This window comes from Berghia stephanieae, chromosome 6 (genome assembly GCF_034508935.2).
Source record: "Berghia stephanieae isolate SIO BIC M18660-M18661 chromosome 6, UCSD_Bste_1.3, whole genome shotgun sequence".
Lineage (NCBI taxonomy): Eukaryota > Metazoa > Mollusca > Gastropoda > Nudibranchia > Aeolidiidae > Berghia > Berghia stephanieae.
The window spans coordinates 29,299,507-29,371,581 of NC_088365.1; the positions used below are offsets into that span (position 1 = coordinate 29,299,507).

At 36.3% G+C, this 72,075-nt stretch overlaps 2 protein-coding genes across 4 annotated transcripts; both read right to left on the reverse strand.

Moving 5' to 3' along the window:
• Positions 1–12,766: 12,766 nt before the first annotated feature.
• On the reverse strand, positions 12,767–31,713 carry LOC144974808 (uncharacterized). 2 transcript variants are annotated; one of them, XM_078918097.1, is made up of 6 exons: positions 31,621–31,713; positions 26,533–26,653; positions 26,020–26,145; positions 20,088–20,307; positions 17,354–17,529; positions 12,767–14,360 (listed from the first exon to the last, which is right to left on the reverse strand). In XM_078918097.1, the coding sequence occupies exons 2-5, from the start codon at positions 26,636–26,638 to the stop codon at positions 17,400–17,402; spliced, it is 582 nt and encodes a 193-aa protein (XP_078774223.1). In that variant the 5' UTR covers positions 26,639–26,653; positions 31,621–31,713; the 3' UTR covers positions 12,767–14,360; positions 17,354–17,399. The 2 variants fall into 2 exon arrangements, with proteins under 2 accessions (XP_078774223.1, XP_078774224.1); XM_078918098.1 differs by lacking the exon at positions 17,354–17,529 and having other exon boundaries at positions 13,712–14,360.
• Positions 31,714–48,488: 16,775 nt separating this feature from the next.
• On the reverse strand, positions 48,489–59,943 carry LOC144974810 (uncharacterized). Of its 2 annotated transcripts, none has more exons than XM_078918100.1 (8): positions 59,810–59,943; positions 56,545–56,696; positions 55,783–55,923; positions 54,796–54,898; positions 53,980–54,111; positions 53,462–53,645; positions 50,512–50,649; positions 48,489–49,933 (listed from the first exon to the last, which is right to left on the reverse strand). In XM_078918100.1, exons 2-8 carry the CDS (start codon positions 56,673–56,675, stop codon positions 49,842–49,844), a joined length of 921 nt encoding a protein of 306 aa, XP_078774226.1. In that variant the 5' UTR covers positions 56,676–56,696; positions 59,810–59,943; the 3' UTR covers positions 48,489–49,841. The 2 variants fall into 2 exon arrangements, with proteins under 2 accessions (XP_078774226.1, XP_078774225.1); XM_078918099.1 differs by having other exon boundaries at positions 49,707–49,933; positions 53,444–53,645.
• Between the last annotated feature and the right edge of the window lie 12,132 nt (positions 59,944–72,075).

The following is a 72,075-nucleotide window of genomic DNA, read 5'->3' on the forward strand; positions in this document are numbered from 1 at the left end:
AAAAAATACAGGGAGAAGACATAACAAGTACTGTACCTCCCTGCCCACTATGGGAGGTCGGAAACCCCACCCAGTATCAGTGTTCTTAGTTTGAGATCATCTAAAAGTCTCAAGACACAAGCACAGGTCCCCACTAAGAAGAGGAGCACACTCAAATGTTTACAAATCATTATACATGTTTTTGTTTTTAATGGTTTTACGGCGCTTGCAACACATTAAGGTCAAATCAGCGCCAGTAAAAAGGAAGAAAATGGGATAGTAAAAAGTTCAAGAATTAAAATTAAAGCACCCAAGAAAAGGGAAGACAAAGGGGAATTAGTTCAAATAGGAAACATGTAGATTCCAATAGCACCACTATCAACGTACTTGATTGAGATCACCTAAATGTCTCATACAGACACAAGGACAGGTCCCCGCTAAGAGGAACACACTCAAATGTTACAAATTAAAGGTAAAACAGAAGTAATACAATGCATAACAGTAACAGAGAGATGATTTACAATGAAAAAATATATCATCTCCCAAAACTATAACTATACACAGGGGCGTGGCTCTATTGGTTCAAAAGGTGCCTGGCACCGCATCCATCTTTTAAATATGGATAACAACATTTTTAAAAATATATAAAACTGAGAAATGGTAGTATATACCGCCTTTTGTCAACAGTGTGATGCATCTCTCTCTCTCTCTCTCTCTCCTGTTCACACTACGCCTTCTATCCCGATTCACACAATCCGTTGATGACTGTGTACCATCGCTGGGCGAGTGACTGGATTTCCCCACGCATGGAGCGGATTTTTATTGGATCCATTTAAGGCTATTACTATCAGTGTTGCCACATTGACTACATGAGAAAATGGCTCGAATTTTTACCATCTTGAAATACGAGATAAAAACCGCCTCAGGAGCCGAGAAATTTTTGCTCCAACTTTGGTTGGCTGTGGAATAATAATAGCTAATGTTGGTCATTTACGTCATAGTATGGTAACTTCGAACATCTTTATTTTATCGAAATCCCGATTATTAACAAGATCATTTGTTTCTCTCTCTTTGTCGTGATTATTGAATATAGTAATTTATTATTATCATTTATTACTATTATTATTATTATTGCTGCAAAAATTGGTATGAAGGAATGTGAACGAACTAAGCAATACGTTTCTTGATAGTGATGCTAATTATATGATCTTCGTGTGTATTTGACTTAGTGTGTGTGTGTGTGTGTGTGTGCGCGCGCGCGTTCATCACAACACAGCGAGAGAGAGAGAGAGAGAGAGAGAGAGAGAGAGAGAGAGAGAGAGAGAGAGAGAGAGAGAGAGAGAGAGAGATTTTGTATGGTGTCGTGTTTTGATTTCCTAAGTGGAATGGGGCTGTTTACATTTTTACGCTAGTAAGTTTTGAAATTACCCTTTGTTCGATTGACATTCAATATCTGCATGTGTCCCTTAATCCATTCATTCCCTAGTGTCCAAACTCCAATCAATATATTCGTTCGTCATTTTTATATACAAACTATTTAAAATATTTGCAGGGACAGAAACATCCCTATAAAAATTTACTTTACAAGTATGCAAGTATGTATTGTCTTTAATTTTTTTTCTTTCTTTTATATTTACAAATATAACATGTGTAAGTCATTTTCGTCTGGTACCACTTTATACTGGAAGCATACCACGCCGCTAACTATACATTTGACTCTTTACCTCTCAGTCAAGGACTCCGACCAGTTTGTTTTTGTTTTTGAGGGTTTTACGGCGCTTGCAACACATTAAGGTCATATCAATGCCAGTAAAAAGGAAGAAAATGGGATAGTAAAAAGTTATAGAATTACAATTAAAGCACCCAAGAAAAGGTAAGACAAAGGGGAATTGGTTCAAATAGGAAACAGATGTAGATTCCAAGAGCACACAGTCAAAGTACTTAGAGATCACCTAAAAGTCTCATCTAGACACAAGCACAGGTCCCCACTGAGAGGAGCACACTCAAATGTTTACAAATCATATAATATAATATGTAAACTAAACAAAATACAATGCATAACAGAGAGATGATTTACAAGGAAAAAAATATCATCTCCCAAAACTATAACTATACATTCGACTGTTTCCCTCCCAGCCAAGGACTCCGGACAAAACTAAGTAAACTCATACCAAGACATGGACAGGAAACAATTGAAAAACGGGTATGGGGGGATAGAAGACACAGCATGTACCTCCCTGCCCACTATGGAGGATCCCCACCCAGAACTCCGACCAGGATCAGTACAAAACCAAGTAATCCCATTACAATTACAAGACAAAGACAGAAAGCAAATTGAAAAAAAATACAGGGAGAAGACATAACAAGTACTGTACCTCCCTGCCCACTATGGAGGTCGGAAACCCCACCCAGTATCAGTGTTCTTAGTTTGAGATCATCTAAAAGTCTCAAGACACAAGCACAGGTCCCCACTAAGAAGAGGAGCACACTCAAATGTTTACAAATCATTATACATGTTTTTGTTTTTAATGGTTTTACGGCGCTTGCAACACATTAAGGTCAAATCAGCGCCAGTAAAAAGGAAGAAAATGGGATAGTAAAAAGTTCAAGAATTAAAATTAAAGCACCCAAGAAAAGGGAAGACAAAGGGGAATTAGTTCAAATAGGAAACATGTAGATTCCAATAGCACCACTATCAACGTACTTGATTGAGATCACCTAAATGTCTCATACAGACACAAGGACAGGTCCCCGCTAAGAGGAACACACTCAAATGTTACAAATTAAAGGTAAAACAGAAGTAATACAATGCATAACAGTAACAGAGAGATGATTTACAATGAAAAAATATATCATCTCCCAAAACTATAACTATACACAGGGGCGTGGCTCTATTGGTTCAAAAGGTGCCTGGCACCGCATCCATCTTTTAAATATGGATAACAACATTTTTAAAAATATATAAAACTGAGAAATGGTAGTATATACCGCCTTTTGTCAACAGTGTGAAGCATTCTCTCTCTCTCTCTCTCTGTCACAACGCCTTCTATCCCGATTCACACAATCCGTTGATGACTGTGTACCATCGCTGGGCGAGTGACTGGATTTCCCCACGCATGGAGCGGATTTTTATTGGATCCATTTAAGGCTATTACTATTAGTGCATGGGCCAGTGGGCGAAACCCTTCCCCCCCTGGGGGAGTTTTCGCCACATGGTTTTTCTGAAACAGCAATATATCTTGAGTATTAATCCGGGTGTTACCGTTTTTTCAAGTGTCATTTACGAGAGTTACGGCCCTTGAAAGGTCATTAGGTGCAATTTTTTGTGAAATCGTTTTTGTGCATAAAATGGTTGTTTATCACCTTAAAATTGTTTCACATACAATCAATAATGGAATTTTATTGTAATTTCTCATTTTTTGCCTCATATCATAAACTATTTTACAAAGCCATATAGCGTTTTTAAATCTTTGATAGCCATTTTCTCTATAATTTGAAAAAAAAATCTATTACAGTGTACTTGTTTCCCTTCAGGATGAATAAACAAGAGGGATTTTGCACTAGCACAATTCAGGCATGATTCAGGGACATATAACACAAATTAATCCGGGTGTTACAGTTTTTTCAAGTATCATTTACAGGAGTTATGGCCCTTGAAAGGTCATCGGGTGCAATTTTTCGTGAACTCATTTTTGTGAATAAAATGATTGTTTATCACCCTAAAATTGCTTCAAATGCAATAAATAGTGGAATTTTATTGTCATTTCTCATTTTTTGCCTCATATCATAAAATATTTTACAAAGCTATATAGGGTTTTTAAATCTTTGATAGCCATATTCTCTATAATATGAAAAAAATATATATTACAGTGTATTTGCTTCCTTTCAGTGATAAATAAATAAGAGGAATTTTGTACTAGCACAATTCAGGCATGATTAATGGGCATATAACACATATACATTTGTAACATTTGACCTGGCTGTAGCAAAGAAAGCTTACGATATTGTCTGGCAAAACCCACAGCTTTACAAAACAGTCATTATTCACCTGGGTGTCTTTCACACCATAATTTCATATCTTGGTGCCCTGGGAAAGCTCCAAAGTGGATCTGGTTTTGAAGAAATTGTGACTGAAGCAGGGCTATGTGCACATGGTTCTATGGATAGGATTATGAGTGGAAAGAACTACAACAGGGCTATACGAGTGCATGTGTCTGTTTTGGAGGCTCTAGAGAGGCTTCTGCTTGCAAAATTTGAGCAGGACACGGATTCAAAACTCAGTAAAGACCTCATGTCTTACATAAAGGAATTCACCGAAGGAATTTCAAGCCATACAGCTAATAAAATTCTCCAGTCAACTGTGTATGCTGAGTTATTTTCCCAGTATGAAGCCTTCAAAGAGAGTGTCCGCTCAGGAAAGTACGGAAAAACTGCACAATACTGGATCCAATACATGGACAAAGTTTGGCTTCTCCTCCAGTTTCTGCGAGCTACAAAGACAAACAACTTTCTTCTTCATATATCTTGTTTAAAAGAACTGTGCCCACTGCTTTTTACCATGAATCACCACAATTATGCCAAGTATCTCAGTGCATATTTTGTGTCACTAGCCAACCTGATTCATTCCCACCCAGGGGCAGAAGAAATGTTACAAGATAATGGATTTAGTGTATCCAGATCAAGGACGCCTGCTGGAAGAATAGCAGTTGATATGACCATTGGACAAACAATAAACAAACATGCAAAGACAAAAGGAGGTATTGTTGGGTTCAGCAAGAGTCTTCCAAGCTATTACCGTTGGAGTGTAACAAGACACAATCGAGCAGAATATGTATCAGCAACCCAAAGAATGATCAGCAACAACAACTGTATAGATATAGACACCCACAAAGAATTGAGCCTTGCAGAAAAAAGACAAAGTGAAAAGCGAGTGCAAAAGATCCTCCAGGCATTTTCAGCATTTATCAATCCCTGCAGACAAGGGTAGACGGCAAGAGAGGAAGAGGTAGACCAACAAGAAGCTGGGAACAAGATATATGTGAATGGCTGGGAATGACAGCAACTCAAGCAAGTAGACTGGCGGAAAACCGTAATCTGTTTCGCAAGAAAGTTCGGGAAGCAACGTCCTACGCAGGATCAGCTGACTAGATGATGATGATGATCAATCCCTTTGAAGTTGAAGATGGTCTGGTCAGTCTAGCTTCAGGAATGAAAGTGCAAGAGGATGTTGGTAATGACCTGCTAGCCGTGGAAAAAACAGGAAAAAGATTGTTTGAAAGTTTTGTTGAAAACAGACTGAAGGAAAAGACTGTAGAATTTCACAAGCCATTAGAAAGGAACAAGACCAAGACATTTGCATCATTGAGGAAAGTGGTAACAGTGAAAAAAGACATGAACGTGGTCAAAATCAAGGCACAAAGAAATTTATTTGGCCAGCTTCTTGTTTTGTCCCAAGAGCACAATGTTGATCTTCAAAAAGTTCTTCAATATCCTCTAACACCTACTCCATGGTCGCTGGCTTCATCAGATGGTTTACCTCTGAAGACCAACAAAGCAACTCTGTTGCACAAGCTCACGCCTGACAATTCATTAATGTTCGAGGATTATGCAAAAAAACAAACAAACACCGTTTACATTGTTGATGGCAATGCACTGTTACAAACTCTGTCAGCAATCCCAAATACATTTGGTGAAGTAGCCAAACTTACATTTTCCTCCTTACCACAAGCAGCTTGTGTACACTTTGTGACTGATACTTACATAGAAGATTCAATCAAAGGTTGTGAGAGATTGAGGAGAGGATCTTCTGAAGATAATGCATACTTGTTAAGAGGATCTGCAACAACAGTGCCCAGACGTTGGAAATCATTTCTCAGCTGCGTTGATAACAAAAGATCCCTTATCAGGTTTCTCCTCAAGGAATGGGAAAGTAACGAATATGCAAAGAAACTGAGAAACAGGGAAATCTTCTTTGTCTGTGAAGAGAGATGCACCTTACTTTACAGTGACACGGATGAATTTACCACAGCTGTACCTTGTCTAGATCTCTACTCATCACAGGAAGAGGCAGACACACGAATTATACTGCACTGTCAATATGCTTCCCGCCAACCAAACTGTGAAACAATTGTTGTCAGATCACCAGACACGGATGTCTTCTTACTTCTCCTTTCATTCTCAGAGACAATTGGAAAGACCCTGATTTTTGATACTGGCTGTGGCAACAACAGGCGACAAATCAATGTCTCTCAGATAGCAAAGACTTTGTCTAAACAGATGTGTGATGCATTACTTGGTGTCCATGCATTCACAGGCTGTGACACAACAAGTTGCTTTGTTGGGCAAGGAAAGCTGAAAGCTCTAAAATTTCTTCAAAAGGAGGAAGATCTTAGAATTCTGTTCTCCGGATTTGGAACATCAGCAGCTGTTTCGAGTAATGACTGTCTCATGTTAGAGTCATTTGTGTGCAAGCTGTATGGCAAAACCTCGTGCACAAGTGTCAACAAAGTGAGGTATTATGACAAAGTTCGCCAGCGTTTCAAAGGAAAGAAAGGTACCATCTCATGCAGTGGTGGAATTGATCTGTGTCAGATGCCTCCTTGTAGTCAAGTATTGTCACTGCACATATCAAGAGCCAACTTTCAAACTCTCATTTGGAGGAATGCAGTGTGCCAGAATCCTAGCATTCCAAAACCAGAGTATAACGGTTGGCAGAGAAATTCTGCAAATGAATTGGAAGTACAGTGGTTCAAAGATGCTTTCATTCCAGATGAGTTGCAGGAAATTGTGTATGAAGAAAGCTGCACCAGTACTGACGAAGATACATATGCCGAGGATGGTAGTGATAGCTTTGACAGTGATTTCCTTGACGACACTTCAGAGGACGAAGAGGATTTTGCTACTGATGATGAGGATATGTAATAAATTGGTGAGCAGTGCAAACTGTTAAGGAGTAAAGCATGTTTGCAAAACACATAAGGATATTGTTTTTATGTACTTACTGCATCTTGAATCAAGAATCCCTTTTGAATATCAATTATTCTTCATAATATAACAATGCGATTTCGTTCAAGTCTTCGGTAATGATGCTTCACTTGGGTTGTGAACAAATTAGTCTTTTTTCATGATATATCTATTGTTTTTACCACACCTTCAACTTACTTTTAAATGTGACAACTGGACATCAATACCATGTTTAAAAAGAATGAAAATTATGATGAATTTGGCATCCCACAAAGTGGAGAAAAATTTAAGGGTTGCGTACACTTTTAGTTTTTCCTGTGACGTAGAAATATGAAGGTTGTTGTTGAGGCTTGGGCCATAGCTTTCTTCAGTGCTACATTTTTAATGAACATGCTGTTTTTGGCCATATTTAAAATAATTTTTGTGTAAAACACTGAAATAGCCCATAAGTTTAGATATGACACTTCATGAGATTACTGACAAATTGTTTCAACTTTCTGTGAATCTATATAATATTTACAAATTGAAAGCTTGTGCACATAGTTTGATAGTATATTCAATTTCCTTCAGTTTGATACCCAATTTGCATATATTTGAATTAATATTGTAGTCTCCAGAGCCTTTGAAAGAAATGTTGTCTCTTTTTTGCAAGGGGACACAACTCACTTTTTTCAAAGAGCCATAACTCTCTTAAATGACACTTATTTTTACGGTAACAGTGGAATTTGTATGGCCAATAAGTTCTATTATTTGAAAAACATAGTGGCATAAACTCCCAAAGGGGGGGGAGGGGGGGTCCCAGTGGCCTAAGCACTATATCAGTGTTGCCACATTGACTACATGAGAAAATGGCTCGAATTTTTACCATCTTGAAATACGAGATAAAAACCGCCTCAGGAGCCGAGAAATTTTTGCTCCAACTTTGGTTGGCTGTGGAATAATAATAGCTAATGTTGGTCATTTACGTCATAGTATGGTAACTTCGAACATCTTTATTATTATCGAAATCCCGATTATTAACAAGATCATTTGTTTCTCTCTCTTTGTCGTGATTATTGAATATAGTAATTTATTATTATCATTTATTACTATTATTATTATTATTGCTGCAAAAACTGGTATGAAGGAATGTGAACGAACTAAGCAATACGTTTCTTGATAGTGATGCTAACTATATGATCTTCGTGTGTATTTGACTTAGTGTGTGTGTGTGTGTGTGTGTGTGCGCGCGCGTTCATCACACACACAGCGAGAGAGAGAGAGAGAGAGAGAGAGAGAGAGAGAGAGAGAGAGAGAGAGAGAGAGAGAGAGAGAGATTTTGTATGGTGTCGTGTTTTGATTTCCTAAGTGGAATGGGGCTGTTTACATTTTTACGCTAGTAAGTTTTGAAATTACCCTTTGTTCGATTGACATTCAATATCTGCATGTGTCCCTTAATCCATTCATTCCCTAGTGTCCAAACTCCAATCAATATATTCGTTCGTCATTTTTATATACAAACTATTTAAAATATTTGCAGGGACAGAAACATCCCTATAAAAATTTACTTTACAAGTATGCAAGTATGTATTGTCTTTAATTTTTTTTCTTTCTTTTATATTTACAAATATAACATGTGTAAGTCATTTTCGTCTGGTACCACTTTATACTGGAAGCATACCACGCCGCTAACTATACATTTGACTCTTTACCTCTCAGTCAAGGACTCCGACCAGTTTGTTTTTGTTTTTGAGGGTTTTACGGCGCTTGCAACACATTAAGGTCATATCAATGCCAGTAAAAAGGAAGAAAATGGGATAGTAAAAAGTTATAGAATTACAATTAAAGCACCCAAGAAAAGGTAAGACAAAGGGGAATTGGTTCAAATAGGAAACAGATGTAGATTCCAAGAGCACACAGTCAAAGTACTTAGAGATCACCTTAAAAGTCTCATCTAGACACAAGCACAGGTCCCCACTGAGAGGAGCACACTCAAATGTTTACAAATCATATAATATAATATGTAAACTAAACAAAATACAATGCATAACAGAGAGATGATTTACAAGGAAAAAAATATCATCTCTCAAAACTATAACTATACATTCGACTGTTTCCCTCCCAGCCAAGGACTCCGGACAAAACTAAGTAAACTCATACCAAGACATGGACAGGAAACAATTGAAAAACGGGTATGGGGGGATAGAAGACACAGCATGTACCTCCCTGCCCACTATGGAGGATCCCCACCCAGAACTCCGACCAGGATCAGTACAAAACCAAGTAATCCCATTACAATTACAAGACAAAGACAGAAAGCAAATTGAAAAAAATACAGGGAGAAGACATAACAAGTACTGTACCTCCCTGCCCACTATGGGAGGTCGGAAACCCCACCCAGTATCAGTGTTCTTAGTTTGAGATCATCTAAAAGTCTCAAGACACAAGCACATGTCCCCACTAAGAAGAGGAGCACACTCAAATGTTTACAAATCATTATACATGTTTTTGTTTTTAATGGTTTTACGGCGCTTGCAACACATTAAGGTCAAATCAGCGCCAGTAAAAAGGAAGAAAATGGGATAGTAAAAAGTTCAAGAATTAAAATTAAAGCACCCAAGAAAAGGGAAGACAAAGGGGAATTTATTCAAATAGGAAACAGAAGTAGATTACAAAAGCACGCATCAAAGTACTTCGTTTGCGATCACCTAAAAGTCTCAAACAGACACGAGCACAGGTCCCAACTAAGAGGGACACACTCAAATATTTACAAATCATATTATATAATATGTAAACAAAACAATACAGTGCATAACAGAGATGATTTACAAGACAAAAAATATCATCTCCCAAAACTCTTAACGATACATTTGACTGTTTCCCTCCCAGCTAGGGTATCCGGCCAGGACCTGGACAAGTAATCTCATACCAAGACAAAGACAGAAAGCATGTTGGAAACAGATATGGGGGATAGAAGACACATTAAGTGCCTCCCTGCCCACTCTGGGAGGCAAGGAACCCAATCCAGCATTATACTATACGTGTAAAAGAAAAAATAATACAGTACATAACAGCAGGGGTGAGAATGACTGGTCACAAAAAATGAAGAAATTTTTCATCGTGAAGATCATGACCCATTCATGCGACCATAACCTATAAATTTGAATTTCACTAAAATTTAGTGAGATGCGATCCAAAATTTGTCTTGCAGCAATTTCTGACACACCTCGCGGAATTTCAAAAGTTGAAAGTGTAATTACAACATTCGGTGGTTGTAGCAGGGATGATGATGTGGTGGTGGTTGTAGCAATAACAGTGGTAGGGTTGATGAGGTTGTGATTGTAGTAGTAGTATGGATGATTGTGTGGTGGTGGTTTTAGTAGCTGTGGTAGGAATGATGATGTGGTGGTAGTTGTAGTAGTAGTAGTGGTGGTAGGGATGATGTTGTGGTGGTTGTAGTAGTAGTGGTGGTAGGGATGATGGTTTGGTGGTGGTAGGGATGGCGGTTCTAGTTGTATTAATGGTAGTAGGGTTGATGGTGTGGTGGTGATTGTAGTAGTAGTGGTGGTAGGGATGATGGTGTGGTGGTGGTTGAAGTAGTGGTAGTAGGGTTGATGATGTGGTGGTGGTTGTAGTAGTAGTAGTTGTGGTAGGAATGATGATGTGGTGGTAGTGGTGCTAGGGATGATGTGGTGGTAGGGGTGGTAGGGATGATGATGTGGTGGTAATTGTAGTAGTTGTGGTGGTGGGGATGATATTATATGATGGAGGTTGTAATATTAGTGGTGGTAGGGATGATGTGGTGCTATTTGTAGTAGTAGTGGTGGTAGGGATGATGGTGTGATGGTGGTGGTAGGGATGATGATGTGGTGGTGGTTGAAGTAGTGGTAGTAGGGTTGATGATGTGGTGGTGGTTGTAGTAGTAGTTGTGGTAGGAATGATGATGTGGTGGTGGTGGTTGTAGTAGTAGTAGTTGTGGTAGGAATGATGATGTGGTGGTAGTTGTGCTAGGGATGATGTGGTGGCAGGGGTGATGTGGTAGTGGTGGTAGGGATGATGATGTGGTGGTGATTGTAGTAGTAGTGGTGGTGGGGATGATGATATGATGATGGTTGTAGTAGTAGGGGTGGTAGGGATGATGTGGTGCTATTTGTAGTAGTAGTTGTGGTAGGGATAATGAGAGGGTGGAGAGAGAGGGGAGGAGAGAGGAGAGAGAGAGAGAGAGAGAGAGAGAGAGAGAGAGGAGAGAGAGAGAGAGAGCGATTAAAAAGGCAATAGGTACCTACAACAGGGGAAAAAAATCCAGACCCATTTGTCCATCCCCTTCCACCATCAACTAACTAATCAAAGAACACTACTGGTCTTCTGTGTCAATTGTGACATCTGGTGCCATACTGTCTGGCTCAACGTCATAAATACGGGACCGTCACCAAATTTCACTAGACTGAGCACAGGTGTCAAAATATGACATAAGACATAATGGTGATTTTGTGGTTTTGAGGAAAATGTTTGACACGGCAAATTTGAAAAAGGAGGAAATGTGATGGGATGGGCGGAGAACTACCATTTAGGCGGAAGATTCTCAGCCCTGATAACAGAGAGATGATTTACAAGGAAAATAAATATCTTCCAAAACAAACAATACTGCTTCCCTTCAGCCAGGGCCAGTACATAACCCAAGTAGGTAATCTCATTCCAAGACAAAGACAGAAAGCAAGTTGGACAACAGACATAGGGGGGATAGAAGACGCATTAAGCATCTCCCTGCTCACTTTCGGAGGTCAGGAACCCCACCCAATCTTACATCCCTGCAGGATGAACATAAATTTAAAGTTGTCTTTTTGTCAGCATCTACCTCAGACTGAGCAAGCGACAGCAACAATTTCAATTACATTTACTTTGAGTCAATATGGCTGAAGTCTGACATCGACAATTAATATTAATATGCCCATGCCATGTCCAAACTCCCGAGTTAATGCTGAAAATAAATGTGAACGTGCATCCTCCTCTTACTTGGTAAAACCGAGTATGACTCAGTGCTGATGGTGATAAAAAGGAAAAAGGAGGAAAATTATGAATGGTTTTCTTTACGCCACGTGTTTACCTCACTAGGTAATCTCATTCCAAGACAAAGACAGAAAGCAAGTTGGACAACAGACATAGGGGGGATAGAAGACGCATTAAGTATCTCCCTGCTCACTTTCGGAGGTCAGGAACCCCACCCAATCTTACATCCCTGCAGGATGAACATAACTTTAAAGTTGTCTTTTTGTCAGCGTCTACCTCAGACTGAGCAAGCACAGCAACAATTTCAATTACATTTACTTTGAGTCAATATGGCTGAAGTCTGACATCGACAATTAATATTAATATGCCCATGCCATGTCCAAACTCCCGAGTTAATGCTGAAAATAAATGTGAACGTGCATCCTCCTCTTACTTGGTAAAATCGAGTACGACTCAGTGCTGATGGTGACAAAAAGGGAAAAAGGAGGAAAATTATGAATGGTTTTCTTTACGCCACGTGTTTACCTCACTAACACCCCCCCCCCCCCCCCCCCCACACACACTTTTAGAGCCATTGAGATGATAAACTACTCTAGCTATCTTCTGGATAGTTGGGAAACTGCACCAGTTTGTTCCACCACACATCAAATCTTTCAAAATTCAAAGCCAGAAAATTTGATTGAGGAAAATTTTTTTTTTTTTATAGGAGGAAATTCCTCCTCTGACACAAAAATTGCGAATTTCCGCAGTCCGAGGAAAACCATAGTTTAAGTTACTATGACGTCCACGACACATTCCACTAATATTAAAACAAAAGCACACCTTGTAAAAACAAGAATTGAGTACAAAACAGTATTTATTTACAATTCCCTCCACTCTCAATGCCACCACCAACAACAAAACTCAAGTGCAAGAGGCCATATTGGCTATATTATATCATCATAACTATGTTCAAAGATGCTTCCCAAAAAAGCATTGTGCGATAAACAAGTATTATGATGAAAGATTTAAAGACTTGTTTAACATATTTATCTTTGTAAAAAAGTAATGCACCCATTACATCTGAAAAGTCATGCTCAGTTTCAAACTAAAAATAAGAAAAAAGAAAAAAAAAAAACATTAAGAAAAAAAAAGAAAAAAAATTATAATTATAATGAATAAATTGAAAGTCAACATTGAGCATGTTATCCACAAGATTGAAAATTTAAAAAACAAAGAAACTGAGCCAAAAAGAAAAAAAAAAACAACATAAGCACAAAAACTCTAAGTACAAATTTAACTTTGTCATTAGAATAAATGTCTGCTAAAGCCAAAGCCATGCACCATAATGATTTGATTGAGATATTTCAAGAAAAGGGTTCAAGGAAAACTAAATAATATTAAAATTAATAATAATAATAATTATAATAATAAAAAATAAAAACAATAATTTTAATATCTCTTACCTAAATGTCTTATTGCATTTTTTTGAGGCAAAATTTTCCCCCTAGATCAAGATTTCAAAACATTCCTCGATATTTTTTAATGGTAAGAGATAACATGTGAAAAGCTGCCTAAAGAAGCTCACCACCTCTTCATCTTTCTGCTCCTCCGGTATAAAACAACAACCACCTCTTCATCTTTCTACTCCTCCCGTGTAAAACAGCCACCTCTTCATAATACAATGAAACCTCACCAACCATCTCCATCCCACCTCTGAACAATTAATGAGACAATAACAATATTGTCGTGATACAATTAAAACAATCAAACTTCTTAGATGATCATCATCTGATTTCACCACTTTTCTTTCTTTTTGATCAATGATAAATTTAATTTATAAAGACAAACATACAAACAACTCTGAAACAAGCATACACATTCTCTCTCACATACAAATGGAATGGGGGGAACAGTTCCTGAACACTGTTGAATGCACCAATACACCAAACACCCAAAATTGGTTTGACATTGAAACAGAAAAGTATCTTCAATAAACGTTGCATAAATATGACAAGAAGAAAAATCAAAAGATTAAAAAAAAAACAAACAAAAAAAAACCAACAAAACTTATGTTCTTTTTCATTAATGAAATTTAAATGACAAATTTGCGATGAAAAAAATAAAGAGAAATACTTTAAATTTAAGCCCTAACTGCCCCTAATAAGAGTCTGTGGACACATACTTATTAAAAAAAAAAGAAAAAAAAAAAAGAACATTTATAATGTACAGAACTTGTTGGCCCATGGGTCTACCAGAGATGTAGCTTCAGATAACCAATCACAAAAGCTTGTCACACATCATCCAATAACAGACAACCAAACAATCAAGACACTGTCACTTCAGCTGTACAGTCTCTTGCAATGTGTCCAACCTCGTTGCAATTGTAGCACTGAGTGACTGACTGTGGTCCATTAGGGCAATCTTTTTGAAGGTGACCTGTTTCGTTACATCTGAAATTTGGGAATATAAAATATAACATCATAGGTTTGTGTCCAAATATTTTTATAATACAGGAAATATTAAGATAGAAGATAACAGACATGAATATCTAACAAAATACTTTTTCTTTAAAGGAGTAAAAAAAACAAACAAAAAAACAAAGAAAAGGATGAGAGATGAATGAAAAAAATTAAAAGAAGATAACAGATTTCCATTAATGACGAGATTAGAATTTGTGGTTAATATAACCAAAGAATCTGGTTGTAAAAATAAAAATCACTACTTCAGGGATAGGAAAATTATAACGGAAAACAATACGAAAACAAAATGGTGTGCTCTTGCACATTTGATGTCTGTGCCCACTGCAATGACATTCACACATCTTTTTAGCAAGATGAATTCACATGGAATTTATAGTTTCATTAAAGGTTACAGGGCATAACATAAATGACAAAATTGTAGGTTTTGAAATGAGCTATTTCCAAAGTACATGCAACCATGAAATAGTAAATTACATTTCATTACAAGTTGAACACTGCAATAGATATTGCTATAACGAGACAACTGAAGAAAAAAGAAAAGAGGAAAATAAATAAAAGACAGGCGGGTCTTTCTTAAATACCTAGTTGGCCTGGTTATAACGTTCGTGTCCCCAGTGTCTGATTTTTATTAAAAAATAATTAGTTTCTTTGTGAAGATTTAAATAAATTTAAAAATTCATCAGAAAATGTCATTTTTGCAAAATCAGTCAGTCCAAAATGTAGCTGCTGTATCTAATTTTCAAGCGAGTATAAAATATAAATCAACATTCCCATCAAAGCATTATAACAATGAAGCGCTCTGCAAATGTGAAAAACTAAATAAAAACAAACATTATTTTTACCAAAGTACACGATTAAGACCCTCTGTACATTGCAGACATTATATAAATACAATGGTCTCCTTTTATAAGCACAGTCCTCATTAGTCAGAGCCTGCTTATAGCCAGCTCGTGCACATAAGCGGATTCTAATATTTTAAATCATCAACACTCATATTACAGTAAAAATATATTTTCCCTCTAAATGTTAATGGTAAGCACATGATTGCATGCTTGGAACCACAATAGATCCATTAAGAAATCATCTTTAGCTTTTAAAATATCCTTTTTAAAGGGTAAACAAACCCTTTCTTCTTTACCAAAATATACGTAACCATTACGCCCTAGGTGTGGGGAAAAAGATAAAGAAGCTTGTGACTTTTGCACGTTTTTTTGAATGGATGCATCTGTTTATGCCATCCTCATTTTCTCTGAATTGGTTCAGACTGTAACATCTGAGGATGTTGGTGCAGAGTGCAGGTATGTAGCACAAAATTTATTTTTTTAAAGTCTTGGCAACAAATGCATGCATGAAGAAACAAAAAGTACAGAAGCCCTCCCTCCCCTTATTGCGCTTCCAGTGCGGTGTCAACAACAACAACACAAGTAAACAACCCGATTACCCCCCCCCCCCCCAACCCTGTACCAGTTCAACGGGCTGCTGAGCATGACTATTGCTATCACCTAGAGATTTTCATCACTGAGATATTGATTCATTTGTGCAAGTAAAGCAATGGAGGAATAGTGAGGTTACGTTACATGCAGATTATTTGCTTGTCAGTATTCTATATTAAAAATTATGGGGGTTTTTTTTTCTCTCTCTTAAATTATCCCTATTCTTTTATTTCTGTAATTATTAATGGTCAGAAAACTAGCGTGTTTAGAAACAGAGTTCTTTTTGACGATCGTGCTTCTAAAAGGTCAAATTTATATATTTTAAAAAAACCCGTGTCACATCCAGAGCATGCCTATAAACAGAGACCACTGTATTTTTATTGCAGGTACCTTTTCCTCATTAATTTAACAATGACCTTGTCATTAACCTGACCTCATCGTTGAAATTATTTTTGAGATAACCATCAACTCTTCCTGAAACCGAAGGGCCACCAGAATTACAACTCTCTCCTTTCCACTATTTTATCATAACTTAGCAACTCTACCTCAACAAAATGTTTTTCATCTATTTTAGTTATAGCCATATCTCTCCACTTCTCTAAACCATCATATCCACCATTGGGGAAAGTAGTCTTCTTCCTCCAACTATTGTCTCCATTTATCTACTTCAATCAAGCCTCACCTAGTTATCTCTGCTCAAAACATAATTTGAAAGCGACACATACCTTAAATAACCCAAAAGCAGCTAAACAAAATATGCATAGTTTAGGGGGGGAAAATTTGATTTTGAAGAAAAAAAAATCATCCAAAAAGGAATGATTTTAATCTTTATTTAAATGAATTATCAATTTAAAATGCTTTAGCATCAGTAGAGTGTAATTCAAGTAGAACAAATTTTCAAATTTGAGCAAAATAATTACATAACTTTAATGGCGCTGATATGACCTAAATTGTTGCAAGTGCCGTAAAACCCTTAAAAATAAATTAAATACAAAAACACAACTTTAACCTAAGATTTAAGAACAAAAATTCTGAATTTGACCAAAATTGATCCCCTAAAAATGCTGTATAAAATCAATAATGTATGGAATAAAAAGAAGCCTGATAAAAATAAAATACAGAAAAACCTTTCAACTTGAACCTAAGCCGCTTTATAAAATGCTATCCCAATACTTTTATTTTATTAAGATCAATTATGTAATTGAAACCGAGACTATTTTTCTGAAAACAGCAGATGTTTAAAAAAAAAAAGGAAACATCTGAAACTTCCAAAATTACCTCCTCCCCCCCCCCCCCCCCCCCCACTTTCCCTGCATGAAAAAATCTAATATGCTCAATATTCCCAAATATCTCACAAAAATGGCTATGATGTGAACGATAATATATGGTAAAAACATTTCCCACCACAGCTTCTCTTCTTCCATCCACTCCTTTGCTCCATCAACACCGACCACATCCTCTATTCCTCCACACACTCCTTTACTCTCGCAATATCCACCACCTCCATCACCATTACTCATGTGCTCTCACCTCTGTCAGCCCATCCATCAACATCTTATCCTCTTCCACCTTCACTTTAGTTCCACTTCACCTCCCTGCGATGATTGTCAGCAGCCCAACGATATGGACCACCTGACCGAGTAATGGTCCTTGAAATGGTCCTGCCTGGTCGCATCGGCCCATAGCTGCTTCCACCAACACCATTCCTGTTCATGGAATCAACACTACAACATTGTATTGCAACCTCTTCATGTCTCAACTCATCATCTCAGGCCCAAAACAAATAGTTATTAGTAAAAAATATATAAAACATATTATCCATCCTAAACTAGAAACCATAATCTTATAGAAGTAAACATTTATTCAAAACGAATAAATCTAATAACAAGCAACCATTCTTTGAAGAATGTAATTTTTATTTATGAAGCAAATAAATTAATAATAATAGTAATAACCTCTTTTTTTATTTTAAAAATAGCAAAAATAAATTAAAACGTGAACCTGTCCTAAAAAATGGACTGTGGTAACATCTCGATATTGCTGTCCACTTTTCCTTTCTGATTACTGATTGACACAACCGTTTCTGTGCTACACATTTGTGAATATGGCATTTATTTTATTCTAAAAACTGATTGATTAATGACTAATTTGTTTGGAAAATTTCTGAAATAATGTATATGACAAAGAAGATGAATTTGGACAAGAGTTCAATGTGCCAGATGGCGATGATAGTGCTGAGGATCCAATGCAACTGATGACCAGAGGGCATGTGGTTGGATAAGCCAAAAAAAGTTAAAAATTAAAAAGATAAGTTTGCAGGACAATTTGTGATATGGACTAACATTATCATTTGATGAGGATGCGAGCATGAAAAATAAGAAGATATGATGATGATAACTTGGTTGTGGTTATGTCCTGGGTCTTCAAGTTCACTTCTTCTTTTATGTTTCTGCTTTTTTAAATTTCTCAGATGATTATCAAATAATCCCGAGATAAATGAAGTAAACGCAACACGCTCAATTCAAAATAAATGCGAGGAGTTTTTTCTCTCAGCATTTATCCCTTTCTTTCCCAAACCAAGATATATGTCATATATAAAATGAAAGTGCTGTATCCAAGTTTACCCTATTGCATTCAACATGAGCGAACATCAAATTTGATTGGCCCATTCATGTGACTACGAGAGAACTAATGTAAAATAGTGAAGGAGTCAAATGGTCAAGCCAATGTTGAGAAGATAAACATTGGCTGAAAATTTTACAGCTTTAATGTGAGAGAAAAAAAATGATCAATACACACCACTATTTTTAATTAATTCTAATTCAAAGATGATTCATTACTAAAACCTTTTGTAAGAGTTGATTTCTCTCAATACAATCAGTGATGATAATGGCAATTTGACAAAAAGAAGGAAAATTTATCGGTCCATCGATTAAACTCAAACAAAATCATAACATAAAATATCATAGTTTCGTATATTACTACTTCTAGTGTACATCTAGCCTTAATAGTAGAGATATAACTTACTTTTTGTAAATTTTTTATGAATTTTCCTTTCCTTAAAACTTTTTAAAAAATAATTTCTATGCAGGAGATTTAAAATTAACTTTAGGCCAAAAGTAAAGACCTGAAAGTACTTGTTTTTACTCGCTTTATCTTTGTTATTGTAGTCCAGTGGTTACGGATCTTACACATAAGACTCAAGTATCTTTAATAAATTAAAATTGTAAAACAGTAAAAACAAAGGTAAAAAGGGTAAACTTAAGTTGAACACCCCTTATAACAGATTAAAAGGGCCATTCCACGTCTTGTGGACCAAGGGTGGAAACCACACCCCATTTGATTTTCCTCAAACTAGGCTCAATTGAAGATACTTATGAGACATGAAGAAAACCAACTTTTCAGTTCAAAATATGGATATTTGAATTTTTTACAATTCTTTAAAATTTTGTCAAAGCGGAAATCGGAATATTGGGGGTAATGAAACAAATCAGTTAGAGAATTTGGAACAACCGCAAAAAGTTGTCATTGACGAAAACAAGCAAAAAAGAGGAAGATCGGCAGTGAAACTAAAATTCTCAAATTGCAACTGTAGGATCTGTAATATTGTTAAATATAACCGGATGATCTTCCTATTGACAAGTCGAGTTGTTATTGAAAAATAAACGGTTGTTGACATAAAAATGCATATAAATAGCTGCTTTCCTGATTCCTGAGCGACATTTCTCAATAAGTTATACAAGCAGTCAGCCCAAACTTTTTAGATCATTTGATCTATGCAAAATACAAATTTTGTCATATCATTTAAAAGATACACTTGATATCTATTTATTTTTCTTTTACAAATCGTTTCATTTTGTCCTAAGTAGGGTTTTAGAGTTAAAAAACGCTAAAATGTAAAGGTATAAACTTTAAACATTTCCAAATTGTCTTTTGTAATGTTGCGGAAATTACAATTTATAAAAAAAAACATAACTTTAAGCAAAAACTCTGAATTTGACCAAAATTGACCCCCTAAAAAAAAAGAAAAGAATGAAAAGTGACCAACTCAACTGCCCAAGATCCTATGACTTTTTTCTGAAAAAGCAAATGTCACAACATTTTGCTATTTTCGATGATAGGAGTTAAACAACTCTGAAATAATTTTTAAAAGAAAAAAATTTGGAGAGAAAGGGACGGGGGGGAATATTATGACTTTAAATTAACTAAGTGGCTGGTATTTAGTCAGAAATTTATTTTTTAAAAATAATTTCAAAAGCCTTACCTGTAGCATTCTTTGCGTGGGGAGGGACAATCTTTAGCGAGATGGCCAATTCCACCGCAGGTGTAACATTTGCGATCATCGGCGAAAGGTTTGCCTGGGATATCAGCTGGGCACTCTTTAGCCAAGTGTCCAGATTCATTACAACGATAACAGGACTTGACAATGGCTTGAGGACAGTCACGCTGAAGATGTTCACTGCTTCCACAGTTATAACATGCTCCTTTTAGGGAAACAAGATACAAATTTAAAATCACCCTGTCTTAGAGATATGATCTGATATAATTCATCAACAGATCTTTGAACATTATGAAACACCAGTGTTTTCGCATTGGTTATGTCTTAAGAAATGGCTGTTCAATCAAACCCTATACACCATGTATGTATTTTGTAAAGAGGAAAACCTGGTTATGCAAGAATATAAACAATTGACCTGAAAGGGAATAATCAAGAAAGAGAGCAACATTATATTTGAGATTTATCAAACCAATCTGCAGAACAAGGTTACAAATGATGACAGTAGTCAACTTCATATGAAGATAAAAATAAATGGTCTGAAAAACAAAAAAAAAAAAAAAAAAAAAACAACACTGCTACAATTCGAAAGTACAAAAGCAAGCACACCTGCCAAATTGAAAACTTCAAATTTAGTGTTTTTATGTCAAAATATTTAGTAATTTGACAAGGAAATTAGTAATTTTGTTAAATCAGGAACGAACAACCACAATTTGACATTGACGATTACTTCAACATTACATCATGTTTATGCACTGTAGAAATGCTTTTTTATTATCATTATAATCATCACATAAGCATCATCATTATTATAGTAGTAGTAGTATCACCATTATTTAAGTATAACTGAGAATTAAAAATTCGCAATTTTCAACAAAATTTCATTTTTTCATAATTGGCCATGAAATGTCACTAAAATTTGTAAAAATACGAAAAATTTGCAAGATTCGGCAGGTATGGGCAAGCAACTTTATCTGTGCAATATATTAAGTTCAGCTTTCCTGGCCTGTTTATCTGACTTTCTTACAGCTCTTCTGATGCCTTTATCCAGTGGAACATTTATCTACAAAACACAACCCGGTTTGCTCAACTTCATTGTTCTATTTCAAAGTCAAAATAAGGATAAAGAGATAGTGCACTAATCAGTTCCCCCACATTCAAAGCAAATGAATACTGAGCCACTAGTAATGATACCAATACCTTTATAATTAAGAGCCAAGGCAACTTCCTTTATATGAAAATAACTTCAGAGATGCCATCCTCATGAGAAAAAATGTGAGACTGCTAACCAAAAAGGGTAAAATTAGTACAATTTTGAAATGCAAAATTGCAGCCAGCACACTGATAGAATTCGAAACGATAAAGTATTTGCTGAGCAAGGAATTTCAAAATCCTTTTTTTAAAAATGTTTGTTATATAGGTTTTACGACGCTTGCTACACATTTAGGTCATTTCAGCACCAGCAAAAAAGGAAGAAAATGGGTTAGTCCAAAACACTTATATAGATTTAAAACAGATGTGGATTCCAAGATCTGGGTACTTAGTCTGAGAAAAGTCATCCTGACACAAGCACAAGTCCCGATCAGAGCTGCCAACCCCATCTGATGAGAATGTGTACAATTAGGCACTTAAATGAAAATTCAGTTTTCAAATGACAGTATAAAATCTGGTTGACTATGATGCAGTATACCATTCCGATGATAAAACCGTTTGAATTTTGTCTCTAGGTTATATAGAAGCAGAGTTATTCAATTTTTTATGCCCTAAAAACACCCAAAAATTACTATAGGAATCAGCCTGAAATTGGGCACCAGCTGACTGAAAAAACGAAAGGGGATTCCCCTGAAACACTGTGACGTCACAAGGCTAGGAGCCAATGACTGACGCTGACCAGGCAGTCCAAGCTGAAATGGCGTTACTTTGGTAGATTTTGAAATGAGTGTGATTTTATGGAATGCTCAAAGGGTATCCTGGAAGCAGTTTTGAAAGTTGAAAATGGTATCATTGGAAAGGAAAATGATTGAATTTTATGATTATTTATGTTTTAAGGGAAGTTTTTCATGAATGATGATAAACGGCTTGATTTTCTTGCCCAATAAAAGTAAGCTATCTTTCAATTACAATATCTTCTAAATGAATTTAAGGAGGGAAACGGTAATTGTACCAAATGATAGGGCGTTCAATGCCCTTTATTTTGGTATTTAATTGATCTAAGTCTGTAAATAAATACCAGGCACTTATGTTGGTAACAACAAGATATGAAGTGAGTAGAAAAGTGCCAGAAGACAATAGAGAATAAAAAATTTTTTTCGCGGCGGTGGTGGGGTTTGAACCTGCGACCTTATTGGTACGACAACTCCGCCTGGCAGGTGAGAGCGTGGCTCTACCGTGTGAGCTATCCACGAACACAAAAATATTCGTTTCAAACCCAAAGTCATTTCTAGATCCCTCTCTCACCCACTTCTTGAGATCGCCGATTCGTTCGCCACCATCGCGAAGTAATTTTGACCAGCAGTTAAGCTTAATAGCCAATATTCTCATCACAAACATATAACATAGAAACGATTGAGACATTGAGTATGCTCCGGTGTATGGGGTGAATTTTTAATTCAGAAAAGTGAGTGGAGCAGGCACTTATGTTGGTAACAACAAGATATGAAGTGAGTAGAAAAGTGCCAGAAGACAATAGAGAATAAAAAAAATTTTTCGCGGCGGTGGTGGGGTTTGAACCTGCTACCTTATTGGTACGACAACTCCGCCTGGCAGGTGAGAGCGTGGCTCTACCGTGTGAGCTATCCACGAACACAAAAATATTCGTTTCAAACCCAAAGTCATTTCTAGATCCCTCTCTCACCCACTTCTTGAGATCGCCGATTCGTTCGCCACCATCGCGAAGTAATTATTAATTTTTATTCTCTATTGTCTTCTGGCACTTTTCTACTCACTTCATATCTTGTTGTTACCAACATAAGTGCCTGCTCCACTCACTTTTCTGAATTAAAAATTCACCCCATACACCGGAGCATACTCAATGTCTCAATCGTTTCTATGTTATATGTTTGTGATGAGAATATTGGCTATTAAGCTTAACTGCTGGTCAAAATTACTTCGCGATGGTGGCGAACGAATCGGCGATCTCAAGAAGTGGGTGAGAGAGGGATCTAGAAATGACTTTGGGTTTGAAACGAATATTTTTGTGTTCGTGGATAGCTCACACGGTAGAGCCACGCTCTCACCTGCCAGGCGGAGTTGTCGTACCAATAAGGTCGCAGGTTCAAACCCCACCACCGCCGCGAAAAAAAAATTTTTATTCTCTATTGTCTTCTGGCACTTTTCTACTCACTTCATATCTTGTTGTAAATAAATACCAGAGATATCAATTTAACCAAGCCATGGTTTTAGCCTGCAGCTCACAAACGATAACTAGCGGTCACACAGGTAAATGGGAGAACTCTGACACAGATTTAGCCCTTCATTTAAGTGCCTAGTACAATGGGACCTCAAAATGGGGGAGATTTCGTAAAAATGGGTACAATCCTGAAATCGACGGAAACTAACCATTGTGAAAGTAAGAGGAAGGTATACTTACATAAAGTCACACCGCACAAACTCAATTGCAGCAACAAAAATGCTCAAAAGACTATAATCCAATCCTTTCAGAATTCGACCTCCCAGCATGAAGATCATAATTGGTCAAAAGATATATGAATATCCACTTGGTCACTAAGGTTTCTCAATAGGCTAGTAATAATACTAAAGAAAACTGAAGTGACTCCCTACACTGAAAATGGGTACAATCTTGGGGGAAATGCGTACAAGCGTACAATCGCTGAAAATGCGTAAAATTCCGCATTTTTTGCGGTAGGTTGGCAGCTCTGCCCGATGTCTACAAATATATATATATATATATTTATATATATATTTATAAAATTTTAAAATAATACAATGCATAACCAAGATGATTTACAAGACAAAAAATATCCCCCCAAAACTATACATTTAACTGTTTCCCTCTCAGCCAAGACTCGAGCAAGGGAAAGGAGAAATCCAAGTAATCGTATTCCAAGGCCAAGACAATGACAAGACGCAATTGGAAAACATATAGGGGTAAAAAAAACACAGAAAACAACCACTGTCCCACAATGAGAGTTCGGAAACCACGCCCTGCAAAACTGCAGCCAGCACATTCGATAGATAAATTGGAAAAAATGAAGTATTTGTTGAGCAAGGAATTTCAAAAGTCCCCCTTTTTTTTTTAATAACTAAACATTAAAATTGAGATCAAGAAAATCAAGTAGAATCTACAGAAACAAACCTCTCACTCTGCTCTCATTAAAAAAAAAAAAAAAATAAACCAGAATTAGATCATATATATTGCACTTGTTTTTCTTTTCTTGGTTATCACCAAAAAAAAATTAAAATGCTTTTTTTTTCAATGAGTAAAACAGAATATTCAGATTAAACCTACAGAAGAGAACAGAAAAAAAAGCAGTTTGACATTGAAAATTCATTCTAATGCAAGGATTGGGACTAACTTTGTAAAATAAAAAACAAAATTTTAAAAATCATTAAGGGGTAATAACTGCTCCTTTCCCCTTCTCACCCGACTTCTCTCAACAAAAATTAAAATTTGTAAATGCTGAAAGAACTGCAAAATCCCTGTCCCTGCTAATGTTAAAATTATACAACTAGGGGGACTGAAATGAGTTGTTTTTTTTAAAGCACACTGAGGTCTTTGTAAAAACTGGCTTCTGCAACACTTTACAGAGGTGTTTTGGCCACATGACTATTCCTGCCAAATATCGAAATTGCAGTTAGTCTCTGTTGGTCACAAGGAGGGGTAGAGGCTTTAAATACGAGTTTCAAAAATTTATTGACCAAAGATGGCACTTGAATGATGAAAGTCGGAAGCCCTCGATAGAAATAGCTCTTTGATATACAGTTGATGACTCTGGTTTCACAGACTTGGTACCTTATGTGGTAATTTTAATGGTGGCGTTTTTATACACCTCCGTTGGAGGTGTACAAAAACGCACCGTTTTTATGCACCTCCGTTGGCGATGATGATAAAGTTGTTGCTGCATACGTCCATGAGGTTTAAATAGTTTTAGATTGTAGTTTGGCACGCTGCTTAGTGATTACCGATGTACAATGATAATAAATTAAAGAATGATAACAATAATTTTTAAAAATCAGAAGTAAAAAGAAACATGGCACACAAATACTGATCTCAAATAAATAAATAATTTTAGAAAATTAAAATCGAAGTTTTTTAAAAACATGATAAAAAGTTTTTGAAAAAAAAAGAAAGAAAAAAAAGCAAACAAAAACAAAGTAAATCAAAAAAAAAAAAAAAAAAAGCCAACATTGGGAATCGAACCCGGTACTTTCAAGGTTGGAGTCTGACAGCTTGTCCACTGCGCTACGGAGCCACCTGACTGTTCATCACATTTAATAAGGTCTTTCTAAAACATTATTTTACCTTCAATGCAACTTCTATTTTCTGGTTCTATATTTCGATTTTTTAAATTATTATTATTTTTTTATAAAATTTATTAACAAAAACATCCTACAGATGTCACAATATAACTTTCGCCATGTCCAAATGAAGAAACACAATATCGCTAATGAAATTGGGTGGAATGCGCATGCGCGACGGAGGTGTATAAAAACGATCCGTTAAGATACACCGTCAACGGAGGTGCATAAAAACACGCGTGACGGAGGTGTATAAAAACGATCCGTTAAGATACACCGTCAACGGAGGTGCATAAAAACACTACCAATTTTAATTTGTGTTGCAAAACTTTCAAAACAGATCAAAATTCACTTTACAATCTTAAAATTCTAAAATTATTAAATTAAGGATTAAAATTTTAAAATCTAATCTATGTCAATGTAAAATAAGAGGAAACAGTACCTGTGGAAATTTGTTTTTCACAGTCTTTGGCGATGTGACCTAATCCATTACATTTGTAACATCTCTCCTGGTCTTGAGTACATTCTCTGGCAAAATGACCAGTTCGATTGCACTTGTAGCATTTCTCTGCAAAGGAAAATTGAAATTTCAAACATTCCGAAGCAAAAAGAATATATACAAGTACTTTTGAGAACATGGCACCCTTACAACAGACTTTATACATGAATTTCAAGTTAAAATTGTCACCCTAGAATTGTGTTGTTAATACAAGACACTTAAAATGATGTGGGCTTTACTTGGTTTAATGGATTAAAAGAATTTGAATTTTAAACCAAAGTACCTGACGTGCGAGTGTGTGTGTGTGAGAGAGAGAGGAGAGAGAGAGAGAGAGAGAGAGAGAGAGAGAGAGAGAGAGAGAGAGAGAGAGAGAGAGAGAGAGAGAGAGAGAGAGAGAGAGAGAGAGAGAGAGAGAGAGAGAGAGAGAAAAAAAAGAAGGGAGTAGATGCATCTTACGTCCAGAAAAACCGCCTTGGAAACCTCTCTGGGGGCCGCCACCAGTTCCACAATATCTGGCAAAATGGCCTCTACCTCCACACTTGAAACATATATCAGAACTCATTTTGGCAGTTTGTATCTGGTAGATAAAAATGTTATAATCATTTTATTAAATAAAGATTAGTCTCTAATCTTTAAAATGGTGAACTAGAACCGTTCTAATAATGTGAAAAATAATGCAATAATGGTTATCCATGTGAAATTGTGAATCAGATTATGAAAATAGACCAACAGGACAAAAATATGGATTAAGTAATGAACACAACACATATGACTAGGCACTTAAATGATGGGCTAAATCTATGTCAGTTCCCCCATTCACTTGCGTGACCGCTAGTTATTTGTGAGCTGCAAGTTAAGACCATGGCATGGCTTGGATAAATTAATTGAGATATCTCTGGTGTTTATTTACAGAATAGGCCTAAACACCAAAAAATAAAGGGCATTGAACGCTCTATCATTGGTAAAATTCCAGTTTTACTCTTCAAATTCATTAGAAAATATTGTAATTGAAAGATAGCCTAAACTTAATGTTAGTGGGCAAGAGAATTAAGCCGTGTATTGTCGTTCATGATCATGACACGAAAAAATTCTCTTGAAACTGAAACATAAAAAATCAGTCAACCAGGTTCCTTTCTAATGATACCATTTTCAACTATCAAATATCTATTTATGTAGGCACTTTCATGAAATTTTCAAAGGGGACTAAAGGAAATAAAACCATGTTATTTGGATAGAGCTTGAAAAACCATTTAAAATGATATATGATACAACACTGTAGCTCAATTGGTTCAAAAGTTATGGATTTTTATATCGACAATTTCTCCTTATATAGCTATATAAGAAATATTCTTGAAAATTGTGACCGAAAAATTGATGAATTTAGGGTTTCTCTCCTTTTAGAGAGCAACTATGTTAAAAAAAGAGCATATTATTACATGTTTCACCTAATATAATCAATAGAGGTACTAGACCAAAGGAAATAATGCAAGAAATTAATCACGCAACATTGTTATGTAATGATTATGTAACATTACGTGTGATTGAGCAATGGCGCTGTACCGTATGCGAAAACCCGATTTACAAATCGGACTATAAAAACTGTCCTATTTAACAGATATTGACAAATGATATATCATTTTAAAGGTCTTTTCAAGCTCTATCCAGAAATATGAAAAGGTAATAGCTAATTTCCCTTTGTACCATGTAACCGAAGTCTATAAACATATTTTGTTTCAAAATCATCGGCTGATATTTTTTTAAAGTTCGGGGTCACTGAGGAAACAAAAGGTAAACCAAATTAAAATGACAGCAAATTAACATACCTGGATCCACAGCAAGGCAGAAACAATTCTTCAAGAAGACAATATCAGAGTCAAAGGAAGTAAAGATCCTCTGTCACGATATCAGTGATGATGTCTACAACTTTTACTCTGAACTCTGTAGACTCGTCCTCAGACTCTTCCTCCCGCCAGTAAGATATGGTAAAAATATCCCTCTTCTTGGACAATTTGACAATTCGACCATTGTAAAGAATATCTTCTCCCTCAACATTCCAGGTGTGAATAATATAGCATCCGATGACCTCTTTCGGCTGATCGAAAATTTGAGTTAAATATCCAAGAAGAGGCCCTTTTACATTTCTGAAGATAGTATTTGACAATCCAGATGAGTCCTGAAGCGCACCGGTGACATCATTTGCAATTTTGGCTCTTCGCACTCTGTCCTTCTTTTGTTGCTTTACCCACTGCCGTTTCACCAGCTCCATTTGCAATGCAGACTGGCGTAGATTAAAGCTGGACTTATTCTTTATGCCCTGGCACCTTGCAAACAGGATGATTTTTGATTGCTCTTCAATGGACTTGCTGTCTAGCCAATCAAGTGTTCCGTTGGTCTTCACCTTGACTTTGGCATCGATATAATCTAGAGCAGCATTTGGGGCTCGCCTCATCTGTTTGTCAAGAATGCCCAGGGTTCTCTCTGCCCATATGTTGTGTGCTGGGGCGGTGTCAACTCTTCCAGCCATGACAGCTGCAGAATTTGCACCCTCAGGCATGTACTCTTTCAGTTGTTGTGTCAGAATAGACACAAACTCCTGAAGAATACATTCTGTAGACAAATACAAATCAGCCTCATCTCTATCAACTATTTTTAAAGACTGAAGAACTGTGTCTTCTTCCATAAAGTGTCGACCGAACACATCCTCGGTTGCGGAGTACAGCCGATCCGGGGCATGGGCGAGTGTCTGAATCTTAGGAATGATGTTGATCAGAGAATGAGCTATTCCTGCATGGTTCCTAACAGAGGACGAAGTGTAGCAAAGAGCCATCCATGGTGCTGTGATCGATTTACCCACCATCCCCAAAAGTTGCAGGTCATTGAGAATTTTCGGATTCGACAGATCGGTGGCGAGGCAATTTGCAAGAGTTGTTGCACTGCACTGTGTCCTCAGATAGGTGACCAATTGGTGGCGATAACGATAAATAGTTCCAGCCAGATGAAAAAGAACATGGAGACGATTCCCAACATACCTCAAGAACGTTCCTGGTTTTAAATCCTCCGACTTAAGAAAAATTTTAAAACCAAGAGGGTCACCCTTTTCCTTGTATCGAATCTTGTAAATCCCCTGAATAACACTTACAACACAGCTTGTTCCTCCAAGGGTTTTCCCATGAAGATTTCTCTTACTGTCCAGCTTTCTAAGAGCTGAACGGGCGCCATTTGCCAGGCCATCCAAAGGGTGGAGGTTGCACTTGAGATCCAACAAGCTTTTGTTCAATTTCTCCTCCAGCAGCACCACGGCAGCATGATTGGCAGCAGCCCGATCTGTTAAAGTACATAAAATTTTTCCTTTTATGGCATCACACACATCAATATGTGGGATACCTTTGTAAGAAGCATAAGCCATCCCAATGTTGTCCAAAGTGTCTGAAATATGATGTACATAATCCTCTGCACATCCACCAGGCAATTGAGCTGCATTAAGGGTGAGTATTGATGACTTTGTTGAAATATGTATTTCATTGATGTGTTGTCCATCAACCGTTGTGGCATCCCATGATAAGGTCATTGCATCAGATGACAGAATTGTTTCAGCAGACTGAATGTCAGCAATTACTCCCATCTCACGTGCCATTCTGGTAGCTGTCGATATGTTTGGGACTGACAATAAGGAAGAACCAGTGAGACACTGAACTGCATATTTTACAACTGTGCCAGTGGTAGCTGCTGGTACCTCATTTGACAGACATTTGTATATGACCTTTCTTATGGAGCAGGAGTAACTGTTGCCAGTTTTATTTGGATGATAGAGCAAGATGGCGCTGAAGTCTCTTCTAATAGAGCGATATAATAATCAATTTGAATATGGCAATCCTTCAGCTCTGTTTTTAAATCTCTGTTCAAGGAAAAACAGTTGATTCAGATCAGATGTAATTTTTTTATTTTCTTTTACTAACTGTTTGTTCTCATTGGTCAAGGCCAAGTTGGTGTCTTTAAGAATCTGAATAGAATGATCCTGATTCAGATTTTTTTTCTCCAAGTAGGAAATGAAAATAATATATCCATGACAAATATTATCAGGATCTGGAGGGAGATACTGAAATGTTTTTAATACATCAATTAAGGTAGACACAGGGTCCATTTTGATTTCTTTGTCAGGTTGAAGTTTTCAAAAGCTGTATTGGAATGCTGAATCTGAGAGGGAAGGGGAAAATACAACCACAAAAAATAATTGAGACAAGAGCCAGAACTATTATATTGTCATTAATTAACAATTATTAATAACAAAGTAATAAGTGGTGATGATATGAAGATGGTGATAATAATGATGGACGATTATGATGTTGGAAAGTTGGAAGAGATGATGAAAAAAAAAGACAAAAGTTGTAGACGAAGACCCATTCTAAACTAAAATTAAAATTCTAAAAACACATTGTTTTCACTTCAATATAAGTCAAATTAAATTAACATAGTGGAAAAATATAATAATCATAAATAAAAACGAGACCAAGTTTCATTTAAAATGAACAAGATCCCCATCTATTACGATAAATTTTAAAACGAAAGTAGCTTAATAGACACAAAGAAGAAAAAACCTATTATCGATAGATTTCCGCTCGACTTCAGGTCTGGTGGTATCAGACCGCCTTTCTTTACGGTTCTAAAAAACACATTGCCGGTGGATGAAATGAGATGAAATTTGGAATACAACACATTGAAATGTTAAGCTTTAACTGCAATAAAGTTTGAAAACATTATATTTTCAACAAAAAAAATTGTAAATCAGTAAAAACTTGCCTTTCTTCACTCTGTTGTATCTTCTGAACCAATGAATGGATCTCGATGAAACAAAGACTGTTGAAAAATGCGCGATCTCCAGAAAACAATGATACCTGATACGACCCCGTTCATTTATCAAAAAACACAAAAATACGTAGATATCCGTAGGCCCCCTCCGCAGGACCGTAAAAACCCGGTCACAGCTTCTCGAGGCGATAGCGGCGTCAACGACGGCAGTGAAAATCGTATCGGTGAAAGTGCCTAATTTATGGAACTTTTTCTGAGACCCATCAATCAAAAGTAAAAGAAAAAAAAAAAAGAAATCGGGTAACAGCCACTGACACTAGGCCATTGTCATTTTATCAGCTCACACTCGCTTGGGTGCCAAATGGCAAATGGACGTTTAGGTTACCTTTTCAACACCGTTAAGACACTGTGAAAAATAATGCAACAGTGAATGTTAAGGCCCCATAAGTAATATGTTATTCAAATTATGAACCCAAAAACTATCTACCGCTGCAAATTGCCATTCACCACTTAGATAAAAATAAAATGTGTGAAGTAAAGTGGATATATGGCCGCATGCATGGCAAGAATCGGAGTCCATGTCCATGCCTGACTTCAAGGCTAGGGTCCTTGGTCAACATTCACCTCACCATATTCCTAGTGAGCGTGTAATAAATCCAAAGGCTGTCTTTATGGACTAATGAATAATATCGTTCATCTCACTGAAGTCAAACAAATTAAAAATTTCCAATATCTTACCTCCAAGTCTAACGGCTCAAACAATCTCACCTCCTCTCCGTTTAGCACGCTGGTTCTTGAATGAGTCAGATAATTCTACACGAAGGAGCCAAACAGACTGAAACAGATACAGAAACTCAGCGGTTAGTATAGGTAGTGATTTGCGGTTAGACCAGCGTGCATTTACTTGCAGGTCTGATGATCCAAATTGTTATGCTCTCATTGTTGTAATGGATATACTCTCAAACCGACGCAATATTGTCCATTACAACAATGCTAAATCAGATCCATAATTGCGTTCGGTTATCAGACCTGCTTATGTGTGCACCTTGGGTTAGAGATTCATTGAGCAATAACGTATCAAAATGGAATTGGATTAGCATTGCATTTCAGTAAGTGGCAAAGTTAAATCCCATCCACATTAACCCAAGCCTCTCTTTGTCCTTAATTTTACTTTTATTTATGGTCATAAGTCTTATAGTTAACGAATTGGTGTCCGATCCATAAATACAAGCGTTTACGTTCAGAGCCAATGGTGTGATAGCTGAGTGATCATGATAAAGTTAAGCGACATTAACATTGGCGAGAGACCGGATGGGTGAAAGGGATGGCAAACTCAGGGTCATTGGTACCTATCCTATCCTTCTCCATTTAGGTTTCAAAAAGTTACCTATAGTAAGGGAAACTTATATTTGGAATATACTTACATCTAATGATTGGAGTCTATCGTGTGGAATGGGGTGTTATCGACGTGCACTTATTCGTAGGTCTGATAACCCAAATCTTTATGTTGTAATGGAAATCTCAAAAATATTACGCAAAATAGTGTCCATCACAACAATATTAAACAAGATCCATGAATGGATTCGGATGTCGTCAGACCAAGGCTGTGTGTGCCCTGCGTCAGACCCATGGGACTTAATAATATGTGGTCAGACCTGCATATAAATAGTGTGCGCTTGGCTAAGAAGCTCACAACATTACCATCCGGAAGTATAACGGACCAACACACAAAAGTGTGTGTAACCTTACATGTTTATGGAGCCCATGTTTATATGCTGGAGTGACGTCAACTTCGACCTTTCTATATTTACCTACACGTCGGGCGTTATCTTTTAGCGTAATAAACGAATCATTTCGAAGCACATTGTAAATTATAAAATCTAAATCAAATAAATGCGCGTGCTTATGTTATCATTTAATTCCTATCCTTCAGGGGGTTCACAGCAAGAGTGTAACAAACTGTCGGCTAATTTAAAAGAATTTCAATTTCTCTGAATGAACTATTTCGGTATGTAAATTGGTTCTTTGTTATTTTTCAAATAAATCAATGTGGCAACTGAGCAAACCTTCCGGCGAACAGTGTTGAAGAAAGTTGTTTTGCACACGACCACTCTAGCAGAAAGCTGTGTCACAGTTTTGCACACGCCTCTATCGTAGTAAAAATGCGTCACTGAGCCGGAAAAGAAACGACACATAACAAGAGGCGTGTACTACTTTTATTCGCCGCGAAAGGTTATTATTATTATTATTATTATTATTATTATTATTATTTATTATTATATTATTATTATTATTATTATTTATTATAATTATTATTATTATTATTATTATTTATTATTATTATTATTATTATTATATATTATTATTATTATTATTATTATTATTATTATTATTATTATTTTATTATATTATTATTATTATTAATTATTATTATTATTATTATTATTATTATTATTATTATTTTATTATTATTATTATTATTATTATTATTATTATTATTATTATTATTATTATTATATTATTATTATTATTATTATTATATTATTATTATTATTATTATTATTATTATTATTATTATTATTATATTATTATTATTATTATTATTATTATTATTATTATTATTATTATTATTATTATTATTATTATTATTATTAATTATTATTTATTATTATTATTATTATTATTATTATATTATTATTATTATTATTATTATTATTATTATTATTATTATTATTATTATTATTATTATTATTATTATTATTATTATTATTATTATTATTTATTATTATTATTATTATTATTATTATTATTATTATTATTATTATTATTATTATTATTATTATTATTATTATTATTATTATTATTATTATTTATTATATTATTATTATTATTATTATTATTATTATTATTATTATTATTATATTATTATTATTATTATTATTATTATTATTATTATTATTATTATTATTATTATTATTATTTATTATTATTATTATTTATTATTATTATTATTATTTATTATTATTATTATTATTATTATTATTATTATTATTATTATTATTATTTATTTATTATTATTATTATTATTATTATTATTATTATTATTATTATTATTATTATTATTATTATCACGTAAATTTTAATATAATACGGCAATTAATTCACGGAAGTACATCGCTCAATTAAAAATGGCAGAAAGTCTGGCCACATATTTATAATGAATCGGGTTTGTCTTAGATGACCAAACAAACAAACAAACAAACAAACAAACAACAACAACAACAACAACAACAACAACAAATGAGACAAAGAGAAAAAAGCAAGATTTTAAAAAGTAATAAACAAGAGAAGAGCACATCAATGAAAAACAACAACGAGATTATAACACATAAAAGATATTCGTAATAAATCGATAACTGATTAAATTACTCCAACTACTTGATTAAAAAAAATAATAATCATAATAATAATGATGATGATGACGATTACAACAATAATAATAATAATAATAATAATAATAATAATAATAATAATAATAATAATAATAATAATAATAATAATAAAAGAACAATAGTATAATATCAACATTAAAGCATATTACAAGCAAATAAAATTATTAAACCAAAAGTTTAAAAAATATCAATAAACAGAAGGAATTTTTAAAATATTGGGGAAAAAAAAAAAGTTATCCCAGCCGGGATTTGAACTCTCGAACCTTAAGCTCAGAGTCAAACAGCTTATATCCACCAAGCCATGGTGTCACTTAACATTTAGTGACATTAAATCATGTCTATTTAGACATTTAAAAATGTATTTGAATGCCACTCTTACTTTGATATTTTGAACTAGATATGTTAATTGCACAATAGCAGAAATTTAAAAATTACGATCAAAATATTTTTACAACTTTGAATCGGGCTGTCAGTTACTGCACGTGTTCAATCTGGAAGGAGGTCAGCAGTTTATTTACATTCAACCGAGATTGTCCCACTTTTCACTCTCTCTATAGAAAAGAGTTCCTTGTGGATACTGAATAGTGGAAAAGCACGGACGGTTGGGCACTCTTTACTCAAGGTAAAGTGTGGACCCGTCTCGATGCGTAGAGAGGACGACACAAGACTTCATACCTTACTTCGAAAAGTGTTACATGAACACTTCGAAAACCGTAGCCACTGCATTCCACCTATGCAGTGGCTGCCACACCCGTAAACTCCTCGTCGGGGACCAGCTCCTCCCATATGATGAGCCGCATCCAAAATACTTGGGGGTGACCCTGGACCGCAGCCTTACCTATCGGGTGCATCTCGACGGAGTTGACCGGAAGATGGAGAAACGCAACAGTCTTCTGAGGAAGCTGGCGGGATCAACTTGGGGTGCTAACCAAGCGCTCCTGGGGACGTCCGCCTTGGCACTATGCTATTCCGCCGCGGAATGTTGCTGTCCAGTGTGCGGTAGAAGCAGGAACGTTGAGAAGGTGGATGTAAAATTTCGCAAGTCAATGCACATAGTGTCATGAACGCTTGCAACAACGCCTAGAGCATGGGGCCCGATAATGGTAGCAATTTGCTTTTTTTTTACGAAACCCAGTCCCAGGTTCACTCCCCGCTGTTGCCTACTTCCTGGCGTGTTTCGTAAAAAAAGGAACACCTCTAAAAATACCACGTGTATTCGGTAAATAGATGTCAATTGTAGTCGAATATTCAGTATCTATTTAAATTATTATTATTATTATTATTATTATTATTATTATTATTATTATTATTATTATTATTATTATTATTATTATTATTATTATTATTATTAGTGGAAAACCGCTATTCAGTATCTGATACTGAATAGTGGTTTTGTACTATTCAGTATCTGATACTGAATAGTGGTTTTGTACTATTCAGTATCTGACACTGAATAGTGGCTTTGCACTATAATACGGTGTTGTTGTTTTTTTTTTTTCCGAAACCTGACAAAGAGGGCAGCTGTGGGAGTGAATCTGGGACTCAGAGGAGTGTACACCTGTGGGGAGTGAACTTTTTTACGAAACCCGACGACACCGAATAGTGGAAAAGCACTATTCAGTATCTGATACTGAATAGCCACTTCCTTATTATTATTGTTTTCCTTGTACTCGGTGTCGGTTGATACATCTTTTTATTGATATATTTATTTCTCCTGTTCCAGTTAATTTTAAAAGACAAATTTACTCTCCTTAGATCGGGGATATCCATGCCTTCAAAATGTATATTTTATTTCTTTATACACTATTGATGTAATTCCAATATCTTCATTTTTATTTACAAACAAGCAACTCGCACACCGTTTATTCATGTGTTACACAATAACCAAATTGCTGTTGTACCCACCAATTTGTAAGAATATTATTATGATACCACATTTTCACCTGTAACAGTTCATTTATTTTTATATGTTGCATTTTGTGATTTATTGCCATTTTATTTTAGCACGTCGAACACCCTCGCGGGAATTCCCAATTTTCCTAAACATGCCCATCTATGATATTGTTGTGACGTAGGTGCTTTCCCTGAGGTCCGCGTCGATATTATTACATCATGCAGTTTTCATATTTTGATATTGTTTTGCTTTATTCAATAAACCTCAAACCCCTTTGTAATGGAGCACCTTATTTCCTCTTAACTTCCTTCGACCCCAACCTACCCCCCCCCCCCCCTTTTTTTTTTTTTTCCCTTCAAACATTTGTCCAACTTCACTTGCACTACCCCTTACTAAGCAAGTGAGTCCATACCTAACAACCCTCTAGCCCCCCCCCCCCTTTTTTATTATTTTTTTTAAAATAAATATTACCACAAGAGGGGGATATCCCCCTACGATTTTGCATTTACACCTTCTTCTCTCTCCTTCTCTTTCTCTTTCCGGGCCTCCATGGCGGTTCACCCCAACGTAGTTGTGGTGAAATTATCCGCAGAGGATCTTAAGTTCAATGGGCCTCATCCGCCAAATACGGTTGAGGTCTTTTTAAAAGGACCTGAAACAAATCAGGCCAACCATCTTAAGATCAAGCTGGCCCTCAATAACATGGGGGTCAGTTTAGACGATATTGCGGGAGTCTACCGGTTCATGGACGCCCGCAAATATTACGTCACCTTCAAGGAAGGAAGGGAGTCAGAGGTGGAAAAACTACACGGCGTAGTGCACCCCCACCCAACCCTAAAAATAAACCTCCACATCAGGGATGTTAACAAATCCCTGGTGTCGGGGTATTGAAATGGGTGGCTCCCTCCGTCAAGGAAGGCGGCCTCACCAGGGCCCTCGCCCCCTTCGCCAAGCCCGGCACCATCGTTGTCGGCAAACCCAGACGGGACGAGCTGGACTCGTATACGTTCCGTCTGGAGAAGATAGATGGGGTAGAAATACCCCACTATCTAAAATTTGAGGTAGGTGGCGCCTTCCACCACGTAAAAGTGCACATTCCTGGGCGTGTGCCGGCATGCTCCACATGCTACAATGTGGGGCACCCTTTCTACGTGTGCCCTACTAGAGCACGGTATGCACCAGGAGTGAATTCAGCACGAAATCCCACTATCCCTCCTCCTTTTCCATCTTCACCTACTGGTTCTGTCACGCCTTCCGGCAACCCCCTGCCGGACGCACCATCCCAATCCCAAGAACCTTGGAACCAGGTAGTAAAAAAGGGAAAGAAACACACAACACAACACTCCAACACACAAAAAAAACAACAACACACCAAATACACCACTACTCACAAGCTACACCACTAAACCACAGACACCAAACACAAACCCCAAGACAACACTCCAAAAGATACCAACACAACAAAAACTGCACCAATGAAACAACTAGAACAGGAACCACACAACTCCCCATACACACCAAAACGAACGTCATCCATGACAAATCTACACCATCACACCACACCAACACCAGTAATAATCCCTTTAGAAAGGGCAACATCACCCCCACCCCCATCCACACCCCCCAACCCCAATAGCAAACCCAAAAACTCTCCCCCAAAAAATACAACCACACCATCGCCCTTCAAAGCACACACTTCACTCACAAGATCACCACCTGGGGCTTGCCCAAGAGCACGAAAAAATCACAGAACACACTACCCAATACCTACACAAACACATGCATACACACCTCACCAAAGAAGCTCTTCCCTCAAGAGGAAGACTCCACCCATCCAAAACATCGAGAGGGAAAGGTCACTACCCAGACCACCACGACACATGGGAGACACACACCCCAATACTTAAACATAACAATACACACACTAAACCCAGACATGCAGCCTACAGTCCACACATATATACCTACATACAAACGCAACTCTAGATACAACAAACACACCACCTCTAGAGAACAAACAAAAATCATACACTAAAAACAAACCATATAAAATAAAAACACCCTACAAAGAGGATGACCCCCACCATTGACAATCATAACACTCAACATCAGAGGCATGAGACAGAAAATACAAGACATTAAAAATCTAATAAGGAAACAAAGACCAGACTTCTTACTGTTACAAGAAACGAACATACACGACAAATTCACACAAGAACGAACACTTCTCGAACTCAAACCAGAAGTTAAAAATATATTTTGGACAATCGACAAGAAAAAAAGAAACTGTAGAGGAGTAGCCATAATAAAAATCTCCGACAATTGGACTGTTACCCAACACGACCATGACAACACAGGACGAATAGGGAAAATAGACGTGACTCAAGACGGCTACAAATTCCAAATTTACAACATCTACGGACCTGCCTCAAGAACGGACGAAAAAAAAGACAACTTTCTTAGACTTAGAGAAAAAAATGAAAATAAACCCATCAACACCCATCATCCTAGCAGGGGATTTCAATAATACACTACACCCCCGCGACACAACTCACCATAGAACACAACAAACAGTCATAGACAAACAAATACTACAACGAATTTTAGAAAAACACAATCTAACAGATACATACAGAGAAACATTCCCACTCGGGAAAGAAACCACCTTTAAATCATTCGCAAACACAGGATCCAGACTCGACAAAATATACATATCCAAAACAACCCCAATAACAGAAATTAAACACCTAGAGAACACACTAGACTACACAGACCACAAAGCTGTCTACGCCCAGTACGGCACCCAAATTACAAGACCCAAACAAAAAAGTGCCTACTGGAAATTCAACAACAGTCTCCTGCAGGACCATTATTACATACAATACATGACCGACATCATATTAGACTATACGGACAACATACCAAATGACAACATCCGAGAATGGTGGGACACCCTCAAACAGACCATACAAACGCTAACACAAATGATAGGGAGAAAAGTACAAGACAAAACCAACAGAAAAGAAACAAAGTATAAAACAATCATCAACATAGACAGGGCGCGTGACAACAAAACAGAAATACAAACACAACCACATGTTACTAAAGCAATAGAAAAACTGAAAGAAATTGAACAAAGAAAATTCAGAGGCCACAAAGTAAGAAGCACATACAAAACACGCAACGACTACACTGATTTAAACGACACAATAGCACGAATAGAAAACGAACTACACAATAGACGACATATAGACAAAATCAGAACAACAGATGGGCAAATAACAAAAACGAGACAGAAATCCTTGAGACCTTCTACAATTTTTACAAACAACAATACACAAGTGGCGAAATATCAACAGATATACAAGACCACTACACCGATTATACAAAGAAGTTGACAGACGAACAGAAAGAACAATTAGATACAGAGATCACAATAGAAGACCTACAACACAGCCTAGAGAACATGAACACAAACAAATCCCCAGGCCCCGATGGACTAACAGTAGAATTCTACAAAAGTTTTTTCCCTCTCCTTAAAAAACCCCTCCTAGAACTGACTAAAGAAATACACAAAGAAGGACAATTAACGAACAGCCAAAAGATATCATACATAACCCTCATACCCAAAGAAAGCAACACAACAGACGTCAAACAATACAGACCCATATCCCTCCTAAACACCGACTACAAAATTATAGCGAAAACTTTAAGCAACAAAATCAAAACTCACCTACCCCAACTGATAGACAAAGAACAAACATGTAGCATAAAAAACAGAACAATAGAACAACACACAAACTTCATCAGAGACCTTATAGGATACGTAAAACAGACACACACACACGCATACATTTTGTCCATCGATCAAGAGAAAGCTTTCGATAGATTAGAACACAGTTTCTTACACAAAATATTAGAACACAACAACATAGGCCCTTATTACAGAAGATGGATAAAAATACTATACAACAACCCCTCCAGCTGTGTAATAGTCAATCAAAAAGTATCTGATCCCTTCAAAATCGGTCGGTCAGTACGACAGGGTTGCCCTCTCTCGGCCCAACTATACATCTTATGTCTCGAAACCGTTTTGGAAAAAATTAGGAGAAACCCGAAAATTAAAGGCACCAGAATTCCCGGAAAAGCCAACAAAAAACTCATCGCGTATGCCGATGATGCAACCCTAATTCCGAGAGATATACCTAGCATACACAAAATTTTAGAAACTTTCAAAAATTTCGGCCTCGCTAGTGGTGCCAAACTAAATATTAAAAAGACCAAAATCATGAATCTCGGTCCCGAACCCTTAGAAACCGAAAAAGCCCAGATACCCGACATGCAATGGGTTAACCAAATTAAAATCCTCGGAATAACGTACTGTCAAAGACACACGACACCGAAACACATCTGGAGTGGAATTGTACACAATATAGACAAGAAACTACATTCATACACATACATCAAAGCCAATATATTCGATAGAACCAGGATAGTGAACACCTACATTATTCCAAAAATCTTATACTACATCAAAATCTTCAAACCTCCGTTCACCACAATAAAGAAATTAGAAAGACGCATAGACACATTTATACTACAAGACGCAAAACCCATTCCACACGAAATACTCACACTTCCCACAGAATCAGGCGGCACAGGACTAAAATGTATTAAAAGAACCTTAGACACAACTAGGATCAGATATATAGACAAAATAATACAAGAATCAACAGGAAATAAATTCGGGTCATACTACTTAGGGACACGACTAACACAATTTAAAAAGATCGACCACACACTCCCCCATTTCGGAGGTAAGACACTCCCTCCTTTTTACAAAGAATGCGTAGGACTATTAAACAAATACCCAGACACAATAAATAAACAATTAGACAGTAAACAGATATACAGAACAATAAACACACCAAACAAACGCAGAGAACAAGACCTAATGCACGCATCAGGACTAACTTTAGATAACATGAGAGTGGCCTCAGAAAACTTACATAAACATGATACTTCTAGATACAGTAAGCATATAACATACAGACTGATGTTCAACGCCTTACCAACAAACAACACGCCCAGATGCGCCTTATGCCGAGCGCTTTGTCCAACACAAAATGTACACATTTTCACAAACTGCATTAAAACAAAAACACTGATTAGAGCCACAATAAACACAATACAAAAAACAATACGACAACCCATACATACAGAAATAGCATTTAGACATAATATCATCCCCAAAAATGACAATGCAACACATGAAATAAACATACACATCCTAGCAGCAGCAAGACAAGCGATTTGGACTGCATGGATGGGTCAAGTACACAGACAAAACACCACTAATACCGACATGTCATTAATATTTCTTAACATAATACAAAAGAAATACAAAAACGATTTAGATAAAGAGAGAGAAACAAGATGGAACAAATATACCGACCTAATAGCACAATTCAGATAGATGACCTTCCACCGAGACATTTCAACTCTCTGCACCACACCCACAACCTGACCCTACCCCTCCCCTCCGCCCCCCCCCCCCCTAGCTAGCTTTACAAACTTTATTTATACATATATTATTTACACCTCTATTATCGATCATTTACCTAACTGATCATTTACTATTATATATTCCTACCCCTAGTATTTAGTTATTCCTCCTTCCCTTACTTTTGCTGTAGTATTATCCTTTTCTATATTAACTTCCCCTTTCGCCCCCTCTACCACACTGATATAGCCATAACTTTTTCACCAACTTCACTGCCAAACAACCTAGTTACAAACAACGAGGTGCGTCCATGTCTATTCTTACCCCCCTCCCCCCCCCCCCCCCCCCCTTTCTCTCTCAGCATTGATAATGATACACAACCCGATGAATCGATCATCCTTCTCCTAACTCTTCGGCCTCCGGAATAATACAATCAGAACCATTCTGTATATAACTAATTCTACCTTTTCCTTTGTTTCTACCCACACCCCCCCCCCCCCTCCCCCACACAGTACATCCAACCCTACCCCACATCTAGATAGATAATACAGACAGCCCCCTTCCCATCACCCTGATACAAACGGAGACGGAAAAGAATACCAACATAAACGACAGAAGATCTCGCCAAGGAAAAATGCAGAGTACCACCTTTTTTGTATTTTTATTTATCTGATTGCAAAACTATAGCTAGAGTAGAGAACACAGACCCTATTTCGGCTCTAAAAGATCATGTGGCAGATAAAACCATCTAATAATAAATGATACTAATACTAACATACAAAACAACATCCCCCCCCCCCCCCCACCTAAAAATTCCCACTTATACTAAACTCAACAAAATAACAATAACAAACCTCCAAGGAAAGGACGTGACACAAGTGTTTAGTAAGATATAATCCCCCTTTTTTTTTTTTTTCCGATGCGGCCCCGGCGGACTCGGCGCAACGGCCCACGGCAGAGACGGCGCGGGGCAATGTGTGTGCCGCGCAGCATGCCGGAGGGGTCTAGTCCCGCCCAACCCGCCTGAAGCGCGGCTGAAACAATTGCGCTGCGGCGTCTAGACTGCCGTGGACCACATGTATGCAGATGAGATCAGTCGGGGCCGACTCGGAAAGAAGAATATTTACAATATTTATAATATTAAAACGTACACCTTGTACACCCACAGTCACAACTGCCCCCCCCCCCCCCACCCACGATTCTAACCTTATCGAAAAATTAACCATATTCATAGAATAATAAAATAACCAATGCTGCATAGGGAAAGACCACGTGCACAGTATTTGAAGCAGCGAATGACGCTCGGCTAGAGAGCGGGAAAGTGGGTGGCCACCCTTGGACTCCTAAGGGAGCAAGGGAATAGGTTACTAACAAATTAATCAAAAGTTTCCTTTTAAAAGCATAACCACCTTCATCACCAGTTCCAATCTACTCCCATAATTTAGCAATAGCCCAAGAACATCAACCGACCACAACAATTAATAAACCCACAAGACGTTTGACCCGTGTATTCAACATCCCAACAACAGAAGCAATTCAGAAACCCCCCCCCCCCCCCCCCACCCCCTACATCCAACCTAAAACCTAAACCTAACCACATTTCCACAATGACCCCATATTACAGAAGTTCGAATATTCCGATCAGCTGATAGGCTGCAGCCTTTCAACTCCCACCAATCAAAACCCTCAGAATCCAACAGCCCCCCCCCCCCCTACTAAACCTCTTCCAGTCCCAGACAATTTATCTAAACAACATTACAAACAGCCCTGAATCATCAATAAACCGATTGGTACAGGATCTCTGTGATCCACCAATCACAACAACACATTTTATCTACTATCTACATCCAACCATGATCAGCCTTTAATTGTTAATTTAAATCATCTAAAAAAAAAAGTAACAAAATTTATTACAACCCACCAACCCAATATATCCTCTAACTGACCAACTGACCAATTAACCCCCCACCCTCCATGAACGCGTTAGGCAACATTAATATTTCAACCATTATTTCATTTAAAAAAAAAAAAAAAAAATTATCATAACGAACGATACAGAAGCAGTTAATGCCAATGCCTTTCTACTGCTACTACTACTAAACACATAATAAATAACCTAACAAATACAATTTTTTACTAATTAAGAGGGTCATTAGATAGGATGGCCTGGGTCTAAAAAAAAAAAACAACAAAAAACATTGAATAATTCGCCTTCTGACGTTCACTCCTTCAATAACTCTTTCTTTACGTGGGTGGTCGAGGAACCGGGGTTGACGAGGGATCTAAACCACTGGACTGTGTGTAGTGTGTGCTCATCACATGAAATCGCTGATCTTCATTTTCTTTACACTACTACTCCTACAACAGCTGAGAGACATAGCCGCAACCTGTCACATGAAATCATTGTCTCTCGGCTGCCTTTTACTTTACATGAAATCAGCTATCATCATTACTATTTCCTACTCTATCTCTATTTGAGCACCCCCACAGAACGGTTACGGTTCGGAACCCAAGTCGACTCTGCGATTGAGACCATCCACCTCTTTGTACGGTACTTCACCACACTCGTGATACCGTTACATAGACATTAAACAAAATTGGCGCTAAAACTGAACCATGAGGGACCCCATTCTTCAATTTCCTAACTTTACTCGTAGCGTCTCCCAGTACGACGTGGAATTGTCTTTCCCCAAAGATTGAAGAGAACAACTTCAAGGTCTTTTTGCACCTCATGATCTTTGCAAGTTTGAGCATTAATCCTTCGCACCAGACCGTATCATAGGCCGTCGATAGGTCTATGAATACAGCATCTGTTTGCTGTTTTCTCTCGAACCCTGCCTCAAAATGCTCTGTAAGAGCAATGACCTGTTCAGTGATGCACCTCCCTTCCCCGAAGCCCGCCTGCTCGGGTGGCAGGGCAACGTCTAGGACCGGCCTCCATCGGTTTAATAGAACTCGCTCCAACAATTTGTACAATCAGCTCAGTAGTGATATGGGTCTGTAACTGTCGGCCTCCTTCGCCGGTTTCCCTGGCTTCAGGATGGCAACTATCACTTTGAGAAGTACTGTGCTGCGCCGCGGAAAATATACAACATAACTTTAACGTATCAATGTGCCTTGTTCGAGATTGCTTAAAAGTCTTATACAGACACAAGATCAGGATCCGGCTAACTGGAATACATTCAATTCTTACAAAATATGAAATTCAAAACAACAACAACAAAAGAATATTACAATGCATAACTTAACAGAGATGTGATTTACAAGGGGAAAAAATATCATCTCTCAAGACTAATACTATACATTTGACTGTTTCCCTCTCAGCAAAGACTCCGACCAGGATCAGGACAAAAATCAATTAATTCCAAGGCAAAGACAGAAAGTAACCAGGAAAACATAAAAGGATATATATAGAGAAGACGCACCGAGACCTCTTGACCGCTGTGGGGGGTCAAACCCCCGCCTTGGAAAATAACTTCACTATTGGTAGTCAGTTTAGGTATAAACATAAGATTCTTGAACTTTGTTTTTTTTTTATAGATACAAAGGATATATTTTTGTTTCCATGTAATAGTAATACTCGTTAAATTATATAACACACTATGTAATACCACGCCCTGGAGCTGGGTGACCGAATGTATTGAGTACCTCCCATGAGCATCGGATTTAGCTATAATATAGAAGGCCTATAGAAGGTATAGAAAGTGGACTCCCACAATCAAAAGAGGCTTTCGCGTGGTGCCAGACATGGCGACGATGAAGAGACCAAGAGAAGCCAAACGCCCCACCATTTTACCTGCGCTTGTAGTAATCCGCAATAAGAATTTAAGGATTATGTCAGTAATTCTCTATTCATCTATCTATCCATTCTTCCACCAACCCATCTATCCATTCATCAATCAATCATTCTATCTGTTTGTTTGTATGTCTATCTATTTATCTCTCTTTCTACCTACCTACCTATTCATCTATCCTGTCGCCCTCTCATCTCTCTCTCTATATATATATATACGTATATAAATATAATACACACACACAAACACACACAAGCGCGCACACACACACACACACACATATATATATACATATATATATATATATATATATATATATATATATATATATATATTGTATATATTTATATAATATGTGTGTGTGTGTGTGTCTGTGTGCGTCCAGATCAAACAAGGAACAGAAGTGCTTCCCGTGCGATGTAATCATAGCAAACTAGAGACTAGTTAAGAAGGCTATGGCTGTAATCTATCTGTGGGCCTTCTCTGATTTCGCTCAGAAATCCAACACAATCATAAGCAAAATAATAGTACAATGATTTCCGCCTTAGTTTTCAGAATGAGACGTAAATAAAAAACAAAAACAAAAAAAAACTGAGCTTTTATATTGAGCAACATCCACTAAACATGCTCAAAGCGCTCTACAAGGGGTCCCTAGCCAACAGCAACACTTAACATGTAAGAGGAGACAAGACGCCTGTTAGACTACATTGCAATTTTTTTTCTGACAGAGACAACGCTGTTAACGGCCATGTACTCATTTTACACCTGAGTACAGTGGGAGAATGTGAGTAACGAACCTTTTCCAAGGACTCAACTATGTACCACTCAGAGCGTGACTCAACCCAGGACCTTTTGATCTGAAGATGAGTATCACCACATCACTAACCACATAGCCGCACAAATAAATGATATGTAATTAAAACTGAAATAAGGTTAAAAGTGTGACACTTAAAAAAAAAAAAAGAAAAGGTAACAAAATAGGGGAAACCAAAGAAGAAAAACACAAAAACTTTATTGAGATGGGAATGGCATTTATTTTTGGTATCATGTCTATATACAGAGCTGCCTATTTGAAATTTCAGAAAAGTTCGTAGTTTCCAAGGGAAAAAAAAAGAAAAATTCACTTTAAATGGCTTTACAAATAAACAATTTGCTCTCAGCATGGTCCGAAAAATGCTCCAAAGTACTGAATATAGGTTCTGAAGAGTTAAACTTTCCTTTTCAACAAATGTTATTGAGTCAAAGAGACCTATGCAAGTCTGTAGCTGGAGCCAAAAATTCGTATTTCTACGAATTTTTCGTATTACTAGGCAGGTCTGTCGATATATGACCCAATCTTATAAAGATAACAACACATGTACACATATCAACAACAAAAAATGTTCATATTAAGGCATTTATTTTTATGTACCTTAACTCGAAATAAGGCAAATTTCACAAAGCACACACACACACACACACACACACAAGCAGAAACATGCTCTATCTCACTTCCTCCCCCCCCCCCCCCCCCCCCCCCTTCTCTCTCTCTTTCTGTCTCACTCTCTCTTTCTCTACCTCCACCATCTTTTTGATTGAGTTAAGAATGAAACATGACAAAAACATTAAAAATTACATCAACGTTAATTATAATAATAATAATAATAATAATAATAATAATAATAATAATAATAATAATAATAATAATAATAATAATATATAGTAATAATAATGATGATCATGATGATGACAATAATAAAAATAATAATAATAATAACAATAAAGATAATACTTTTGAGAATGTGTGTAACGAGCTTTTTCCGAAGACTTAACTTTGCACTGCCGACAGCGGTCCTCCAGTCATGTCATTAGCCAAGTGTTATTCCACACAATTTCCATCTCCTTATCACAAAGAAGTTGAATGGGTAGTTGATTCTATTAATTTAGTGAACATTTCTTTGCTTAAGAATAGCGTCATCGTCAAAAAGTAGCAAGCAATGGTTACTCTTTGTTAAACAATAAAGGATGTTCTCTAGCTCTACATGTATTTTGCCTTTGAAAGACTACAAATTCAAGCATAATAAATCATAAATAAATAATGAGAACAAAAATAAATAAATACATAAATAACTATGAATTTTTTTTTTATTCTTTATTTCTTTACTTACTTACTTACTTAGATGCCTTTCGCGTCTCGACCGAAAGATCGGGTCGCCTTGGCTGTTTCCAGTATTTCCTGTGTGAGGTGTCTCCAATATTGCCGGTCCTCTGCTAGGGTTCTCAGATTTTCAAGGTCCCCTGCCGTTATGAGACTAATGCTTTGTCCAAGTGTTGTGAGGTTTTTGTTTAGGATCACAGGGAGTGTTGTGATCGGTCTTCCTCTGAAAAGGTTCCCGTGTTTTTGGAAGTATCCCGACATGGCTTGGTTTGCTGGTATGTTTTTGTCCCTGCGTAGTATGTGACCGAAAAGTTGCCATCGTTGTTGTAAAATGTCAAGGAGATTGGTCTTTCTTTTGTGATCTTATAGAGTGATTCATTTGAGATCTTTTTGGGGTATTTGATGTCCAGTACCCTTCTTAGCTGTGTGCGATGGAAGGCATCCAGATGTTCTTCTTCGGATTTTGTCAACGCCCAAGTGCCGCAGTTATACAGAAGTACCGGTTTTACAAGAGCATGGTACAGTTTCAGTTTGGTTTTTCTCTTTATTTTGTCACCTCTAATCCATACATTGGTGAGTTTACTGAGTGCGGCGTTTGATAGCTGTTTTCTTCTTTGTACATCCTCGGTGTCTCCAATTAGTGAGCCGACTTTCTTTGTTCTTTTCCATTCCTCTTTGTTCCTCGATATTGTTGTAAATTCGGTTTTATTTCTTTAATCGTTTTAATTCAGTTGTAATGTGATTTTAACTACGATTTAAAAGAAAATAACTAAAAATGACCAATATTGAAATGATATTTGATATTATATTGACATTTTCTACAAACTTTTTTTTTTTTAAAACAAGTGAGAAAAAACATAACAAGAATGAATATTATTGCACTAAGAAAAAATCAGTGGCAAGGAAATTTTTTAACTGAGGGATCGAATAATTTTTGAAAAATCAAATCAGCATTTAAAATGGTAAAGATCTGAAAAAAAAAGATATGTATGGTACAATGCAGGACCAAATAAATAAATAAATAGATAAAATAAATAAACAAAAATAAATAAATAAATAAATAAATAAACACATAGAAAATTACAATAAAAAAATAATCCTAAAAACTAACTTTCCTTTACTGGTGTTCTGCCTAAGACCTCTTGATTTTCAGTCAGACATGCTACCGTTATACCAATAAGATTACCTAACGGGAGAGAGAAAATAGACAGATATCTTTTTCAAGAAATTGAAAACGTTGTGCAAGACTTGAAGAGCTAAAATCTTTTTCTAAAGATTTCAATGCAAAGTGACACTATGTTGCTCTGGATACCAGAAATCCAGTTAATTGGCAGCTAGATAACCAGTGGTAAACTTATTCAGTGTGTATTGGATATATTAACATTATGCATATATTGACATGAAATCAAAGTCTCTTTACCTTTTGCTTCATAACATTATTAAAATATAGAGATCTCATATAATGACACAGATTTGACGAGAATACGGTTCCATCAACATTGCAATCTATTGCTTTGTATTTTATCTAAAGTGAGATAGCACCATTGCAGCAAATGTTAAGGAATGTTGCTGATGGCAAAACTACCTTATCTTCACCTTCAACACAATAGGCATGAACAGAGACTGAAGTAGTTCATAGAAATTGAGGATGACATAAATGTAAGTTATTCAGACTAAGGCCACAGCTTCTGACAGCTATGTATTCGTTTTCACAACTCATACTTTTTAGGAGGAAACTCATGGTTTGGCCACAATGTGAGGCATGAAGGTTTGTGCAGAACTGTGATGGAGGGTGGTACTCTGGAAGGACGAATAAGAAGGAAAGTGTGGATATACAATATCAAGGAATTGACAGGAATAAAGATGGAAGAACTCTTGGAGAAGACCAACAACAGAGAAGAATGACGGAAAGTGGTGAGAGCTGCATCCCATGTCTCCCCCCGACGGTCATCAGATCATGGGATGAATGAATGAATGAATGATACTTTTTAAAAGCATCCCTGAATATGCAACTGATCAAATGCTGGGGTGTTTTTTTTTTGTTGTTTTTTTTTTCCCCCTATTTTCAAAAATGTTTGACATAAAAACATTTGAGCTACGATATGTTCAAGTTCCTTTATCATTTTGTTCATCCAACGTATAATACTGTAAATTCCTAATTGATTTTTCAAAATTCATTTCATCTAGAATTAAATTTGAGTGTAGCAGTTAGCCTTTGAAGGAAGCCTCTCCATAAAACAACCAGTTTTCCTAGACTTGAGACAATATCTCCTGAAAAAAAAAAATGGATACAAGAGCAAAGTCAATGAGAGTATATACAAAGAAGTCAACTCATGTGATGTCTGACATCGAATGGTAGTCCATTCTTTTCCTTCTTCATTGTTACTACTAATAGAATACTTTTGTAAAAGGATGTTTTTCTCTATACATTTATCAATTCCTATGAGGAAAAGTATTTTTGAGTGATGAGCACCAATGTTCGTTGCTGTAACAGAAGCACCTCTATGAACTAGAGAATGTGATTTTTCAAGGCCACACAATGTGGAAATGGGGTTGAAAGCCCAGTACTATAGGGATTCAAGGTAAAGATGATACCATTGAGCAACACTGTCTCTCTTACACACCCATTCCCCCCCCCCCCCCTCCAATTACTGCTGGGTCAGCAGGGGGATAAAAAAAAACCAAACTATCTCAAATCACTTGGGAGCGATCCCAGACCATTTGCCTGTGAAGTGAATGCTTTACCTAACAAGCAATCTGAACCCCCTCAGGTTTATAATGCAATTCATAAATGCTTTAAATGTGAATTATTTTCATGTTTAGATTGGAAATTGAAGGAACTTACATACCTGACTGCGAATGTAGCAAAGCTGATATTGCTAGAATTCCCATTAAAAACAATCTCACATATGAATTGCGAAGAATACTGGATTTTTCTGTAAGAAAATGGCACACATCTTGGAATCCCTCAACAGCTTTGGCCTGAACTAGAATTTGATAAAGAAAAAGTGATTTGGGTTATCTTGAACGGGGGCAGAAATTGGAGTGCCATAAGTCATTAAACAATATCATTCTCGCCAAAAAAAAAACCCAACAAAATCTCGAGACCATATCGCACCTTGTCTTCTCAGCTTGGCATAAGAATCAAATACCATTTTAATAAAGAAATAGATATGCAAACTTATTTATCACATTTTCAAACATTCCACTTTCTCAACCCACATCACAATGATCCCTTTATTCTCTTTGCAGGCAACAAATTAACATTTCATGATGTAAAGGCCAACTGTTTGGCCACTTGCGTTCTTACAATACCTGTTACTATCTATACCCTGATACTCTTACACAACAAAGTCAGGTGGGTTTATGTGATTTAAGTGACTTGCTACAGGGTTTTGCAGTTTTACAGTTATTGCCACCAATTTGGTCACTGACTGCTCTAAAGATCAGCTGACTTTGTTTCAAGATGACACAATGCTGCTATTGATAAGATATGCCATAGTAGGCGTGACAGGATTTATGAAATAATAACTAATTCCCAGTCAATTATGACATATTTATTATATCTTCGGATAGAAACAGAATGGTGCACCTGAATGTCCCTTTTGGCAAGGGTTCCTAGTAGGACCCAAGCAAATAAAAAATGTATTTTTACAGAATAAAAATGAATGGCAGAATTAAAGAAAATAAAAATATGAGAATAAAAACACAACAAAACCTGGAAGAAAGGATAAACCTCGTAGGGACCTCTATCCACCTGATCAAAAGCTTGTTTTATTATCAAATTTCGACAATGGAATCATCTCATTGTAAACCTTCTACTGCATAACCCCATTTGATTTACATTATAATATAATATATATATATATATATATATATATATATATATATATATATATATATATATATATATATATATAATATATATATATATATATATATATAGCATATATCCACAATTTAAAAATTCATAATAAGCTTCACATGTCTTTTTTGGACTTACACACTTACAGTATCAATGATTTCTATTGCCAGATACTCACTTACATCTGATTTAAGCAAAGCAATATGTTTTTTTCAAATGAGGACACGAGAGTGAGATATGAAGTGGAGTCTCTGGAGAGTCTCATTAAAAGGAGAAGATGGCAATGATTAGGGCATGTCTGTCGCAGACCTGATGAAACACTGATAAGAAAGGCTCTGTGATGGACACCCCAAGGAATGAGGAAGCAAGGCTGCCCCAAGGAGACTTGGAGACGTACTGTAGAGAGGGACCTAAAACAGAGAGGTCTGTCCCTCGAAATGATAGCTGCTGACAGGACCAGGTGGAGATCTCTTGCATCGCCTCAAGTGCCAGCAGGCCCGGAGAGGATTGAGTGAGGGAGTGACTATATATATCAAAGGATACAAAGTCAATGTCAAAGTTTTGCTATCATCATCCCCTATCTGGTCCCTCACAACGTTCAGCATTATTTGATTTTGTCACAGGACGAGACACATTAAGCCCAGAGACTAATCGATTTGGGAAGTGTGACCTGTCATCTCAAAACAGTATTAAGTCCGGATAGATTGGACCCTAAAAAGTGAATTTAGAATTAAATTGATCAGAAATACGTATTATGAATGTTTTGAATTTGAAGAAATTGTATGCATTCTCCACCATAAGGCATAGAGATTAACTACAACTTTTAAATCTGTGACCATAATGTTATTTTCCAACACTTTGTTGACCCCGAAATAAGACTGCTTCAATGTAGGTACGGCAAACTGCCGCTAATGCGCTCTGGCGGACAATTTTCGATGTGTTTTACATAAATTTTACTTCGTTGTATTCCATTAAATATCAAAATGACAAGGATAAAATTTATATCAATCGAAAGCTTATTCAAATCCCTTTAAAATGGTGTCTAAATGATTTATCTGCTTTTTTTGAAGATAATTTAAGTGGGTTTTGAAACAAGTCACTAATCGGCTCGCCCGCTGATGGAAAAAACGAACTTTTCGCGATCGGTCATCTTGAAGAGCTTGGCGAATTCGGGCCATGGGTGGTATCGGATCAGTAATTGGTTTAAAATGTGCACAAGATCTTGACGTTTTGATCGATACCAAATAACTGTTGGTTTATTTAGGGGAAGCGATTTTATTTTTTAAATTTCTCAAAAAAAGGAAGATTAAACTCATTTCCACAAAATTTCAGCAGACTATTTTTACATTACTGGAAAGCTCATCCATTTTTCTCTTAAAATATGGAAATGCCGTACCGATTATAAGTATCGCCCGCATTCGCCCAGCATTTAACTTTGGTAAATAAACACGAGTTGCACAGCCCAGTCAGTGAGAGCAAAATGGCGTGCCGACCAGAGGCTGCCTCGACGGACACATTTTTGTCTCCCTTGGCGATTTATGGGAAATATGCATTTTTTGCGTTTTCGTGGCGCTTAAAATGTAATTAAATAAAGAGCTAGAGTTCTGAAAAAAATTGGAGTTGTTTAATTTCTATGAGACTCTAAGCAGTTGAAATTTTGTCATTGTGAGCCTGATACTTTTTTTTATACGAAGTCCCGAAGTTGGGTGCTGAAGCAGGGTGTCGCGACGACGAAATTGTCAAATTTTCAAATGACAATATCTTCCTTAAAAATTGAGATACATGTATGATATTGGTATCAAAATGCTCAGAATTGCAAACTCTTTTAAGCAAAAGTGACTAAATTGAGCATTGTTGGGTTTGAAAAATCAGTTTTCTGTACCTATTCAATGCTGTAAGTCACAAATATGCATTACCAATACTTAAGAACTCACTCCATGATACAGGGTCATCCATCCAATTTTCATTTGGTGGTTGGGGCTCTTCAGGTTGTTGTTGAGGTGACAACAATGATGAGTAATCGTGAGAACAAGGATGTGAGAAGCCATCTGTGCTGTGCTCCTCACTGTCACTTGTTACAGAAATTCTTCGGATACTTTCACATTCAATTGAAGAAACCTTTGATTTGAGAGAAACAAAAAACTTAATTGTGATCAGTGGTATGGATTCAAATTTGTTGTTGCATCACAAAATAAAAGGAGAGGGGAACCCATGATGTAAATATGGAGAAAGAATTATGCTACTATTTTAAGACTAACTGTGACTGTTATCGTTGTGTTTAAGTTGCACTGTATGATAAGCATTCAAATCAACATTTAGTACTTCAGCTAGTGTTATCTGTGGTCAATCCTGTTCATTAGGAATCAATATTTTATTCAAAAAATATTCTGTCAATTACAGAAAAAATAGAGACGAAAAAAAACAAAAACAATTTTAATGTTTACCCTATTACCTTTGATAGAGCTTGTTGTAAGAGTACATTCTTCTCTGACTGCGTGAGTGATACACATCTGTCAACAATCTCCTTGACCATGTCTTGACATCCAGTTGGACACAGGACATGAGTGGCATAGACTCGAATCACCTGGATAAATAAGGAGAGAAGAAATATAAATCAGAATCACTAACCAAGCAAATTAATTTCAAACCTTTTTGGGTTTATTCAATATTTAGAATATATTTTTGTCAGTCCTCAAAAGATCCATTAGGATAAAATCTTTTACCTTTACTGCAACATATCTGGAATTTGTGAATGTAGTCGTCATTATTTATGTTAAATATGGATCTTTACATGTCTTGTTTTATGTGTTTTACAGCACGTGTGATGCTTAAAGAGCATTTCAATGCCAGTTAAAAGGGACACACATAAATTATAACATTCAAATGATTCCATCTCAGTAAGGAGTCAAGTACCCACATACTAAAATTAAAATGCGGACAAAAAGCTATGTGGAAAATGGGCAAAAAACAATAAAGGATAAATAGACAACAAGAATAGATACTAGACCAACATGAGGAAGTCAAAGCCCCCCCCCCCCCCCCCCCCAAACACACACACACACAAAAGTTACTGTTTTGGAACTGTTAAAACATCTTTCTTATTTATATTGTGTAAAATAAATTTTGAAAATTACACAAGTATACCTACAATTATATTTACTATACATTCAGAGCGCATCCAGAAGGAAGTTTGCATTTGTAAGCATTACAAATAAATAGCATTACAATTAGACGCATGTGAATAAAAGATAATCATAATTTAATGTACCTGCCCACACTGTTTGAGAGTGAGATTCTGTGGGTTTTTGAGCCATGATTGTACCATACTGTGACAAGGAAGATATTCCCTCACATGGGCGTGGAGTAAAATACTGTGGAAAGCAACATGATATAAAACCTCATGACACTTAGGATCACACCTAAACAGATTTTGAAGTGACAAACACCATTAGAAATGATCAATTATACATATAAGACAAGGTGACACAAAGCATGAATTTTGGATGAACTTGACTAGCTGAAATCAGATGTTGAAAAAAAAAGATACAAAAAAAAAAAACGAAGAGAGAGAGAGAGAGAGAGAGAGAGAGAGAGAGAGAGAGAGAGAGAGAGAGAGAGAGAGAGAGAGAGAGAGAGAGAGAGAGAGAGAGAGAGAGAGAGAGAGAGAGAGAGAGAGAGAGAGAGAGAGAGAGAGAGAGGCCCATGTCACTAACGTTAATCTCATTTTCTTGACTGTTAAACAGTTTGTTTATTTCTTTGACATGGCGTTAGAACATAACAAGCCACATTTGATCAAATCTAACAGAACAAGCTACCCACCAATTACTGGACGAAAAGAAGGGAAAATACGTTGATTGTACCCAGGAAGGATACCCTTGTGAGGTAAGAGCGTAAACAACATAACTATTCAAATTCTTATATGTAAGAAAACAAAGCTATATTTCAATAGGATCCACTCGAATAATTCAATTAACCATTGAGTACCTTCTGGTTTGCTGCCATTGACAGACAGATAAGATTATATTTTACTCTAACAACATCCATTACTACTCTCAGCAAGAAAGCAGTAATAGTAATAGTGATGTTAAGGCAAATAAACAAATTAATTAATTAACTTTAAAAAAGAAGGAAAAAAGGAAAAGAAAAGAAAGAAAAATTAAGTTTAAAAGAACACAAAAAAAACCTCCAACAACAAACGATAACAACAATGTGGCAGGTAAGGATGCATAATATCACTTCGGGTAGGCAGACTTACCAGATCTGAATAATTCTAGGAGGGCAGAGATTGACATTGCCATAGACACTTGTGATAAAAGAGGTAGTGTCCATCCATTTGTCAATCTCAGCCAGTGCTTGGATTCCCAGTGCAGTGGCAGCTTCTATTATCACATCATTTCTGCAAGGGAACGGTGTTATATTATCTATAGGGCATATCTTAATAAAGATAATGAAGGGAAAATCAAAGGAAAGACATATCGATAGATAGATAGATAGATAGATAGATAGATAGAGAGAGAGAGAGAGAGAGAGAGAGAGAGAGAGAGAGAGAGAGAGAGAGAGAGAGAGAGAGAGAGAAAATGGACGACAACAGGAATATTCAGGGGTGGAGAACAGCTATGTTCTGAGCTATATGTGACCAATTGCCACTCTCATAAATTAAACGCTATAAACAATTTTCTACGATGTTACTTTATATCCGATTGACGGCTTATTGCATTCATTTTTTTTTCATAATAACTCTGTAAATCACTAAAAATCCAACTTTGTCAATGTATCATGAATTGATATTTTACTGTCTGTATGTGCTTGTAGCAATTTTATCTGCTTTATAAAAGGAATTAGGTTACTGTACTGTGGCTAGATGGCTGATGGAATCATGCCACCAAAATAATGAGGTCAATTCCCGATGATTTAGTTATTAAAGTTTTTATTGTGACCCATTACCAATTCTTTTTAATGTAAAAGAAAATTATAATTAAATAATTAGAGCATGACTGATTAATATCATAAAACAAACCTCTCTTGTTCTGCTTCCATCTTTGACACTGAAATAACATCACTGCACTCGTCAAAGCATTCCTGGAACTTAGTCATCACAAAAAGGTCCACAGCCTGGGCTAAGTCACGGTTGAGTCTGGAGGTGTTCATAATTGATGTGTGAGCAGGAGTCTGAGTGAGGAATAAAATAAAACGATTTTTAAGTGACTATTGTTTGATTTGAAATCCATTATTACGAAAAAGTCTTATTTAACTTTAAATCAGATCTTTCGCTGAAGAAAAACAAAGCATTTGAGTTTACAATCTTTTATTTGATATACTTCACAACATATTTTATATCGATATTTCTAATTTCAACCCATCAACGATTTCTCTAAGGAACAATTGTACATTGTGCAACCATTTGTTTTCTGGAGACTCTTCTCTTATAAAAATGACCACTCTAATCTTTATCCAGTTGTGTAACGTCCTTCCTCCGCTCACTTGAATGGAAACCATTGAAAACTGGTGCAAGGTATCCCATATTGTTACCTTACACAAAACCATCAACGACCCAAACTCACCCATCATCATCCCAAACTACATAAAAAGCAAATCAGATAGGTACGCTACACGTACATACAATGCATCACAATACATACAACCTTTTACAAGAACAGACACATACAAAATAGCTTTTTCCCACGAACAATAAATGACTGGAATGTCCTGCCACCAGACATACTACAGTACAGAGCTGAAGTAGAGGCAGTAGAGAAGCTACTTGTCTTGCAAATAATCCAAACATGTCATAGAAGATAGTAATCCTGACTGAAGCCCTCTGAGTTCAAAGATAGAGAAATCAAAGACCTTGTCGCATCCCTAGATCTACTATGCAGGTCCCATCATGTCGTCCTTCAATGGATACCATTTCATTGTGACACTAGATGTTACAGATGCACTAATTAAGGAAGGAACCAAATTACTACAGAAGGATGATGCTTCATCATATAAAGAAACAAAGAACATCATAAGCTCCCTGTTCTTGACTTGTTGGAATGAGCAGCTTCCTACTACAACAAATGACCCATTTTATCAGACAGTTGACCAGACAAGCGCAGCAGGTTATAATCTTTAGGAAGCAACCTGGTCATAACAGGTTAAACCACCAACTCCATACTAAATTCAAGGTGGGAACTACAAGTCAGTGCTACTGTGAACAGGAAGTATTGTCAGGTGAACACATCCTACAGAATTTCCCAACCCTTTCTGCCCGTAGGAGAAAATACTGGCCACCGACTGCCCCACCAGCTTGAGGAGTAAGCTCCACAGGACCCTGCTGGAGAGTAGACCTACCATCTGAGTGAACAAGAAGAATATCAAGAAATTTATGATGTTCCACTTTATTTGAATTTTAAAAAGTAAGTTGATGTCTGTATCTGAAGGAATCATTTTATAGACCTCAGCACTGTCAATGAAGTCAATAAATAAGAAAGCGTCCTCAGGGTGTTGTTGTGCAAAGCATCTGAGGGTTTTGATAGCTGCTATCTATAACAGCATGGCCAGAAACTGGTCCCAATTGTGTGGAATCCTCCATCTGACCCTGGATTCTGTTACTTCAGTAACAATGGCGTCAACTAAAATAAGCGACATCGAGACTGAGTAGCGGTAATATTGAGGTACTGACCATGTCGGCAATCTCTCGAGACAGAGAAGCTAAGTGTCAGTAATGCATCAATATAAGACAGGTAAGCAGTGAAGACTTGAAGACAGGTAAGCAGTGAAGACTTGTCAGGGACGCAATCAGCAATTCTTGCTGCCAATAAACTGGGAATTTCCAATATTACTTGGCTTTCAAGAGATAGGCCAATGAGAAATGCTCACCTCGATCACCCACTATGTGCAAGACTGTCTCAGCAAGCTGACTTGGAAACCTATGTTCTCAGTCAAGAACCAAGACTGGGTGACAGAAAATAGACTTAGACCTCTCGTTCTCTATTTCCCCGCTGACCTAAAGGTTTTCCGTTTAATGATGATTCACAATGACAACAAAATTGGACAATAATCTAACATTTTTATTGGTTGTTACTTTACTTCACAGCAGGATAATTGCAATTTCACAGGATAGCCAATAATAAATTAATATATCAATTATTGCTGACATCAATATATGACAATGTCGATATAACAGTCTTCTGACAACATGTATGTTGATATACGAGAACTTTATTTGGTGTATAGCGAAAATAACCCACAAAAAAGGGGACTTTGATGTTACGTCAATATAAGTGTGATGTCAATATGTCCGCTCTGCACTGTATTTATCCTTGAGTTGAATGGCCCGGGAGTAAAAATAAGAGTTTCTGTTTCAACCTAAAATTAAAACTAACCGTCCGCAACAATCTCTGTTACAACCCATGACTATTTTCTTCTTCGTCTCATTCCCTAAAATGTCCATCTTCACTTATGATAATTACGACACGAGCACTGGTTGTCGGAAATCCCCTGACAAGACGGTTAACTAATTAGAACTTGTCATAAATAATATGCATTTTATGAAAGAATCAAAAGTAAGAGTGAATATAATTCTCTCATAAGATTCAAATCGTTTATGGTTCTTGCGTGGAGATAATTTTTTCTGTAGCTTTTGGTGCAAAAGAAATGGATAAAGCTGTTTTCATCATCATCAACTGTTCTCAAAAACCACGAGGAACCACGAGGGTCTTTAAAGGTGAGTTTTAGATCACCTTTAAGTAGTTAATTTTTATTTTGTGCATCATAGATCACCTCTCTCTCTCTCTTCTATCTATTTATCTGTCTCTTCATGCCTAACGATTCCCATTTATAATATGAGATGCCTAGGCCTAGACAATGGATTGGTTGAAGTAATCGAAGTGAGATTTGAACCTTAAACTTAGATGGATCACAGGAACTTTGCTCTAAAACCAAGTACCTTGGCCTTGATACAGTTCTTTACCCTGTCAGATCATTCAAATTTTTTACATCCATTTAACGTCTGCTTTGATTATATTTAGATTACATTATATAAATGAAATAAATGATGACATTTATTAAAGGGTTAAAAGAGTGGACATTTTTTCCCCATGCCCATACTCATACAAAATCAAAAGATAAATGAAAAGTATTTCAGTTATCTTACATCAACTGTTGTTGATTACTGATGTTTGACGAATAGCCACTAAATGACTAAATGCTGTGTAACATTTCTGAAATCCTAAACCTTACATTTAAATTCCTACATCCGTTAAACCTAAACAATTTACAATTTCCGTTATTGTTGTTACCTGTTGTTCACTCTTCACTTTCACGATGATCCAAGAAGAAATCTCTTGCCACCTGAGGCATACTTCGCTAAGTAATAGCAAGCCGAAACTGAACACCCACCAATCACATGCAACAACAATAAAAGAAATTTTAAATGCTAACAGAGAGCTTATTATAAACTCTCTAGTTAAAGCTCTCTGAATCTCTGAAGCGAATCAGAATCAAGGGTCAAAGTATAGAATTTAAAAAGAAAGTAGGAAAATCAACTGTGCATGTGATAAGATCATGTGATATGGCGTACTTTTTATAAATAAACACACACACACACATACACACACACACACACACACACACACACACACACACACACACACACAGAGCTCTCTCTCTCTCTCTCTCTCTCTCTCTCTCTCTCTCTCTCTCTCTCTCTCTCTCTCTCTCTCTCTCTCTCCAGTGTTAATTTCTGAAAAATTGAGTATACATTCCCCGACCTCCGACTGTTGATAGGGACTCCCTGTAATACTTTTGTCATCGAGCGCCAAAACGTCACAAAGTGCGCGTTTTCACTAGACTTTACGACGAATTTTAAGGTCTTTTCAATAAAAATTGTATTTGGAGCCACCTATTTTTCGAATCTTCATAGTTTTCTGCACCAATTTGTATACTTAGTTTGCTGGTTACAAAAAGTGCACAAAACGCACGGAACTTGCCGCTAAGAAAACGGACTATAAAGCGCTTTGAGCACGTTTAGTAGATATTGCGCACAAGAAAAGCTTACATTAAAAAAAAAAAGAATGTCACTTGTAGATTTTTACCTTGCAGTTTGTTTGTAAGACTGATGTTGTCCACTTCATGCATGCTGATTTTCATCATTTTCCTATTATCAAGATCGGCATACCACTGCTTGCTACCTCACACTCACAGCACCTTGAGTGTCTTTTTATGTATGGAATATTAATTTGATTTAATCAAATGTAGCTAAAGTATGTAAATAAATAAATAAATTGATAAATAAATAAATAATTAAATAGATGAATAAATTAATTAATTAATAAATAAGCAAACAAACAAATAAATAAACAAACAGACAACATTTGAACACAATCACAATGGCAAGTATCTTCGTGTAGCCTACTTATTACACGAAGGAATTGACTAAGGGACATAACTGCGTTAAAAGATCAAACAATTCTAGTGAAGACATAGTTTGGTCCCCTAGACTCTCTATCCCCTCAACCATTTTTCTCTATTCTCACCTAGCACTTCTCTTCTCACCATCTCTTGCTAGAAAGTGTGACTAATTTTCCTTTCTGTCATCAGTGTTTCATAAAGTGTACTTATTTGCAGGTCTCATAACTGAAATTGTTTTAGGCTCATTGTTGTAACGGAAATACTCGCAAATCAAAGCAAAATAGTGTCCATTACAATAATTGAAATACTCCATAGCTCCGTTCGGTTTTCAGACCTGTTAATATGTGCACCTCAAGAATGCTCTATCCACAGAAGCACGGCAAGCACTGCTTATCCAAGACCTTTAAGTGCCTTAAAGAAATTAAGTGATGCAGCGGAAAGTAAGACAAACTTTTAAATTCATAAGTCCTAAGTATAGAAGTAATCCATGTCCTAAGTAATCCATAAGTCCATTTTATAATGGCGTATCCGAAATAGTAGCAGAAGAAAACGGATGGAATGCAATTTTTTAAATTAAACTTTCGGATTTTAACATGTCACAACGACCTGTCGCGACGTAAGGGAAAAAGACTGGCGATTGCACATAATATCCTAATAAGGATACAAGCATAGTTTTTCACCACTTTCTTCTCTTATAAATTATAGAAAGCAGGGCCTGAATTGACAACATTTTAAATAGCAATATTATACTGCGTGGTAAACATTTCAAATTTCGGCGAGAATAACTTGGCCTGTGAGGGATGTGGGTGTCCGTGTTGTGTGTGTGTGTGTGTGTGTGTGTGTATGTGTGTGTGTGCAGGTGTGTGATGAAGTCTTGATTTTATTAAATGACTGATATCTTTTCCGCTACAAAAGATAGAAGAATGGTACTTCAGTTTAAATAACGGCATTTGATTGTTTTCTTTGAACTGCGAATCACGTACTTAATTATTTTGTTGATAATACGAGAAACAAAATTTATACATGTCCACATCACGTGCCTAGCGCACTAAATGTTTATGCTTTGCAAATTCATGAATTAGTTTATTTATAGAATGAATAGAAGACAGATTAAATTAATTAATGAATTAACTAATAAATGAAATAAATAAATAAATAAATACAGAAATACAGAAATGAATAAATAAATATATAGATAGATAGATAGACAATAAATAGATAATTAATAATAAATTAATAGATAAATCAATCATTAAACATTTTCTTGTGGATGAATAAAGTTTATTCATTTTTTTCAATCTTATTTATTGATTTATAAATGAATTGATACTTTGATAGATAAATAGCAAATAATATAAAAATAAATAATTAGATCAGTGAATGAATGAATGAATGAATGAATGAATGAGTGAATGAATGAATAGATAATGCATCAGGATAATATGCTTGTCCTCATCAGACGTTCAATAATTATTATTTACTTCATCCAATAAACAGAAATGTGTACTGATGTCAAATTGACACACTTGTAGCATCACACTGTCAAAGCTTTCATCAAATCTAAAAAAGGAATGCACCTAGTAGTATCATTATGTATTTCAAAAACAATTTCGTGCAGACCGAAATAATGATATTATTAGCATCGGATGCGGGGAGTGGTGGAATAAAGACTTTTCTTGCACTCCCAAATTTTAGAATGCGAACTTGCAGAGCGATTGAGAATTATTATTATTCGAGTACATATTACTGACGAAAAGATGAAAATGGAGAGGCTTCGGATGGGATCAGTTCAGACGATCAGAAGCCTTTCCATTTTCACCTTTCCGATAGTATTTTTATGATCCTCGTCTGCAACAAGCCCTCACCGCTATCTAAGGTACATAACTACGTTAAAAATTTAATAATTAAGTTGTGCAAGTTCAATAATAGTTACATCCCTTGGATAAAAGATTTATGCATCCCCCCCCCCCCCCCCCCCCCCTCTTACAGTTAGTTGTCAGTTTTTCATGTGTTTACTTACTAAATCAAATAAAAGCATGAATTGGTATATATTATGAATAAATTAATTGATTTCTCTAATATATGAATTAATATATATGAAAAATGAGCAAATAATAAGCAATTAAATAATAGATTAAATAAATAAATAAATATACGTGCATCAGGTTCATACGGTTGTGTTCGTTCCCAATAGTTTAATTATCATATTAATCTATCTCTTCATTTAAATAAATTGTGCATCAAACAGTCAAAACCAGCGTGTACATATTTGTAGGTCTGATAACCCAAATTGTTATGGTCTCATTGTTGTAATGGAAATACTCTCAGACCAACGCAAAATATTCCCCATTAAAACAAAATTTTACAAAAACAATATTTTCAAAAAGAAGTAGACGTCTAGGGATAATTTTTTTTTATATAAACAATTTCTTTCACTCAGAAATTATAACACGAAAGTCGTTTGAAGGTTAGAATTTAAAAGATAATCTTGCACTCTCAATATTTGCAATTCGTACTTAGTCTAGTTCCCAATGTGAGTTTTTTTTTTAAGTCGCAAGGCGATTGCGGACACTTTCAAAAAACAAAAGTGCAAGAATCCTTTATTGGTCTTTTTCAGATGAACGATTTTAAGTAGAGCCACTTGTCACAATGAGCCCCAAATTCTATAAACAAAGTGCAATTGAATTTTTCTTACCTTGGCAGTGCAGTGAACGACAATTAAGGTAAAGGTGCAGATGGTACCATCAACAATTGGTAAAGTCCATACGGCTTTTCAAACCTTTAATAGAAATAAAAATAAAAATAACATAAAAAACTCGAGGTTTCATATAACATGATATCCACGTAACGTGCTCAATGTGCTTTACAGGGGGTCCAAAGCGCATAGCAACACTTAACATAATATTGGACGAGGCATGACGCCTGTTAGGCGAAATTACATTTTTTCCGACATGTAATCATTTTACACATAGGTACGGTTAGAGAATTTTAATAAAGGGCCTTTTCCAAGGCCTCAACTTTGCGCCGCTCAGAGCAGGACTCAAACCCAGAACTTTTCGATCCGAATGTCATACTACTAAACCACATAGCCGCAAAAGAAAATCAAAAGATAATCGGATCTCAATAAATTCGAGAATTTTCAATACTAATAATATAAAGAACTCTATGGATCGGAAAACTTAGAAATTATCAAAATCATCACCAACAAATTATCTATGGAATTTCTCTAACTAATATCTAGGGATAGTTTTGAGCATCAAATGGACATATAAAATTAGGAATGAGCGCATGTAGACGGGTGGATGGAGTGTCAGGCAACATACAAGCATACAAAACAAAAAGAGGACATTGGGATATGGATATGTTATACATTTAGTGAATCTGCTTGCAACATCATTGCAAGCCAGGCTTTACCGTGGAATCCACAAGGGAGACCAGGGAGGGCAAGAAATAATTGTCGACTTAGCCCACTGGAGACAAACTAAGCAGGGTGGATAAATATAAAAGCGATTGGGATCGAGTCAAATGGCGCATATCATCGATGACCTACGCTCTGACTAATATTAAGGGCTTAAGTCTCTATGTCAATTAACTCTCTCGTGGTCTAAAAATAATAAGAAAATAAGAAAGAGCTATTATTAATCTATTCTAGTATAGTCAGATTAATCTATTCTATTTATGTTACAAATGGTTTGCTTGATGACGCGAGCTAAAGCTACTCAGAAATAGAATCAATACTGTTAAGTCACGACAAAACATTTGCGTAATGGAGAAAACTCAATTTTGCAGTTAAGCTAAACATGCATTAAAATAATAAAAATAAAAAATACAATTTGATACAGTACGCCACCAAAACCTCTTGAACAAGCTTGATCATTATGGGATCTCAAACATCACCCACGCATTGATCAAATCATTCCTTTCGATTCGATCCCAAAGAGTCATGGTTGAGAACAAAATGTCATCATCACTTCTAGTCCTGTCATGTGTTCCTCAAGGATCTGTTTTAGGACCACTTCTTTGTTTTGATTTAACTCTCTCCTTTCCGGCCATTTTCCGGATTGTCCCCAAAACGTCACACCCAACCTAAACAAAAATAAATTTATTTCACTCAAGACAAAAGCTGTTATTTCTTGCTATACATATTTTTCTGCTAAACGAGCTCTTCAACACAGTGTTAATATACTTTAACTATAGCAAACATTTTTGTTCAAATAATATTATGATGTACAAAAGAAATCAGAAAAAATAATGTTGGCTGCATTGCAACAAATGTGACGATTTTCCTGTGGTTAGTAAGAAGAGGGTTAAATCAATGATATGCCGAGTAAAGTATCAAAAGGATAAAAAATTCGACTTTTGCGAACGATAGCCTTCTTTATAGGGAAATTCAAATGTCAAAATATTGCAATACACTTTTAGAAGATCTGGACAGACTAAATCATGGGAGAAAGAGAAGAAAATGAAATTTCATCCGAAGAAATGTCAGCTAATTCGTATCACTTACAAAAAGAAAGTAATAAGTTCAGATTATTATATAGTCTACACGAAGAAAAATTGGAGACAACGCAAATAGCTGAATATCTTGGATTAACTCTTGACAGCAAAATGTCTTGGCAGCACCACATCAATAAAGTTTGTAAAAGGGCCAATACAAAACTTGGATTATTAAGATGAAATGTACAAAGCTGTCCAAGGAACGTCAGAGAAACCTGCTATAAAGTCTTGGTACGGCCAATTTTAGATCATAGTGCATGTGTTTGGGACCCCGAGAGTAAAAATCAGATGGAACAGCGAGAGAAAATTAAAAAACAGAGCAAGTAGGTTTGTAACAACTACAGGTGGACTGAAAACATCAGTGAGATGCGCAAGAGCCTAAACTGGTCGCCATTACACGAAAGACGCACTATACAAAAAGCCAAAGCCCTCTTCAGGGCCCGTCATGGACTGACAACGATCCCAATTGATCGTCTTATCCCAAACAAAAGAAAACAGCACTCATACCAGGTCCCGAAGTCACGAGTTAATGCTCATCTCAACTCGTTTTTTTTCCAAATCCGAATATGGAATTCTCTGCCGGAAAATATTAAAAAAAATAAATGACTAAATTGAATTTGACAGAGAACTCAATAAAATCCGAATAATAGCATTGGCACGTCCGTTTGTCCTCGCAATCGATGCGCGGAGTTGTGACTTAATGGCAAGAAGAAGAAGAATAACTACAGTGGATCAATCTAGTGATAACAATATACCCATCTCTCATTGACCTTATTTATATTTTAGGTACTTTATTTTGTCAATACATGACTAAAAAGCCAATACATGATCGCATATTTCTATTTCAAGAAGATTATCATCATCATCAAGTGCCAGGCCCGTTGCAGACATCGGCGATCATGTCCTTCCAACCATATCTGTCCTCAGATCTCCTCAATAGTTCGATTCCTGTTCTTCCTCCACCAATCCATCCAATCAAATTGACAATCCAATTGTCAATGTAATATATCCTCTGTCTCCCTCATCTTTTCTTCCCAGCAACTTTACCCGTAAGTACAATCTTTTCAATTCCGTTTGTTCTGTAAATATGTCCGAGAAATTTTAACTGTCTTTTTCTGATGGTGTTTACCAAAGTTGGTCGTACTCCAATTTCTTTTAATATCTCCTCGTTTTTTATTTTATCTTTCCATGAGATTCTAAGAATGCGTCTATAAAACCAAATTTCGGCTGCAATTATTCTACCTTCACATTCTTTGTTAATCTTCCAACACTCGCCGCCATAAAGACCGTCATCAAGAAGATACAATTAATAAAACAAATAAAGATGAGATTACTGAACTCTTTGTTACTGATTTGTTTGCTTTTTTTTTAGACGATTAGTTTTATTTCCTGGACTCTAAACTAACAAACGTTGAGGAATACTCTAGTTTTTGTGTCTACTCATTACTATTGTTTTGACGGGAAGAAATGATGAGCGTTTTACTTAACAGTATGTCATAAATAAATAGGAAGCATTTGCTTATACTTCATTACATTTTTATTGAACAATAAAGCATAAGTAAATAAGTCAGTTCACTCGTCTAAGACTTCTTCGTACCATGAGTCGCAATTTTATTTTTGAATTGTCTGGGGGTTTGTTTTTTTCTTAATTCTTAGAGTAGCTTTTATTCTTTGTTATTTTTTGTTTTGTTTTGCTTGTATTTTAATTTGGCTTTCAACATTCAATTGTAATTTTCTTTTATTTGATCCATGAAACAATATGCATGGTATTATACGTCGTTTATTCATCAAGAAGTGGTTATGCCGGTTGAATACCACCCGTATACGATTTTCTAGAAATAGCTAATCTGTGATTGACAGGCTAATTATGAGATGATAGACCTCGACTAGACTACGGGTTAAAAGGTGAGAGTTGAGCAGCTCACGGGTACTGCGTGAAGATAGGACAAAAAAAAAACAACGCTTAAAAGCGAGCTGTATTAACCTGTTGAAGGCAGGATTTGATTTTACGCTGTATTCAAATTTTCTAATGCTTTTTATCAAGAGAGCAACTGGACTTCAAGAGCCAGAACCGTATCACTATCACTGCACTAAACTATTGGTGAAACGCGTCAGGTTTATGGTTTCACCTAGATAGGCGTCTATAATTTGCAATAATATATTCGATCTCGCAGCTAAAGGATTAAATGATGACCATTGACTATTGTGATCCCTCAATTAGACTCATCATCTTTATAATACTCAAATATCCCTACAACCCGTTCCCCCTGATAAATAAAAACTAAATAATAAAATAAAAGTGATTTAAATAAAATTTCCTTTATTCGTCCCAAGGGTAAAATTGTCTTAAGGGTCTCTCCCAAAGAAGACTGGATTAACTTAGGCGTCAGCCGCAGTGCCGTGCTAGGACAAGGTGGTTTGCTCAAGGTCACGCAGAGCGGCGGGTAGTACAACTCTGTTCCTTCGGGGTACGAAGCAAAGGCCATACCTCTGAGCCACGCTCCCCAATTACTTATAAGAACATTTTTTCACATATTATACTTCTTTCCTACATTGATTCACTGCGCATCGCCATCTTGTTTCATATCAAATTTACATTCTACCGACATGAAAAATATCACAAACATAATTTGGACTCTAAAGGTTATGTTATATTTAATTTTTCTCACCACACTCATAGTCGCGATTTTCATCGATGCACGGAGTTGCGACTTGATGACACGAAGAAGGTTAGGCCTAATTCTTATATGGACCAAAAAAAACAAAAAACAAAAAAAAAAAAAAAACAAACGAAAAAATAAAACACAACCCCCCCCCCCCCCCCCGAAGAAAGGAAAAAAAATCTAATGAATATTAAAAACAAAAAACAAACAAAAACAGAAAAAAATAATATAAAAAAACAAACCAAAGAAAACGAACAAACACACATACAACAACAACAACAACAACAACAACAACAACAACAACAACAGCAATCAAAAACAAAACAAAAAAGAACCAAGGGCAAATACGTTTTGGTCAATTAGTGTCGGCATATGGATGTGAAGACTCAATGTTTCATATCAAAGCGTGCACCCTCTTTCGGTTTATTTATCTTTATGTCCCACCTCGACACCACGCTCGTCCTATCATACGATTTACTATAGCAAAGAAGACCTGCTTTCTTGTTAATGATATTTCCATAGTTAATACATGACAGTGTGAATTTAGAAAGAGACGAGAAAAATAAATCAAACTAGTACATGCACGCTCGCAATTATAAAGCGAAAGAAAGAGAGCAAGAAATTGGCAACAGTGAAAAGAAATTGTTAAAATCTATACGATGTCCATATCGAATTCCAGATGCCGAAAAGACATAAAATCAACCAAGCAATTGTTTTGGATGTAGGAACAAGTTATCGGATGAATAACACTGCAAAACTCTGGTCCGGCATTGTGCATTTTACATTCGACTCGTATGTGGTGACGGATACTATAAAAGTGCTAATACAAACAATAGGATCTAACAGGTGAGTTGTACGGTATCAGGTTGACTTTTTGGACCACACACATAGTCTAATAGAGGAATAAATAAAACCACTAGAGGCACATTTATCGTGGTTATACGACAAAAAGGTATAGAAAAATTGTCTATAGTTTTTGTTTAATTCGGAGAAAAGGTTGTCAAAGGGTTATTTTATATCTGATTGGTTTAACATTGAGAATAAATATGCATAAAAACGATAAACTTTAATTGTAAAAATTCATCTTTAATAAATTGCATAAAGTGTAAAGTAATAGACAATATATTCCATTCAAAATCAATACATTTTCCAATTATGATAAGGAAATTTGATGTAAATCGTTGTGTTCTGAAGGCATAATCTAAGAAATGAAATAATACTTGTGTTTCCTCTTAACTTTTAGATGTAGAGGAGTACCTCATCCATCTTCCGTAACGACTACACTTGAGATTGTTTCATTGTTCAACCTGGTGCCAAAATGTCGAGCTAGCCTTGCACTGATACTCAAGTCACTATCGTCAAGGAGACAATATCAAATGAACGAAAAATCTTACTTTGCTAACAACATTTCCACATGCAAAAACACACGTACTCTTTTTCAAACAATGAAAGAAATGAAGAATACAGTTGATAATATCCATTTACCAAGAGATATCCTCGAAGAAAACCTTCCAACTGCTTTTTCCAAATATTTTTCAAAGTAAAAATTATCAGAAACAAATGAGATCGTCATTCGGCTGTTCAAAGCATCAAGGTAAATTCGGACTGTGTTAAACCCCCAAAATTTATCTCAAATTTTAGTATTCTTAATCATGTATCATCTGATGAAATGAAAGAAATCATCCTAGCCTCATCAGCCAAATCGTGTCCCCTTGACCCGATAACAACTAATCTTTTATTGAAATGTCTTGACACTTTTATAGAATCTATTACTGAGATCATAAATCACTCATTGCAGTCTGGGGTTGTACCAGAGTGCTACAAGAAGCAATCGTCACTCCTACTTTTAAAAAAGCATAACTTAGATCCTGAAAATCTGAGAAAATTACCAAACTGTACCTAATTTGCCTTTTCTTTCTAAAATCATGGAAAAGGGAGAACTAAAGCAGCTAAAGAACCAAATTACAAATAATCTTATCGAACCTTTCCAATCAGCTTACCGTGAGCATCATAGCACTGACACCGCTCTTTTGAAGATTATGAATGATCTGCTGATAGCAAGTGATAAAGGTGAGATATCTATCCTTACGTTGTTAGATCTATCGGCGGCATTCGACACAATAAAGATCATGCAATCCTTTGTGATAGGCTTTTTTCTGATTTTAACATTTCTGGCACTGCTCTATCGTGGTTTAAATTGTACCTCAACAATAGGTCCCAGGCAGTGAGTGTAAATGGGAAAGTTTCTGACGATGTCATTTTAGCATATGGCGTGCCACAAGGATTGGTTTAAGGCCCTATCCGTTATATCTTATATACTTTACCATTAGGCAATGTAATACGCTACCATTATGGCAACTACCAGCTGCCTCTCCTCATGATCTCTCCTTTCTTGTCTGTGATTTATAAAAATGTTGTGACTAAATCAAAAGTTGGATGCTAGAAAATAAGCTATTATTAAATTACGATAGAATTGAAGTTGTTTTGATTGGAACTCAGCAAAAATTAAAATTTATCCACTTGTCACCTCTTACAATAATCATAATTGATTGTGATATATCTCTTTATGAAAAGGCTCAAAATTTGGGTGTCATTCTAGACAGTTCTTTGTCAGCACATAAACAATAATGTGAAAATCGTATATTATGAGCTCCGTAGAATATCGCAGATGAGGTCATGTTTACCTTTCAAAACCTTGAAGATAATTGTCTCTGCTTTGATCTTGTTACGCCTCAACTACTGCATGAATCCACTGCTCGCTGGTCTCCCCAATAACAAAATAAACAAACTCCAGAGAGTACAGAATTGTGAGGCTAGATTCGTTCTGGGAAAATCTCATTATGATGATACAAAGGACATGCCTCGAACCCTCCACTGGCTGCCAATCAGGGCTAGAATTGAGTACAAAATAGCCCTTGTCTGCTTCGGTGTATTTGAGTCTTCTCCTCCCCCCCCCCCCCCCCCCTTGTCTACATTCAACACTTACTCCATCCCATGACTTTAAATTTTTAGCGTCTTCTAAAACTAAACTTAAATACTTTGGTGATAGTTCTCTTATACAATTCAGACCCACGATATAGAATGATTTCCCTGTCTAAAAGACATTCAAGCTCTATAGATACTTTCCAAAAACGCCTATAACACATATTTTTTCACTAAATACTTACTTTATTGAATTTTTAAATGTATTTCATGTGACTTTTGTATTGATGTTTCATGCCTTTTTCATGCTCTTAATGTTTTGAGATCGGTTGATTTGGTCTCGCAGTGTTATTATATCCTGAGTAAACAATGTCTTGTTTTTTTTTTTTTGTTTTTTGTTGTTGTTTTTTTTGTTGTTTTTTTTTTTTGGGGGGGGGGTTGTTGGGAGGGGGGGGGGAATCAAGCGCCGAGGGGGGGGGGGGGGGGGGGGGGGGGGGGGGGGGGGCTCTGGTCAGACGCGGGGAGTGGGTACAAAATCTATTTTAATGGGCATTCCGTCGAGTTGGCTAATCATAATATTATGGTTTACCAATCAAACTTCATTTATATCGTGCTTTAAATCCAAGATCGTACGTAAACACTACAGTGAGACGTAATAAGTCAATTCTCTAAAGAAAAATAAGTGTGAAAAATAGAATGCAGCCAGAGCACGATGTACTTGCTAATTTCACATGTCTACAAATTAAGCATAGCTAGTTGCAACCAGTGGTTTTCGATTTACCATATTGTAATTTAAAGCAATAGCGACGAGGAACTGTTCTGTGTACATCAACACTGGTATAAGCTGTCATAGTATATTAATGAAAGAGATAAAAAGGGTTTCAATACTTGGGTCTCTAACAAGTAAAGATTTGTAGATTTTCGTTCAAAGGCAGCTTAAACCGACATTGCAAGAAAAAAAAACCCCCCGTGGGCTTTGACATGGAAATAAATATCCACAAATCATATTCAAAGCACTTTAAAAGGGGCTCCAAGTCAGCAGTAACACTGCGCATATAAACAATTTTAATATT

Coding starts and splice junctions, on each gene's coding strand:
- LOC144974808 (XM_078918097.1), bottom strand. CDS start 26,638: ATGAGTTCTGATATATGTTTCAAGTGTGGAGGTAGAGGCCATTTTGCC. Junction 20,308..26,019: donor TGAAAAACAAATTTCCACAG/GTACTGTTTCCT, acceptor TTTCCCTAAAAG/GAGCATGTTATAACTGTGGA. Junction 17,530..20,087: donor CCACGCAAAGAATGCTACAG/GTAAGGCTTTTG, acceptor TTCCATGAACAG/GAATGGTGTTGGTGGAAGCA.
- LOC144974810 (XM_078918099.1), bottom strand. CDS start 56,675: ATGAACACCTCCAGACTCAACCGTGACTTAGCCCAGGCTGTGGACCTT. Junction 54,112..54,795: donor CTCTCAAACAGTGTGGGCAG/GTACATTAAATT, acceptor TTATTTATCCAG/GTGATTCGAGTCTATGCCAC. Junction 53,646..53,979: donor TACAACAAGCTCTATCAAAG/GTAATAGGGTAA, acceptor CTCAAATCAAAG/GTTTCTTCAATTGAATGTGA.